At 42.6% G+C, this 72,089-nt stretch overlaps 3 protein-coding genes across 4 annotated transcripts; all 3 read right to left on the reverse strand.

Annotated features, from left to right (window-relative positions):
* Nucleotides 1-10,189: 10,189 nt before the first annotated feature.
* Nucleotides 10,190-16,120, reverse strand: LOC138802138 (gamma-crystallin-3-like). Of its 2 annotated transcripts, none has more exons than XM_069985299.1 (4): nt 16,042-16,120; nt 15,646-15,871; nt 12,819-13,061; nt 10,190-10,466 (listed from the first exon to the last, which is right to left on the reverse strand). In XM_069985299.1, the coding sequence occupies exons 2-4, from the start codon at nt 15,652-15,654 to the stop codon at nt 10,191-10,193; spliced, it is 528 nt and encodes a 175-aa protein (XP_069841400.1). In that variant the 5' UTR covers nt 15,655-15,871; nt 16,042-16,120; the 3' UTR covers nt 10,190. The 2 variants fall into 2 exon arrangements, with proteins under 2 accessions (XP_069841400.1, XP_069841401.1); XM_069985300.1 differs by having other exon boundaries at nt 16,060-16,082.
* A 14,336-nt stretch (nt 16,121-30,456) lies between these two features.
* On the reverse strand, nt 30,457-41,351 carry LOC138802139 (gamma-crystallin-3-like). Its single transcript, XM_069985301.1, has 3 exons — nt 41,343-41,351; nt 38,450-38,692; nt 30,457-30,729 (listed from the first exon to the last, which is right to left on the reverse strand). Exons 1-3 carry the CDS (start codon nt 41,349-41,351, stop codon nt 30,457-30,459), a joined length of 525 nt encoding a protein of 174 aa, XP_069841402.1.
* Nucleotides 41,352-44,539: 3,188 nt separating this feature from the next.
* On the reverse strand, nt 44,540-53,466 carry LOC138801778 (gamma-crystallin-3-like). The gene is made up of 4 exons (XM_069984877.1): nt 53,458-53,466; nt 45,866-46,108; nt 44,769-45,026; nt 44,540-44,650 (listed from the first exon to the last, which is right to left on the reverse strand). Exons 1-4 carry the CDS (start codon nt 53,464-53,466, stop codon nt 44,540-44,542), a joined length of 621 nt encoding a protein of 206 aa, XP_069840978.1.
* Nucleotides 53,467-72,089: the final 18,623 nt, after the last annotated feature.

Here is a 72,089-nt window from a genome sequence, read left to right on the forward strand (position 1 = left end):
AAATCAATGTAAATAATGTGAAAGATGTAAAGTTAACCCCTTCCTGCATTAGGACCTTCCGGAATATCCTAAGGGAGTTAGGGGGGTTCAGAGAGTTATGCTGTGACCCCACTCTGACCCACGTGGCTCCCGGCTGTTATCACCCAGGGATTGTGGCTTTTAGTTGGTGGTGTCCAGTGGGTGGATTGCGAGAGGGTGATCTGTGCTACTTGCTGGCCCGAGAGTCAGCAACACAATGAGGTCAATCCTGACTTGGCACTGCTGTACTATGGGCTCCAGCAGATCAATAGATCATACATAGATCAATGCAGTACATAGGATGTAAACTCAATTAACTGTACATTACACCCTCTCCCAGTTTTATAAAAAAAACAAAAAAACATATTTGGTATTACCATGTGCAGAATCATCTGGACTATTAATTTATGGCATTCCTGTTCTTGTGCGGTAAATGGCATAAGCATTAAAAAAAAAAATGTCAAAATGCAAAATTCCCCATTTTTGGTCACATAAAATAGGGGAAAATAGTAATAAAATAATACTCATCATCACATTTAGATACTTGCAATCTGACCGCCTTCTGCCTACACAATATTGGAGACCACGTTGTGAGGTAGTATGAGCCCCAGGCCTTTACTACTGGGTGTAGCAAACTTTCTTCAGTAAGATACTTCAGCTGACCAGCTCTTTGTCTTACTGGAGGTCAGTTCCTTGTTGTGGTAACTGTACTGAGAATATTTTGAGAAAGATCCCTGGTGTGTTCAAGGTGTATCCTAGAGTTACAGTTACAGTTACCTCCTCCTGTGGGCAGTGCATACTGGTACAAGTTGCTTGCATAGAATCTCTAATTGGAGCCAATGTTGTCTGAGTCCCTCCACACCACTACTGACAAAAGCCCTCCCACCAGGAACTAAAAACCCTTTATAGGGGAAACTGGGACTAACTTTTATTGGTGGGGAAAGAGTAGGAAAGAAGTGTAATAGGTGGAAAGTTGTTTGAGGCACCTGCACCTGTGATTGGACAGAAGAGTAATGCTACGTTTACACGGAACGATAATTCACCCGATTGTACGATTAACAATGTCGGAGTAACGTTTTTTTGTTCATAATGATCAGCATTTAGACGGTACAATATATTGTACGGAAATTAGTTTTGCGATCGCTTTAAGCCTATCTCACACATTGGTTAAATCGACGGAACGATCTGCAAATTTTTTGCAAACGACGATTTTAGAAGTTGTTGAAAGATCAAAATGAACGATTTCTCGCTCGTCATTTGATCGTTTGCTGCGTTTACACGCATGATTATCGTTCAAGTTCGAACGTTATCGAGCGAATTCGCACAATAATCGTTCCGTGTAAACGCAGCATAACTCCACAAAACTAAAGTTAATCCATTCCCTTCAGCTGTGCTCAGATAGTGTTAGGATAGGGACTGGGAATACAAATAGTGCAGTCCCTGACGATGACACCCGCCCCAGCTGTCCCTACCTGCTTGCCACACTCTGCCCTAGGCGGCAGCGGACAAAATGGCGGCGCTCCTTTACCTGCAGTTGGCGACTGCTATGGGGCCAGGGCTGGCGTCAGCACCCGGCATACTCGGGCAAGTGCTGGGGCCCACGGCCGCTCAAGGGGCCCCCGACCCCAAGTCCGGGGGAGGGCTGGAGGGGCTGGGGAAGGACCTGCCGTGTTTGCTGCACTGGGTAAGGACCTGTGGTGACGTCATAAGGGGGCGGGGTTGAGAACTGGAGAGAATGCAGGTGGATGAAGGACCTGTGATCATTGTCATGTGACATGAGGGGTTGGGGCTCACTTATACTTCCCTTCTGTATGCTGTGAGTTTTAGTCCTTCTCCTATATCTCCTCCTGTAATGGTCTCTGATCTCCCATAATAACAGGCTGGATTTGTTGGGAGTTGTAGTCCTCCTCTTATATGTCCTCTGATCTCCCATAATAACAGGCTGTCCATGCTGGTAGTTGTAGTTCTCATCTTATATCTCCTCCTGTGATGTCCTCTGATCTCCCATAATAACAGGCTGTCCATGCTGGGAGTTGTAGTCCTCCTCTTATATCTCCTCCTGTGATGTCCTCCGATCTCCCATAATAACAGGCTGTCCATGCTGGGAGTTGTAGTCCTCCTCTTATATCTCCTCCTGTGATGTCCTCTGATCTCCGATAATAACAGGCTGGACACGAAGGGAGTTGTAGTCCTCCTCTTATATCTCCTCCTGTGATGTCCTCTGATCTCCGATAATAACAGGCTGGACATGCTGGTAGTTGTAGTCCTCCTCTTATATCTCCTCCTCTTATATGTCCTCTGATCTCCTATAATAACAGGCTGGACATGCTGGGAGTTGTAGTACTCCTCTTATATCTCCTCCTGTGATGTCCTCTGATCTCCCACAAAAAGCAGGCTGGACATGCTGGGAGTTGTAGTCCTATTATATCTCCTCCTGTAATGTCCTCTGATCTCCCATAATAACAGGCTGGACATGCTGGGAGTTGTAGTTCCCCCCGGTATACCTCATGTAATGCCTCCTGATTGTAACTCCATTCTGGCCTCCTCTATGGTGAACAGACTAGATTTTATTTTTTTATTTTCTTGTGTTGAGGGGAATTACTATGGGGGCAGTGGGCATTACTATGGGGGCAGGGTCCATTCTAGCATGGATGCGCTCTCACCAACAGGCGCAGAGCGATGACGTCATCACGCCTGCTGGTGGATCCACAAGGCGCACACAAGGGAGAAGAGGACCCATCCCCTGCCCGAATTAGTGAGTATGATTTTATTTTTTTATTTTCTTGTGTTGAGGGGAATTACTATGGGGGCAGGGGACATTACTATGGGGCAGAGCAGGGGGCATCTACTATGGGGGCATGGCAGGGGGCATTACTATGGGGACAGAGGGCATTATTACTATATGGAGGGCACAGCATGGGGACATTATTACTATATGGGGGGCACAGCACGGGACCCACAAACCTCCTTACTTTACTACACATGACACCAAACAGTGGAGTTACTACTGTATGGGAGTCTATGGGTGGGAAAAAGGGAAGGAAGTTGCTTGAAATGTGCAGAGTCTAAGATGTTTGTCTCACAGGTCCTGAAGAGATGAATTGTAGCTTGAAGAAATCATCATAGTGGTCCAGGCCAGATGGAGAGGAAACGGAGAGCGTTCGCTTCAGATCAAAAAAGACGTCACCTGTGAGTTACTGAATTACGTTTTTTTCGGTATTTTGTCAAACTTTATTTGGTAGGTGTGCCCCGAGGTGTGCTAGGTGTGCCCCGAGGTGTGCTAGGTGTGCCCCAAGGTGTGCTAGGTGTGCACCGAGGTGTGCTATACAAAGGGGCCCGCTGAGGCTTTCTCGCCCAAGGGCCCACAAAAACCTGGAGCCGGCCCTGTATGGGGCCCTTGCAAGAAGGGGACCCCAGAAAGCCCTGCTCTGCCTTCATGTTAGGTATGCCAATGACAGCCGACCACCGCATCCCCCTCCCCCAGAGGAAGAAGGAACCGCCACTGCACTCTTCAGCCCACTCACTGTAGTGCAGGGTGAGCTGGCTGCACATCAGAAGGAGAGGGACAGAGGAGCAGGACCTGCCAGGTCCTGTACGCGCAGAAGGAGAGGGATGAAGGACCTTATCACATGACCCAAAGGTCCTCAATACCTCTGTGTAAGGATGGGCATGACGTCATCCAAGGTCCTCTACACCTCCTTCTGGACACTCCATTCTAATGTCTACCGTGGGAGCTGTAAGTGCTGTGTATGTGTGCCAGTGTGTGTACATATGTGTCTGTGTATATATGTATATGTCAGAGAGTGAATGTATGTATCTGTGGGTATATGTAAGTGTGTGCAAGTATCTGTGGCTATATATATATATATATATATATATATATATATATATATATATATGCTGTAGTGTCTGTAACACTGGTGTATATGTGTGTGTGTGTTTGTCAGCATTGTTTTAAGTGATTGACAGGTTTGCTCCCAAAGATGTTCTGCAGCAGTTTCTATTAATGCTGGGCTCTAATAAAAGAACCCACCACTAAAAGAAAATGCTGCAGATAATATTTCTGGTTCTTATTACACTTGGGCGATGATTTCTCTGTATATGATCTATTCATGGTGCATATGTTATCACTAATGTAATCACATTCCAGTGTAAGGCTATGTTCACACTACGTATGAGTCCGGCCGTAGTTCGTACGCAGCCGTACATGTGCGGCTGAAAGTACGGGCGTGGGAAAAATAGACATGCGGCTGGATTGCGAACATGCGGGCGAACCGCGAACATACGCTCGTAGTACAGTTATACTTCCCTAGCTTGTTTCGTAGCTTTCTGAAACAGATCATTTACTTGGAAATCTTCGCCCAGCCCAATAAAACACACAGAACCTTTTGGATCTAAAAATCAAGTTCAATTTGGCTGAAATAAGTACTCCGTACGGGACCACATTGAAATCCACGGCCGTGAGTTGGAACATTTTCGTCCTCAAACAATGGTCTTGTTCATTTTTAACGGCGCCGTATACGATCCGGCCATAAGCTCATACGTAGTGTGCATTGTGTAGGCGTATATCATGTACTTTCAAGCGAACGCATCAACCTCAAAACAATGGACTCTTCCAGCTCAGAAACAAACTGCCAAATAGTGACCGACAACTTTTCCTCGACCACCCTTATCTAATAGGGCTAGTGTCCTATTAGAATAATATATATAAAATTCATATCAAAACACAATTTTTAATTGTTCTAAGATTTTTTTTAAAGCTGGAGTAAACATTTTTTTCCGACTCCGACTTAAGACAAAACTAGTTCCGACTCCGACTCCACAGCCCTGTGTGTGTTTGAAAGTTGGGGGATTTTTGCTATGGGGCCCCATGAATACTAGCTACGCCCCTGAAAGTGACACAAAAGGCACACAAAAGAAGGTTAAGACTAATACACACAATAAAGGGTAGTCAACAGTCCAAGTCAGCAAAGTTCTGTATACTCAGATACAAAATCAGAGTGCAAAAAGAATAGTTGAGGTCCAGAAGCCAGAGGTCAAGAAAACAGGATAAACAGGCCAGAGGAATGCTAGCTCAAGAAACACTAGGGTTACTAGGCTTTTTCACAGGCACTGGACGTGATACAAGTGCAGGTATTTGGAACTAGGATTCTCAGCCTGGCCCAGTTACCGACAGCAGACTGGTAGAGTCAGCTGTCAATCATATCTACTAAAATCACCAACACCTAATGCTAATGAGCCAGGGAAGTAACACCACCACATCAAGGAATAGCAGAGCAGAAAACAAAAGCAGTCTAACTGCTATAGACACCGCCGACACGCCCCTAGCAACCGGCCTGAGCGGTTGTTATGTACCGAAGTCCTAACAGATAGGTAACATATAGAAACAGTGCAACACCTAGTGGGGAAAAACAAATAAACACCTACATCCTGTTGTGTGATACCTGACAGAGATACTTTACCCAGGTGGAATAAAACTTAGGCTATGTTCACACTGCGTATGTTTCCGGCCGTAGTGCGAACCATGAATATACGCACGTAGTTTTGAGGTTGATAAAATTATAAAAAGTATACGATATATACGCCCGCACAATGCACACTACGTATGAGCTTACGGCCGGCAGGCAAGACCCCAAAAGCCCTTCTTAGGGCTAATACACTACGCAAAACAGCATATAACTCAGACAGTCAGGCAGATGCTACTTGTGCAGAATAGGCTGCAGTAATATTATTTACTCCCACATTGTAATTGTTGCAAGACAAGTTGAGGGAGAGATCCTGGAGTAAGGACAGTTAGGCTTTTAAGTGATTTTAGGCAGGCAAGAACCAAAAAGCCCTTCTTAGGGCTCCTACACAGCATAGCACACAGCTCTGTCTATACAGTGAATCGGCTGCCTACCAGCAGATCAGCCACTTAGACAGACAGGCAGCTGATAATTCACCAGAATAGGTTCTCCAGACCTATTTGCTGTTACATTCTAATTGTATTGGGGCCAGTTTGGGCTCTCTGCGCTACTTATCCAAGATTTAAAAAAAAACTCTGTTCCATGTCCTGGCCGCTGCCATATGGGAAAGCTGAAAATTGTACAGAATATGCCTGTGTAGACCTATTTCCTGTTACACTCTTATTATAGTGGGGCAAGTTTTGGCGCTTTGTGCTACTGATCAAAAAAAAGAAAAAAGGGCTGAAAGAATGTGAAAGCGGATTCTTTTTTCTGACCAGGCTTTGTTTTTAACCTATTTGCTCATACATTCTAATTGTAGCTGGGCCAGTTTTGTCGCTCTGTGCTACTTATAAAAGACAACTCTGTGTCACGTCCAGGCCGCTTCCGTACGTGAAAGCTGATAATTGTACAGAATACCTCAGTGTTGACCTATTTGCTGTTCTAATTCTAATTATAGCAAGTATAGCAAATTCTAATTATAGGGCAAGTTTTGGCACTCTGGGCTACTTATTAAAGAAAAAAAAAATAGGGTCACCACCAGGATCTCATGCACAATTAATAGGATGCTCTCCATCAGGGTGTGGCCAGTTTGCCAGAGGGGCCAGACGTATTTTTAGTCCCTGCCCCACGGGAGTCGGGAGTGATAATTTCTGTGACTTCTGCCTTCCTTGGAAGTAGTAGCTGTTTCCAAGGCAGGTTGTCATATCGGTAGAGGCCTCTCTATTGGGTGGTTTTTTAAACTATGAAAATTTCAAATTTAATAAAATTCTATTGAAATTTTAATTTCATTTTTTTCTATTAAAAGCATCTCAAAATGGGTATATGATGTAGTGCTGTTTTCCTGTTCTGACCCCTCCTCAATCTCCAACTTCAACACATGTCATACCTGGGCCCTATTTTCAACTTGGTGGTTTGAGTGAAGATTCACCTCATTCAAGGACCTCAAACTTAATTTTTGGAGGGCTCTCTTAACTCAAAGGCCTGTAACTCAATTTTTGGAGGTATGACCTCCAGAGCCTGAAACTCAGTTTATGAGACCCTCCAAAATTTAAGTTTGAGGCCCTTGAAGTCAGCCCTCACCTCAAGGGCCTCAAACTCAATTATGCATTATTGTAGCCTCACCTTAAGGACCTCAAATCCAATTTTTGGAGGGCTCAGCTGAAGGGTCTAAAACTCAATTAATTATCAGTGTGGTCTCACCTTGAGGGTTCCAAACTAAACTTTTACATGGTTTCCATGAGACCCACACCCCTTTATGTGTAGGACGTGTCTGACCACATCATACACACACACACAGACAGTGGTGGGTGCTGTTTGATTTCCCTCCTGCTTATGAGAGGTTATGTTGTGTTTTTGATGTATTGTTGAGAGCCTGTGATTGTGGTGTAATACTGCGACTTGGACGTGTTAGATTGACCCAGACATGCTTCCCCTGTTGTCCCAGTTGCATTCCAGAGGTGTTTGCATCAATGTCTGAGGTGTCATTGTGGACTTGGTGACATCCAAGTGGTCCAATTTAGGTTTTTAAGATACCAGCATTTATCTCCCATTAAAGGGGTTATCCAGCTCTACAAAAACATAGCCACTTTTTCCCCTCTTTTGTCTCCAGATTGGGTGGGGTTTGGGGGGTTTGGAGTTCCATTGAAGTAAAAGGAGCTTAATTGCAAACCACACTTGAACTGGAGACAAGAGAGGGGGGAAAGTAGTCATGTTTTTGTAGCGCTGGATAACCCCTTTAACTTCAATGGGTTACAATATTCAGTCAAATTTTCCAGCATCACGGTCTATTCAAATCGATTTTTGAGCTTTCAAATATTTTACTACTCGCTCATCTCTAATTGTTACTTAATGATTTTAAAGATTTCCTCTCCCCAGATGCTAAATTGTCAGAAAAACCCTTTAGGAACATTATCCCATGTATGTCATGTATGTAGAATAGAGACTTAGGTTTGAAATCTGCATGTATAATGGAGTTTGCAATTGAATTATGGGGAACTCTAGGTGATGTTTTAATAGAAGGTGATTTAGACCCCCTTTCTTTCATCGGAAGTGTCTCTTTATTGTAAATTTTCTAGCAAAATTTTTAACACCAATAAAAATGTCATAATTATTACAAAGAGAATTTGGGAAAAAAATGAAAGCCCTTTGCTCAATAATTTAATATCATTTTCACTTAATACATAACTCGATAAATTAAAAATCTTTGCTATGGGTGTTTGTTGATTTTTGTGTGTAGTTTCTGTACTGAAAGTGCCCGTTCACACTGAGCAAAAGTGCTGTAAGTTAAAGCAGACACCGCGCCGCGGACACCGCTTGAAATTCTGTCTGTCCCATTGTTTCAACAGGATTTCTTGTGCTAATCCGATGCTCGACTTGTCAATTCTTTGGGTGGAGAGTGGAGGCAGAGAGTGGAGGTGCGCGAGAAATCTGTATTTAATGAGTTTGCGGCTACATCTGATGCAATGTCTGTGCAATGAAAACAGCAAAAAGAAAAAGGATACAGCAAACAATGCCTTTGCATATACTGTAGTTTTATCATTGAATACAACTGTCGGGCAAAAATACTAGAAAACTTCATTAAAAAGCACTTGCCCATTGTTTTAAGTGACCCAGTATTGAGTTCTGTTTTACCAAAAAATCTTATTAGCATCTTCAGAAAAGCAACCAAAACCAAGGATGGATTGAAAACACAGAAAGGCTATGTTTACACACTGTTGAAATTTAGTGGATGGCCATCCTCCTGGTTTTGGTCTCAATATGAAGACCAAAATACTGTGTGTGAACCCAGCCAAAAATAAGAACCTGACGTAGTAGGGATGAGCAAACCGAACCATAACGAACCAGATTCGTTACGAACTTTGCAAAAAGTTTGGTTCGTCACCAAACCGAACTTTGAGAAAGTTTGTAACAAATCTGGTTAAAATACAATACCATATAAAATCACAGACATCCATGACATCTTTAGAAAGTGATGCAAACACCTCTGGAATGCATCTGGGAAAGCAGGGAAGCAGTATTACAGGGTACGGTATTACCGGGGTTAGCGATCCCCGGCAATAATACCGCATCAAGTAATGGTTAATATTTAATTGATAAAACTAATTTTTGTTCTAAAAAAGCTATTTTACTCATTCAATAGCTTAATTAAAACGAATCAAGTGGTTTGCAATTAAATATACTGTTAGTAGAAGAATAAATATATAAATAAATGTGTAAAATAAGTAGGCTCTGTAGAAGTCGGTGGAATAGTGTGAATGTAGTTCTGATATAGTCAGACACATAATGTGGAATACAATTGATTATTTAATATATAGCTAAATTCCAGAAAAATAAAAACACAATTAAAAACATATAAACAATAAAACAACGTCTAAAATTGCTAATTTCATATATTGCAAACATTTGCCGCAAATAGAACTCACTTACATACAGTATAGGTTCATATAGTGCAACCATTTGTAGCAGATGGAACTCGTGTATATATATATATATATATATATATATAGCCAAATTGGGCTGGCTGTGCCGGGCAATATGCATCTCACATTGGAGTTATCGGCATCAGGACCCAGCATGGACCCAACGCATATCCTAGGAGGAGAGAGACATCCAGAGCCGCACTTTGCATTGTCGGCTATGTCAGTCTTGTGCGTCCGCTATTCATTGAATAGCAGACCGCACAAGACTGACAGAGCAGACAATGTAAAGTCTGGACATCTGTCAGTGCAATGACTGCTAGTTTACATTATTTTAGTTTAAGTGGACTAATTTCCCTTTAGGTGTGTCTTTTATTGAAAAGTCCATTAAATGTAATAGTAAAAACAGTGAAAGGAGGGTGATAAAAGAAAACCTGTGTGTGAACAACATCCAAAAAATGTCCACTGTCTGCAATAGACATCCGAAAATAATTGTCATGATCACTATTTTGACGTCCACGCAGACAACGTCCTTTATTTAATACATTGTGTGCATTCGATGTCCGTCATCCCATTGGCTTCAATGCATTGTATTAAAGTCAATCAAACCACAGTAATGACAGACGTCTGTTTAAATAGATAAAGCAGGCGCATTTTCTCTACTTTGGACATTGTGTGAACATAGCCTATATGTCATATACACTGCAGCAATAAAATAAATGAACATAACACACAAAAAGGTGGATTTTATAGCCTTTTTAATTTAAGTAGATCATAAATGAACCTAAATATAATTGACTTTTTTCTTAGATTAGTAGAAATAATGGACACGTCTGAATGAACCAATTCTTGGAATAGTAGCTCCCCAGTCAGTGTATCTTCTGTATGCTCCAGGCCTCAGATAATACTGACGTCCTCTATAATTGGGTTCTTCATAAAACACCCAATATCCATCTTGTACTTGACAAGAATTGATATCATGGTAATGGAATCTCTCATAGACATGTGGACAATCTTCATTGAACTCTACCATCTGTCCCCTAAAGTCTTCTTTCTCATAGACCCTGATTCGGAAGGACCCATTATGCTGTTTAAAAGTTAAATAGGTGAGTTAAATTTTCATAAATAGGAAAGGTAAATACTAATAAATTTAAACATAAGCTTTATAATGAACATTTCAATTGTGTAATAACTGAAACCTAAAACTGATGGTCATTTCAGGCTTACAGTGTAAAAATATGTCTAATGATAAGGCCTTCTTTTTGATGTTCCATCTAGAGATGTTTCCTTTATTAATGTATTTTAAATCAAAATTCGGTAATGTGACAGTCAGTGACTTGGAATCAACTTCATGCAAGTTCACATGTTCATTTCCCTACTTCATATGCTGGTCAGTTAAAATTCATGTGGTCTTTCTGCATATATTAATATTGATGTGTAGACACTTGCATATGATTAGCACTCAAGCCAGTAGTGTGTCCTCACTTACTTAGAGTTCCTTCCACAGGAGATTGAAAAGTACAAATATCCAACATTTTATTGTCAACTTTTCCTAATTTATTTTGTGATTCTTTAGTCTTTTTTTTAGTCTGTTGGAATAATCACCTTTGCAAACTTCTGTGCAGCAGTTTCATATAGGACAGTTTACTTACATATTATTACACACTGCTAGCTTTTCTGACACTTAGGCCACATTCATATGTCAGAATGTTTTCAAGGATGAAATTCATGATCTGCAAATTTTTATTCACAATCCAGAAAAAGTCATCCGTAGTGCATCCGTAGTGTGCTCTGTACTGTGCTCCATATGTCCACACCGCAATTGCGGACCACATTACAACCTGTCGTATTGTGTTGCGGATTTACAGGATGCATGAATAGCACCATAGAAATTTATGGGTTGTAAAGGATTCAGTATTTTCTACTCAGCAAATACTGATGAAAAATACTGACGTGAATAAGGCCTGAACTTGTTGATTTGCAAGTGATCAGTAACAAATTATATACATAGTTACATAGTTAATAAGGTTGAAAAAAGACAAAAGTCCATCAAGTTTAGTACTCAGTAAGCAGTTATAAAATGGACTCACGGTTGTATGGATTAGTTTAAACTGCATTCGACACGATTGGATACTGTTTTGATGTAATAATACGGTATGTGTATTGCAGGTATTAAAATACCATAGATCATTGCACCGCAGTATTAGGTTAGCAGTTATGTAGTAGTAGTGCTAGTGCCACTACCTTTTTGGTAATTACTTTTTACTATCCAGCAGTTGAATTTGAATCAAACATGATGGTTTATTCAAGCAGAATCTCCTGAAACTAAACTCTGGATAGTCACACATCTCTAGTTTTCAGAGAAGAACCAAGTAGCCACAATACACATTAGATAATTTGCCAGTCCCACCAAAAGAGGTGGGTTTGGCCAACTTTTATCAAATGTGTATGGGCCTCAAACTGCTACAAAAACTGTGGGGAAAATTATCGTACAGTATATGGGGGGAATAATGTTAAATTTTAGAAGTTCAGATAATTCCCCACACATCAATACCAAATATATTAACCTTCTCTCTTAGAAAAGGGTAGTGATTTGAATTTTTTTGGGGGGGAAGTTTAGTTTGTTTTTTATATTTTAAATTCATTTATTTGTTTTTTGTTTTGTACCTTTTTTTTACACTTGTTAGTCTCCATAAGTGAGTTTTATAAACAATCATTTATTTGCTTATCTGCCAATGGCTGTAAGGGTCCTATTAGACAAATCAATTTTTGATTTCTCTGATTAATGATTACGGTATGGGAGTTAAAAATTAAAAAACACCTGACAGTTCCTTTGTGGTTTAATATTATGGTTGTGCCCCTAGTTCACTGATAGCTCCTCACCCAAGTGATATGCACCTTTTGAAGCAAGCCTAGCCCTGGCCTGGCTATGCCCAAGTACATAACCCAGGTGAGGAGATATCAGTGCACTTGGGGCGCCAGGCCCACCTCCTGTTCACCAAACAACTTCATTAGCATATATATAGAAAATGGACCAGTTCTCGTGAACCAGGTGATGTGTGAAAAATGGACAGCACTATCAAAATCTGCCCTGTCATGTGAGATTATTTGGTTTTTGTTCGTGCTGGCACTTTCACTTTAAAAAACTGGATAATTGCAAAGGAAGCCCTGATCTGTAAAACACCAGGAGCTGCAGAGGACTTCTTCTACAATATTAGAACTGTGATTGCTCTGAAAAGTCACAGCATTCAGAATGAATAGAACACAAATGTAGGAGAACAGCCTTACCCTTTTGTATGCATCCTCTGATTGGGACAGCAAATTATGGTTAGCTGTCTTTGGGAAAATTTTTAGATTTTAGAGTTTACCCTCCAAAATTGGACTAGTTATATCAGCAGCATATTTCCAAATACATAACAATGAAATTCACAAAAGTTACCTGAGGGCTCAGACGACAAGATCTAATGGAGTCATTATAACCCAACCAATGGCTGAAGTCAGGATACTCTCCTCTATGGAGATAGTACTGGTGTCCTCTGTAATTGGCATGTTCATACAAGATCCAGTTTCCACTATCCACACGGATAGAGTTGCAGCGTCTGAAGTATGAGGACAAGTCGGGATAATCTGAGTTACACTCATAAGAGCGTCCCTGGAAATATTTGTCCTCATAGAAGATAATCTAAGAGTAGAATTAATATGAAATATGAAGTAGATTTAACAATCTCTTTCTCTTTTACTCATTTTGTTTGAAAAAAAATAAAAATCTTATGGTAAAAGGTTTTTTTTTTTTTTTTTTTTTTTTACCGCTAAAGGCCATGTTCACACATTGTATAAACATCGGCTGTTGTTTGACCCGGTCGGGACAAACAATCATCGATGTCTGAGATGTTCATCCTGCCGATACAGGATGAACATCACTTTATTTTAATTGGAATGCGGGCACATTCGGGTGTGCCCGCACTCCAATTAGCCAAAGACAACCATATAAAGTATATCTAGGAGCCGTATTTTACACTGTGGGCACCCTGAATAGCGGCCGCACAAAATAGACCTGTCAATTGTTTTGTGCAGCCGCAAGGAACTCCAGCCGTAGTGTATACAGTGTGTGTACACCACGGCCAGTGTTCTTATACACTTCAGTACAATCAAGTAGTTTTACGTAACAATGGCAGTTGTTGCAAGCTGCAAAAACGGCCATTGTTTTACTTACATAAACAGCGCCTGAACAAGGCCTAAAACAGCATCACAGTTTCACATTTCAAGAGTCCCTGTGGTGCGGTCCTCTTTTAAAACCCATTTCCCGCAATTGGTGTTGCTGTCATCTTGTGCACCGGCCCGCTCTATGCACTGGAGGTTGGCCTGGCATCCCCATCACCCTCCCTTCGGTGATGTGCCTCCATTCCAATCCCCCCCTCAGGGAAGGGGATATCGCCGGGCCTACCTCAAGTGTACACTGTACACTAAAGTGTATGCAAATTCAAGCACTGTTGTGTGTGCAAATAGCTTAAAGGGTAACACTGCACACAAGGCACTGAAGATGAAGGTAATTTTCTTACTCTCTGCAACGCTTCTGTGTGATTAGGAGTTTAATTGCCATGGTAATTAGGTGCTTGGCCTGGCCACTCTGCCACAGCAGACCCCCTCTGCTGATAATCATTAGAAGGGGCCGGCTGGCCGGGGTAGGATCAGTGCACTGGGGGTGGTAGTCCTGCCTCCAGTGCACCAACTTTTAATAACATGGATACTGCAACAAGGATAAATCCTTATCCTCAGTGCCCCGTGCACAATAGGCTATACAAAGAAGTTTTCCGGCACTCAACCGATCTTCTGCACACAAATTTATTTATATTCAATACAGAACACTATACAGGACGCGTTTCAGCTCTCTTTGCCTTTCTTAACTAGTCCAATACATGTAATCACGCTATCTATTTTATACCATTAGACGGCATAGTACGTGCAATAGTCGCGCTTCCTCCTCCGTCACCACACTGGGCGAGGATTAGCTTCATGCTGGCCATGCCGTCTGATGGTATAAGATAAATAGCGTGATTACATGTATTAGACTAGTTGAGGAAGGCACAGAGAGCCGAAACGCGTCCTGTATAGTGTGCTGTATTCACCGTGTATATTTGAATATAAATAAATTCGTGTGCAGAAGATCGGGTGAGTGGCGGAAAACTTCTTTGTATAGACTGTATCCTGTCCGGGCATCCCTAGCCCAGAGTGCCGTCCAACCATGCTCCATACCGTGCCCAATAGGGAAATATCAGCTGATATCCCTTTAAAGACAATCTATCAGCAGATCTGATTCTTCTAGGGCAGGGAATGGGGAGTGCAGTAATACCTTTATTTTGAAGGTCTGCTGTGTCATTAAAGGGGTTGGCCGCTTTATAGTAAAATTGCTCAGTGTACAGTATTAGTAAGTGTACTCATTTTAGCTCTGATTTTAGCTCTGAGGTAAAAAGGGAGCTGCTGTTAGTAATACTGTATACTGAATAATATTACTATAAAGTGGCCAACCCCTTTAATGATAAATCATTTTTCTTTATATGTAAAGGAAGTGTAGAGGACCATTATGACTATTCAAAAGGAGGCTACAACATCACTCCCAGTGCATTTAAACACCAAATTACCTTATTTACATATGGAGTAAGATTTATCATCAAATTGATCTCATTGATGGACAGTGTCACCTAAGCGGGGCTTTATGGCAGTTAGGCCCGATCTCCCTGCTGGGGAGAAGGTCCAACTGCTTTTAAGTCTCGCCTAAGTGACGCTATCCACCAATAAAATGAAGCAATATTAAAGCAGAAAGAAGACACAGATAAGTTTTATATGCAGCATCTGTGCAGCATCTAAGCTTGTGGATTGTGCAGAGATAGAGTAAGGGGGGTCTCACACATAGAGTAAGGGGGTTACAATATCACTTTAATGGCGCAGAGTTACTTCTACATAAAGTTGTGTCCACACTCCGCATCCCTTGGCCTATTAAAATCTATCTGCAGGTTAGATCCGTCAAACCTACTGATTCCCTTTAGAGCTACTTCACATTTTGTTAAAGTTGGGTCCACATATAGTACATGGCATTTAGTTTGTTGCCATTTGTGGAGTTTTTTCTTTTTCTTACGAATTCCAATATCATAAAAAATATACTGTACAAAACCCTATTTAAAACCAACATGGTTAAAAAAAACACTATAAAACATTAAATATGTTTTGTTTTGTTTTTAAACAGGAAAAACACAACAGCAAATAGTTACCTTTCCCATGGTTGTATGGTATTCACAGATAAATTAAAAGTGATCTGTTTGAAGCCAATATATACCATTCCATGACTCTTGCACATCATTCAGAATGCTGAGAAAATGTATATGTATAGCTATTGTACTAATTGTTCAGCTGATGAATGTTCAGAGTTTCTAAAAGCTTCACCTTTCTGTCTAGAGTAGCTACAGCAAAAATCTTTTGTTTGTATCTGTATAGTCTCTGTTGTAGAAACAAAACTCATTCAGTTCAGCAGTGTAAATCTATTACGCACAAGCATCATAGGCATATTCTATACAGCATCATATGTGTTATGTACAATGTAACATATATAACATACTAGAAAATGTACCCGGCGCTGCCCGGGTATAAAGTGTCAGTGTCCTGTATACCTGCAGGGTCGTATTTACCATTAGGCACCCATGGTCTGGTGTGTAGGGTAGCACCTTGCAGAGGGGCAGTACCCTCCTGTTCAGACTTGCCAGAAAATCTGGTGTCTTTTCGAGGGGGGTATGGCGGTATTGGTCTGGTATAGCGGTGTTTTCCAGTCACAGTATGGCGGTATTGGTCAGGTCTGGTATGGCAGTGTTATTCAGTCACAGTGTGTCGGTATTGGTCATGTCTGGTATGGCGGTGTTATCCAGTCACAGTATGGCGGTATTGGTCAGGTCTGGTGTGGCTGTGTTATCCAGTCACAGTATGGCGGTATTGGTCAGGTCTGGTATGGCAGTGTTATTCAGTAAAGTGTGTCGGTATTGGTCATGTCTGGTATGGCGGTGTTATCCAGTCACAGTATGGCTGTATTGGTCAGGTCTGGTGTGGCGGTGTTCTCCAGTCACAGTATGGCGGTATTGGTCAGGTCTGGTACAGTGGTGTTATCCAGTCACAGTATGGCGGTATTGGTCAGATGTGGTATGGCAGTGTTATCCAGTCACAGTTTGGCGGTATTGGTCAGGTGTGGTATGACAGTGTTATCCAGCACAGTATGGCGGTATTGGTCAGGTCTGGTGTGGCAGTGTTACCCAGTCACAGTATGGCGGTATTGGTCAGGTCTGGTATGGCAGTGTTATCCAGTCACAGTGTGGCGGTATTTGTCAGGTCTGGTATGGCAGTGTTCTCTAGTCACAGTGTGGCGGTATTGGTCAGGTCTGGTATGGCAGTGTTATCCAGTCACAGTATGGCGGTATTGGTCAGGTCTGGTATGGAGGTGTTACCCAGTCACAGTGTGGCAATATTGGTCAGGTGTGTTATGACAGTGTTATCCAGCACAGTATGGCGGTATTGGTAAGGTCTGGTATGGCAGTGTTATCCAGTCACAGTGTGGCGGTATTGGTCAGGTCTGGTATGGCAGTGTTATCCTGTCACAGTGTGGCGGTATTGGTCAGGTCTGGTATGGAGGTGTTACCCAGTCACAGTGTGGCGGTATTGGTCAGGTCTGGTATGGCAGTGTTATCCAGTCACAGTATGGCGGTATTGGTCAGGTCTGGTGTGGCGGTGTTACCCAGTCACAGTTTGGTACACCTGTCCTGTAGTGCCCTGTATATACATGTACTGTATAGATGGAGTAGGGGGTCCTGTATACATGTACAGTATAGAGGGAGTAGGGGGTCCTGTATATACATGTACTGTATAGATGGAGTAGGGCAGGCATGTCCAAAGTCCGGCCGGAGGGCCATTTGCGGCCCGCGTTCCGAACTTTTATGGCCCCCCAGGTAATCAGCTTGCTATTATCTGCCTGTGTTATAAAGCATATAGCATGTAGCATGTAAAATGGTCGGCCCTCGCACATGTTCACTTCATCAAATTTGGCACTCTTCGAAAAAAGTTTGGACATGCCTGGAGTAGGGGGTTCTGTATATATATGTACTGTATAGATGGAGTAGGGGTTTCTGTATATATATGTACTGTATACATGGAGTAGGGGGTCCTGTATATATATGTACTGTATAGATGGAGTAGGGGGCCCTGTATATATATGTACTGTATAGATGGAGTAGGGGGCCCTGTATATACATGTACTGTATAGTTGGCGTAGGGGGTCCTGTATATACATGTACTGTATAGATGGAGTAGGGGGTCCTGTATATACATGTACTGTATAGATGGAGTAGGAGGTCCTGTATATACATGTACTGTATAGATGGAGTAGGGGGTCCTGTATATACATGTACTGTATAGATGGAGTAGGGGACCCTGTATATATGTACTGTATACATGGAGTAGGGGGTCCTGTATATATATGTACTGTATAGATGGAGTAGGGGGCCCTGTATATACATGTACTGTATAGATGGAGTAGGGGGCCCTGTATATACATGTACTGTATAGATGGAGTAGGGGGTCCTGTATATACATGTACTGTATAGATGGAGTAGGGGGTCCTGTATACACATGTACTGTATAGATGGAGTAGGGGGTCCTGTATATACATGTACTGTATAGATGGAGTAGGGGGTCCTGTATATACATGTACTGTATAGATGGAGTAGGGGGTCCTGTATATACATGTACTGTACAGATGGAGTAGGGGGTCTACCAGTTATTACTGTGGATGTTGTGAGGCAGCTGCCCTAGCAACCATTGCTCCCTGTGAAAATGAAAGCAGTAATCCTATTGGTTGCTAAGGCTCCAACTGCCGTGTCTGCTGCAGCTAATTATATCACCTGTGTTTGCAGTGAGGAGATTTTCCCATTCATCTCTATGGGGCGCCTCTCTTTCCCCTCCCCCTCCCCTCCTGTACATCTTTCGGGGACAGGACCTTCGCAATAACCTTCCCGGGCACCCAATGTATCTGTGTGCCAAATTTGGGGTCCAACGGTTCAGGCGTTTGGAAGACAGACAGACAGACAGGACAGACAGACAGACAGACTTTGATTTTTATGATATAGATAATGTTTTGTACTGTAGCATGCTATATTTTAATTCACTTTTCTGTGCTATTACCGCATCCTTAAATCACAGTTGCAATCTGGTTTTAAACTCTTCACAACAGGTAAAAAAAACAGGTAAAAAAAAAGGTGTTGTCACAAAGAAAACAAAGGATGGAGGTTTATCAAACATGGTGTAATGTGAAACTGGCTAATTTGCTCCTAGCAACTAGTTTCAACTTTTCATTCCTTACAGATTCTTTGGAAAATGAAAGGTGGAATCTGATTGGTTGCCAGGGGGCAACTGAGCCAGTTTCACTTTACACCATGTTTGATAAATCTTCCCCATAATCTGTTGCCCTTGGTAATGGCCGGCCGGGCATCCACTTTCTTGAGACACTCATGCTCTGTTCAATCCCAGACACATGATCTGTCTGATTAGTACTGGCAGTTGGTTTTCACTTCACATGCAGAAATGGGGGTTGTGGCAAAGTGCCTACACTGTTGCATAGCAACAACAAGGTTACAGTTCAGAGAGAAAACCAGGAAAAAAAATCAGATGCATAGGGAAGAAAAATGGTACAGGGATGTAAGTTTCTTTACTAAAAAAACACATTTTTGCACACACACACACACACACACACACACACACACACACACATATATATATATATACACAGTGTTGCCTTGGATTATGAGCATAATTCTTTCCAGGACCATGCTTGTAATCCAAATCATTTTTAAACCAAAGCAATTTTTCCCAAAGGGAGTCATTGAAATGCAGAAAATTAGTTATTTTTTTTTATTCTGAATAACATGTAAAACTAATGAAACAAACATTTAAAAAAAGCTGAATATGTAATATTGTGTTACTGTATAGTATAGCAATCAGCATGTGGAGTATAATGTATAGTAAGTTTGTAGATACAGGATAGGGCTCGGTTCACACGTTGTAAGAGTGCGGCTGTATTTGCGGCTGTAATTGTGCGGCGGTATTTTTGGTGGTTCGTGTGTATGCTTGGAAGTATAGGATATGCGGCTGCACAGTGCACACTATGTATGAATCTACGGCCCTATCGTAAACGGACCCGTAAAAAATGAACAAGACCATTGTTTGCGGCTGAATATGCGGCCGTGGATTGACAGGCGGTCCGTACGGAGTACTTCAAAAATAGCCGGCAATGATGCCGAATGCCGATGCCTCTAATAGTTAATATATTAAATTAATAAAACACATTTTCTTTGTAATCAAGACACTTTCGTTGATCAATAATTTATTTCTAACGAATCCATCATTTTGCAATTAAATATACTGTTAAAAAAAATAGATATATAAATAAATGTATATTTATCTATATATTTATTTTTTGACAGTATATTGAATTCGTTAGATATAAATTATTGACCAACGAAACTGTATTTATTTCAACGAAAATGTGTTTTTTTAATTAAATATTAATTAGTACAGGAAGCTCTATAAGCCGTTAATTCATATGCCGGCAATAGAGCATTCTGTACTAATCATCACTTTACTTTAATGAAAACATCAAATGTTTCTTCTAATTATGTTATGACAATAGCATTATTAGAAGAAACATTTAGAATTATATGTGCGCTCAGCTGATTGGCTGTTCGGCTGAGCGCACATATAATAAGCCGGTCCACAGCACACTGACTTCATTGTGCTGCGGACCAGCGAAGAGGACACATCGGGGTGAGTATAGAGCTCTCCCCACCCCCTCCCCGGCACTGCACCCCTCCCAGCAAGGAAGGGGGGTCACTTAACCCCTTCCTTGCTGGGATGGGTGCAGTCTGACATCAGTCTGGCCCCCAGGGGGTTAAGGGGGATGCAATACATCCTCCCTTAACCCCTTGGGGGCCAGACTGTAAGCAGCGATCTGTAAAGATGCTGCATACTGTAAGGAGCACAACACCGCTCACAATGATGGGTGTTGTGCTCCTGTTTGTGTGTTTTTGTGTGTTTCTCCCTTTTTGTTTTTCAGATATCGGTATCCTGGGGATTACGTCGGATTCCATGGACTACGTCGATGACCAGCGTTTTTTTTAATGTTTTTTTTAATAAAATGGTCAATGAGGGGTGTGGGGGTGTTTTTATTTGAATAAAAAAATTTGTAAACTTGTGTCTTGTCTTTATTTCTTTACTTTATAGACTTAGTAGTGGAAGGCGTCTAATAGACGGAATCCATTACTAAGTCGGGGCCTAGTGTTAGTCGGTATAAAATGGCTAACACTAACCCCCCATTATTACCCCAGTACCCAATGCCACCAGGGGTACTGGGAAGAGCCGGGTGCCAGTGGTCCCGGAGCGTCAAAATTGGCGCTCCTGGACCGGGCGGCAGCAGGCTGGTAAGATTTAGGCTGGGGAGGGCCTAAACCAATGGCTCTTCCCACCCTGGTGTTACCAGGCTGCTGTCGCTTGGTTTTTAACCCGGCTGGTTCTAAAAATAGGGGGGACCCTATGCGTTTTTTTTTTTTAAATAAATAAATAATTAAAAAAAAACTTAAAGTTAAGTGATGATTAGTACAGAATGCTCTATTGCCGGCATATGAATTACCGGCTTATGGAGTTTCCTGTACTAATTAATATTTAATTAAGAAAACACATTTTCGTTTAAATAAATTCAGTTTCGTTGGTCAATAATTTAATTCTAACGAATCCATCATTGTGCAATTAAATATACTGTCAAAAAATAAATATATATATAAATATACATTTATTTATATATATATTTATTTTAACAGTATATTTAATTGCAAAATGATGGAATCGTTTACATTTAATTATTGAACAATAAAAGGGACTTTATTAGACAGAAAATGTGTTTTATTAATTCAATATATTAACCATGAGACACATCGGCATTAGTGCAGAGGATCGCAAACCCCGGTAATAGCGATTCATGTAAACTGTTTTCCCTGCTTTCCCAGATGCATCCAGAGGTGTTTCCATCACTTTCTTAACATTTTATTTGTTATTTTTAGTTGAACCAGATTTCCAAGTAAATGACCGTATGTTTTGAGCCGCATGTCTATTTTTTCCCACGGCCGGAGTTTCACCCGCACATTTACAGCCGCATAAAAAATACAGCCGCACAGTTACAGCGTGTGAACCCAGCCTAGAACTGCAGATCCCCAAATGCAGTAGTGTAGTACAACAGGCTAGAATAGAAAAGCAATGCTTCTGTCAGAGGTCTGTGTGGTCACATGACAGCAATGGGGAGGGGTGTGTGCTCAGCATGGACCAATTAGGAATTGAGAATCACAGAGCTGTGCAGGAGGACAGTGACATAAACTTTATATACAGCAGTGTGTATAGCTGAGCGTGAGTGCAGGCACATTATAGCAGGAATGAAGAGGAAGCACAATGGCTGACAAAGACTACAGGGAGCATGAAAGAATGAGTAGGACATATCTGGGCACATAAAGGGGTTACAGCTATGAAGGGAGTACTTCCACACTCCTCTCCCCTGATGTAAGCCCCAGCCTGAAGTGGATCTGCTATGATTTGGAAGGTGAGGAAGAATTCCTAGGTCAAAGTACAGTGATTTTTTTCACATATTGCACAATGCAGTACTGTTTATAATACTACAGTAGTACCAGTTCTGAGCATTCACCCAAAAGTTCGGAAAAATCTGGGATTAACACTCAATTTATCATTTGCGACTTTTTAAAAAGTCACACAAACTGTTGCAGGCTTATGCCTGGTCAGTACCAGAGGAATTTGTTTGAAACTTTTAAATTTTTTTGCTTAAATTTTGCAGCTTTTTTGGGGACTTTTTACTTAGATGCATTCACTGTGGCAGTGCTACATTTTAATAAATCAGTCACAAGATATTGGAACAAAATATACACCAATCCTCATTAGAAAAGTCACACACATAAGACTCCTTAGTAAATGTCCCCCTAAGAGTCTGCTTTGTTATCACATTTCTGCCCAGGTGTTATGGGACTTTGAATTCTGTTTCCTATTAAATCATAGGTGTTTATGCCATTGGAGGTTAGATAGAGCCTCTCCTAAGAAACACAGGTTGCCTAATTGCATACAATATTAAGACACAGTTCAAACAGTGTCACAATTATTGCATTTTATTTCAACTATGGGTCTTAGAACATGACTGGTAAAGATGAGCACAACTTGAGCATGCTCGGGTCCAAATCCGAGGGTGAGCATTTGATTAGGCTAGGTTCACACTGCGTTTTCAGCATCCGTTTAACGGATCCGTTTTTTTAACGTCCAGAAAAATAGGGTCAGCAACGTTTTTTGGTCCGTTTTGGTCCGCCAAAAAAAAACGGATCCGTTTTTTTTTTATAATGGAAGTCAATGGAAAAACGGATGCACACAAATGAATCCGTTTTTTGCAATCCGTTTTTCATGCGTTTTTTGCAAAAAACGGATGCGTTAAACGGATGCTGAAAACGCAGTGTGAACCTAGCCTTAGCAGAAGCATTTGATGGCTGCAGAAGTTGGAAGTCTTTCCATCTGTCTTTAAAACACTCTTCCCAGGGGAAAAAATGATACCTTTGGTCCTACAAATATAGGCTTCTCAAGAGTCCATCATAGAAGCACTTTATTAATCTACAGTAGAAAAGCTACATAAAACTATCACAAGCCGACCTTGCTCAAATCATGTACATCTACGTCTATCTACGAAAGATCTTTACTGTATCCAGGAGTATGCACATTTTTTTTATTCTATTATTGATTGTTGTGTTCTCACAAGGTTGTGTGTGTATTCTATCATGACAGCTAAGTCTACAAAAGTCCAGATGGTTACATCAAAAAAGCTCATACATAGATCATTTATGTCATACATTTGTTCTGGAAAACATGTTCTTAATATTCCACATTTGACTGCCTGCCATGTTTAAAGAGTACCTGTCATTAACCCCTTATGTCCGACTCAGGACATAAATGTAAGTCCTGGCGTTGCTAGGGGAGTTCAGAGGGGGGCTGCATGGTGATCCCGCACCGAACTGCTGCCATCCCGGCTATCTGCTTTGACAGCTGCATTTAAATGGCTGCTATAACGCATATCTGGTGGTCTAGTGGGGAGGATCACCCACACTTGACGCGGAGGAACATTCCACATCAAATCCAGAAAATCATGGTACCGATAGAAAGATCATGGCACAAAAAATGACATTTCACATAGCCCCATAGACCAAAGGATAAAATAAAAGTTACATATTGTTATAATCGTACCAACTTGAGGAACATGTATAACATATCAGTTTTTCCATAGGGCAAACGGCCTAAACACTTGACCCCCCCCCCCCCCTCCAAATAAAAAAAAGACATTTTATTTTCAATTTCGCCACACATATAATTTATTTCGGATTTCACAGCATAATTTATGCAAAAATTAAGTCTGTCATTGCAAAGTACATTTAGTCGCGCAAGAAATAAGTGCTCATGTGGGTCTGTAGGTCAAAAAATACAAGTGTTTTGGATTCTTAATCACGAGGAGGAAAAAACAAAAGTGCAAAAATGAAAATTGGCCCGGTCTTCTTAGGCTTAAAAGTAACTTTTCACATGTTAATAGGCATCAGAGAAGAGGGTACATTGAAAGCATGTTTGCTAATAGCAGCTATCTTAGCTGTGACAAAGGCAAAGATAAATTTTTATTGATCAACATATTAACTAGGATTTCACTCAGTAGTTTTAACACAGACTCTCTCTGTCTCTGTCCATAAAAAAAAAAGAAGAGAGAAAGAAAAAGAGCACAGCTTCTAAGTCCTGGCAGAAAAGACTATCCTGGTGTCAATTATAATGGAAAATATTTTGATGCATGTAAACAGGATACCGCAGACAAGCATCTTGGGGGGCACTTATCAAGACAGGCATACTCGTACGTCAGTCTTAAAGCCCCACCTCCACTTACCCAGACGGATTTACTAAGAGACGCATGCCTCTTAATAAAGCTGGTGGGACCAGTGCCTGTTGTAGGAATGCAATGAAATCTCTCTGCATTGTTAAGGTCTTTTTCCAGGTGTAAACCATAAAAAATTTGCTGCTTTGATACTTGCCCATGAGGTGAGTGGGGCCTACATGGGACGTACACCATGAAAAAGGCCAAAATGGGAGCCATTTCTATGGCGTACGCCATTTTTTTATGAATAAGCCCTGCACTACTACTGTGTTCTAAAAATTCATCTTCATTACTAATGAAAATGAATTTTTAGAACAGAGTAAGAAGGAGTGCGACCACTGATTATCTAAGGTGCCCGCTAAGTTCACCAATGAAAACAAACTTGTATAACACAATAAGAGTGGAGTGGGACCACTGATTATGTAAGGTGCACACTCACTTTATTAATGAAAATGAATTTTTAGAACACAGTAGAAGTGGAGTGCGACCACTGATTATATAAGGTGCACGCTAAGTTCGGTAATGAAAACAAACTTGTATAACACAATAGGAATGGAGTGCAACAACTTATTATGTACGGCACACACTCAATTCACTAATGAATCATTGGTGAACTGAACGTGCACCTTACATAATCAGTGGTTGCTCTCTACTCCTACCATGTTCTAAAAAATTATTTTTGTTAATAATGGGTAACTCTACGTCGACATTAAAATAAAATAAAAAATCAATTGAAACTCAATGGGGATACAAAGGGTGCCATACAAGGAGAGGTTTATATATTTTATATATTTTATGTTGCTGTTCCACCAAGGTCTACTGCTTTCCATGGTGGAAATTGAATGATTGATTAGCTGATTTATTTTTTTATTTTTTCTATTTTATTTTTTTATTTTTTTTTTCAAATTATGATTTTCCAATTTTTGACACTTACACAAGAACTTTTCTTGATTTTACAGCAGGGCTCCATTTACTGCATGGTATCTAAAACAATGTTCAGAATACACAGAAAATTCTAAGTGGTCAGCTTGCATGGTGTTCACTAACCACACATGCCCAACACAGGGGTTCAGAAACTTTAAGATTAGACATTAAATTATATAAGTTACTGTTGCTATAAGTTCTTCACGTCTTATAATACTTTTAGGAAGAACAATGCTGATGTTAATAGGGACTAATACAGTTACATATTTAACAAGTCACACGTTTCTCCAACCTTTAGGACTCAACTGGTTATGGATAAGCAGTGATGTGGTCCCACTTCTCATCTCCTTTTGTTACTGCTAGACAGAAAATGGCAAACAAAAAAATTGTTGTACTCAATTTGTAGGTCAGCGCTATCCAAAAATTATGCCCAAAAGTACAAAAACACATATGTTTATTGTAAACGGCACAAAGATGACGCGTTTTGGGGGCGTCATAGAAAAAGTGCACTTTTTGTTTTTGACGAAGGGGCTATAGGCATCTATTTTTTTCTACTATTTTGTTTCCTTTTGCTACTAGGTCTGCTTCAGGGCCATTCCATTGTTATGGGTGTTACATTCACACAGCTTGAAATGTATAAATGAATTACAAGGACATATATTCCATTTGTTTTTATGGTATGTACAGATGCGTCTTTTAATGTATATTTTTAACTTATGTGGTGAAATTGCATTTTTTTTTATTTTTTTTTTTAAATAGCAGTTATTTATTTATTTTTTTTTTTAACTGGGTGTTACGGGTGTTACGAAAAAAGACCGAGCATCCTAACAGGAGTAAGAAAAGCTCCACACTCTGCTACTGGTTGAAGTTAAGATCTCATACTATAATATTAGATATTTATTTTTATTTCATAATTTTAAATAAATTACAAATGTTTTCAGTCTCCTGCAATTTCTAAAAGTAATACTGTCAATTTTAGACACATTCAAGCCACTGATAGACCTTTAATATGTTTTTTTAAATATTTACAAGGATGATTTTTAACAAATTTACTGAAAAAAAGTTTTGTTTTTTTTTAAATTTGTATCTTAGATATTTATTAGGCAATACAAATCCCATTTACTTGGCCAGAGGGATAAAAAAGAAAATATCATATTAGGATCTCAAAATTTTATGAGGAACTTATGATGCTCAATAAGGAAGATAAACCTTCTTACTGTAATAACTGGGAATTAGAATAACATAACTCTTATACCGTCACTAAATGGGGAAAGTCTTTTGGATGGACTAAACACCAGCAAGAATAGTGGTCAGTCATTAGAGATGAGCGAACCTGGAGCATGCTCGAGTCCATCCGAACCCGATCTTTTGGCATTTGATTAGCAGTGGCTGCTGAAGTTGGAGAAAGCTCTAAGGTTGTCTGGAAAACATGGATACAGCCAATGACTATATCCATGTTTTCCACATAGCCTTAGGGCTTTATCCAACTTCAGCAGCCACCGCTAATCGAATGCCGAACGATCAGGTTCGGATGGACTCGAGCATGCTCCAGGTTCGCTCATCTCTATCAGTCATATGATATTGGCAGCTATGTTAACTATAGCAAAAACATGGAAACTACTCTCCACTCCTAATGTTAGTGAGACTCTAAGGGTCCCTTTACACACACAGATTATCTGACAGATATCTGGCCGATTTCTGCAGCCAAAGCCTGGAATATATTTTTAAAGAAGAGTAATCCCAGTCTTTTCTTTATGACGTCTTTATGACATGTCCTCTGTCTATAGTCTGTTCCTAAGGTACCAATATGTCTGCGCATACTCTTAGGGGTGGTGCCAGTTGAACAAAATTGTCATAGAAAAAGAAATATAAACTGCAGATTAGATTGCCATCATTTTTTAGGGTTTTATTTTTGCATTTCGTTTTAAACAGTTATCAACACGGGTAATATGGAGCTCAAAGCATGTTTTCAGTATACCATAATATTGCTGGACGTTTCGGTCAACATGACCTTTATCAACAAGATATACAAGTTCTATGTACAGAGAATAAACCGTGTTGTAACCTTAGTATGAGTGAGGATGGCAGCCAGAGAGGATGGCTGCCATCCTCACTGAAATTCAGGTTACAACACGGTTTATTCTCTGTACATAGAACTTGTATATCTTGTTGATAAAGGTCATGTTGACTGAAAGGTCCAGAAATATTATGGTATACTGAAAACATTCTTTGAGCACCATATTACTCGTGTTGATAACTGTTTAAAACTCTAAATGCAAAAATAAAAACTCAAGAAATTATGGCAATCTAAATGTGTGTAGCTGATATTTCTTTTTCTATAGTCTGTTCCTTGTTTTGGCTGCAAAAATCTGTCAGGTATCTGTGTGTAAAAGGACCCTTAGATTAGTCAATCAGCCTTATCAAATGGAATCTATTCATGCACGGAAAACTAAACGTTATCCCTCAGGTAAGTTTCACTGGGCACCATCGTCCGAATATCTCTCTTACTAATACCTAGTTCTCTTAGGTTGCTGTATACAGGGTTATTCTCTATGAATTGTTCAACACAATATAGCAAGACAGTTTCTCCACTTACTATTACATATGCTTAACAGCTTCTCGAAATGTAAATAAACTGCTTGGCCTGCTCCTGAAAATACCATTATATGATGTTTGAGGCTATATTACATTATCAGGCAACCAACTTATTTATTTTTTCTTGCTTAGTAATATTTCTTATCTATTTTTGTCAGGGTGAAACCTGAAATTTAACCTTAGCAAGCGTAACCATTAGAGATGAGCGAAGCGGGTTCGGGTTCGAGTCCATCCGAACCCGATCGTTCGCCATTTGATTAGCGGGGGCTGCTGAACTTGGATAAAGCTCTAAGGTTGTCTGGAAAACATGGATACAGCCAATGACTATATCCATGTTTTCCACAGAGCCTTAGGGCTTTATCCAACTTCAGCAGCCACCGCTAATCAAATGCTTAAAGTTTGGGTTTGGATGGACTCGAGCATGCTCGAGGTTCGCTCATCTCTAGTAACCATCTATTTACCATATTATTTTCCACAAGCTAAATAGTAGAGGAAAAAGAAAACAGGCAAGAGGCTGCGCCTCGTGTGATACTGTACAGTAAGGAAGAAGGAAGGTGAGGTAAGTAGGAGGCTCACCTTGTTGCCACTTGGGCTTAATGCATATCACCCCTGAAATGGGGTACCGATGTAGAGTCCGAATGGTTCTGGTGCTGAAGACTGCAAGCTAGTATGGAGTAGCACACCGGGATGCTCCCTATGTGGGGGCCCGTGTAAAATTGCAGGAAAGGAAAAATTGCCAAACTCATTGGAAACACCAGCGCTGTCTTCACACACTGTATCTGATGAAGAGAGCTTAGGCTCTGGAAACGCGTTATATTTGTGCTATCTGAAATAAACGCTTTTTATTGCTTTCACCTAAAACTTTGGTCCCATGACTTTGTGAAGACAGCGCTGGTGTTTCCAAGGAGTTTGGCAATTTTCCCTTTTTCCTTTCCTGCAATTTTCCACAAGCGAAGCATTGAGGGTTTTTTTGTTTTATTTTGCTAGTGTTTGAAAATGTTGTGGTGCAAAGCTATCATATTTTGCTTTAAAAATTATAAATGTGATAATTTAATAGTTTAGGCGATTATGCACACGGCGATACCAAATATGTTTATTTGTTTATTTATTTTTATTTATAAAATGGCAAAAGGGCAGTGATTTAAATTTTTATTAGGGGAGGGGATTTTTTATTAATGAAAAAATTTTTTTTACACAGTAATTAGAAGTCCCCTGGAGAATTTCTATGTACACAGCATTGATCTCTCATCGAAATCAATGCTGCGTATATATTATCGCATCCCGGGGGGGGGGGGCTCCGCCCACTAGACACCAGGGATGGGGGATAAATAGCAGTTTACATGCAGCTCTCAGCCATGACAGCTGCATCTTAACTCCTCATTAGCAGGCGTGGTGATCAAACCACGACTGCTAATTGCCGCGGTCCCGGGCTATTAAGAACACCCGTGATCACGGCAAGTCGCCGTGCAGCCCCGCTCTGAACTCCCCTATCAGACTGAGGACGTACAGTTACGTCCTTGGTCGTGAAGGGGTTAAACTTTACAGCCACACACACACCAGGGTAAAGGGCACAACATAGGGAACATGACAGACTCTCATCACAAACAAGGTGGCAAGACGTCACAAGACATGTATAAACAATTTATAAGGGCTCTTCCATACCTTTCCCATGTTAGAGATAGGCATGGACACCTTAATAATTTAGATATTGTTTTTGTGTCGCTGCCTTTTTTTTCCAGTTTTTTTTCAAAACTGCAATTGTATTAAAATCAGTAACAGTACTTACGCCAAATAATAGACAATGCAAATGAAATGTATTTGGCGACTGCATTTATTTATTTTATGTAACAATAAGATTATTCTTCTTTACTTAAAGTGTAACTGTCATATTTTTCTTTTTTTTTTTGCAGAAATCAGTAGTATAAGCTATTTTAAGAAACTCTATAATAGGTTTTATTAGGCAAAAAAGCCTCTTTCTGTACTCGGAAAGCAATCTACAAGCCTCCCCCCCCCCCCCCCCCGACACACACACACACACAAACACACACTTCTTATCTGTTCATTATCAGACAAAGCCATCTTCATTACAGAGAAGCCAGTGAAAACGGGTTCTGCTGTGTCCATTATATCCTATGGAGGGTGGAGGGGCCAAGGGAGATGAGTGAGCAGGAAGGAGAGACATGAAGGTCAGCTGTTTGTAGACTGTCTGGGCGCCTAAAACTCTGGATTCAGAGGTCAGAAAGGTCAGTGCTTATCTAGGAACTTGCTGAGAGAAGATTGCAGGGTGTTGTTCTGTGCAGGACTGCTCCATGCGCACTCACTTCTCTCAGCCCCTCCCCTCTCTATAGCCACATAATGGACACAGAAATCCTGCTTTTTCTGATGTGAGGGGGGACCTAGGAAAATAGCTTTTTCAGTACAGAAGGAAACTCTTTTGGTAAATATAACCTATTACAGAGTTTCTTAAAATTGCTTGTACTATTGATATTTATTGTTTTCAGAAAAATGACCCTGAAATGACAGTTATGCTTTAATTAAGATACTGGACCCTCCTGAAGAAGCCAACTCTGGAGTTTGAGGCCCCCCAGTCATTATACCTTCTGTACTCTCCAGGTTTCAGGTAATATTGACGCCCCTTGTAGCTGGGCTCTTCATAGAAAACCCAATGTCCATCCAAAACATTGCAAGAGTAAATGTCATTATAATGGAACTGCTCATTAACATGTTCACAATCCTCTGTGAACTCCATCATTTGTCCTCTGAAATCTTCCTTCTCATATAGCCTCATTCTAAATGGACCACGGTGCTTTAGAAGAAAGAAAAAGCAAATATAAACAATTATGGAAATTGTGTAAGCATAAGCAATCCTATAGTTTGTATGTTACTAGCAAAGCAAACTGCTCACTATACTCGTTTAACCTACTCTATAGTAGTATATAAGCTAGAAGCTGATGTGTATATGTTAGATTGCTTTAGTCTAACTCCACATAAGCTGTGGTGTAACATGAAATAGACTTTCTCATTTACTGACTTTTATCCCTCTTAGATACAACTTTTGAGAATAAAAATTTACCACCTCTGTATAAACAACGCTCTGCACAGGAGAAGCAGAAAGCAGGCCTCTAACAGTCATTCACCTCCTAAAGCAACTCTGAGTGGAATAAAAGAATGTTAAATACAGTATTATAGAAAGGGTGAAAAAAAAATCAAGATTTAGGAGAAGCTCTATAGAAATACTGGCCATGACACACACATTTCTGTTGGCTGCCACTTCTATTGTACTGTCCAACGCTTAGACAGATAAAAGAGATCTGCAAGCAAGAATGTGGTGCTTTCAGACTCCCTTATCAATGAAAGTTAAATTATACTAATACATTGATAGCCTTTTTCCCTTATGCAATAATGGCTACATGCCTGAATTAACAGTAAGTCACAAAACTGCATAATAATAATAATAATATTAATATTTTTATATAGTGCAAACAGATTCCGCAGCACTTTACAATTATGCCCCATTGTACATATTATAAACCAGAAGACACAATTATCAATGAGTAAATGGCATATGCCAGCCATCTTACCTCCAATGCAAATGGTCATCCAATATGCAAAACACAAGCCCTAGGTATTCATGTATACTTGTATATGCACTGATGATCAAAATTAGAGAACAATGTATGAACACTGGATTTTTTTCAGAAATAATGTAATCCACATTGATTATCATTTAAATATTTTTTTTGTAAGGGGTACACTATGTCGATTATGTCGAGCAGTTTTACAAAATAACCAAAGTATATCAACATAAAGCCTTTATTTTGTTAAAAAAAAAAAACACATGATGATCATAATTAGAGATGAGCAATGAATGTAGCACAGAGAAAGATCAGTAGGAAGTGTGCAGGCCATTGCTTTGAATGACTTCAGCATATCTGCGGCCACAGGACATTAATAATCTCTCACATTGCTCTGCTGTAATTTTGGCCCACTTTTCTTCCACTTTTCCTCCAGTCTCTTCCACAGTTCTGTGACTGTTGCTGGTGTATTACCCATAACTTTGTCACCAGGGATTTTCCAGGTTTTCTATTGGGTTCTATTGGGCCATTTCATTGTTTCAATGTTGTCAGTTTCAAGGAACTGCTTTACCCCTTCTGCTGCGTGACAGGGGGCATTGTTTTGCATGAAAATTACTGGTGAAGAATGCAAGAAAGAAACCACATGTTGTTGAAGAAGGTTCTGATACACGCTTGCATTCACTCTGCCATGCAGCTGGATGAGAGGTCCAACTCCTGCTGCAGAAAACATTCCCCAAACCATGACACTTCCTCCCCCACCTTTCACTGACTTCTTTACACACTTCGGGGGAAATTTTGAAACTTACGGCCAAGCCGTATGCAAGTGACAAGGCACAGATTTGCCCCTTCTCCCTGGCCTACACCTGCCATATCCCTTGCTTGCCCCGATGGGTGGCATAAACCATGATTCAAATCTTTACATTTGGTACGCCAGGTGCAGGGTCAGGTGGCCAGCCGGATTCAGTAAGAGGCATGCGCTTCTTAGTGAATTCGGACAGGGAAAAAGGGGCAGTATGCCACTCTTAATAAATGCTCCCCTTTGGGTTCAGTCTTTCCCCAACTTGTCGAACAACATAATGTTTCCCATCAGGCGCAAATAAATTAAACTTACTATAAATACTAAAATGAACTCTGGAGCACTTCTCCTCTGTCCACTTAACATGCTCCTTAGCAGAGATGAGGCTAGGCTTGTTATATGCCATGGAGAGGCTAAAGCATAGTGTAGGGTCCATCCCGGGCATCAGGCCACCTTATTGTGGTGGAATGGTTCACACTATTTGCAAATGGGGTTTGTCCGGCTGCTTTTAGGATTTTCATATCTGTATTGGGTGTCTTGCCATTGGCAGTTAGCTGTTGCATTTTTTGTGTTTTTGTTTGTCTGCAATTTCAGCCATAACAACATGGTCCTGTCTAGTGTGAATGGTGTTGTAGGAGAGCAAACCAAATTTGTCTTTTTGTCTGTGTTCCAAAGGGAGGTTTAGCCAGCAAAGTAGTCACTGCAGAGTGGACTTTCAGTCAAAATGTTCTTAAACGTTGAGACACTGTATGACAAGACAGATCTTTATCCTGTTCAGTGCTGAACTGACAGCTATTCCAGCTGTAGTGTTACTAGAGATGAGCAGGTTTGCAGCTGTAGAGATTACTAGAGATAAGCGAGTAGTACTCGATCGAGTAGGTATTCGATCGAATACTACGCTATTCGAAGTACTTGTTTTTAACCGAGCATCCATCCGAGCATCCTTTTTTTGGACCAATAACTATGCAGGAAGGGTGATAGAGGCCCTGGGAGCACGCTGGCATCGCGAGAACAGCATCTATATTCTTTGGCTGGCTTACTCATGTGACCTCCAAAGTCCAAAAACTTGGGACTATCTGCTTGTCATCAGATGCCATGTTGGACCTAGACAGGTAGAGAGGCTACTGCAGGAACAGGGAACTTTTAGCGGATTTTAGGCAGGAAAGACCACAAAGACCCTTGTTAGGGCTACTAGACAACACAGCACAGTATATTCCGTCCATATATGGAGAGAATCGTCTGGCTTCTTGTACAGCAGTTGCTTTATTCACACAGACAGGAAGCTGGTGTGTATTCTGAATGATCTGCACTGGGTTCAGTTGCTCCTACAGTCTAACTGTTGCAGGACAATCTCAGGGATAGTATTTTTGGAGTAGGTAGAGTGTGAATTTAGCTGATTGTAACAAGGCAAGATCCCACAAGCCCTTTCCAGGGGTACTACAATACACAACATACCGTATACATCTGCATATACAGTGAATAGGCAGACTACCTGTACAACATCTGTCTATATTCATACAAAAGGAAAAAAAAAGGCTACGTATCTGCCTGAGTTGTACGTCCACTTTTCTACCTATACTGTATACTCCAGTGTTGGCTTATCTGCTGTTAGCTAAAAATTATTGCAGTGCAGTCCATAACACTCTGCGAACAATAGAGATGAGCGAACTCCGAGCATGCTCGAGTCCATCCGAACCCGATCGTTCGGCATTTGAATAGCGGTGGCTGCGGAAGTTGGATAAAGCTCCAAGGTTGTCTGGAAAACATGGATACAGCCAATGACTATATCCAAGTTTTTCAGATAGCCTTAGGGCTTTATGCAACTTCAGCAGCCACCGCTCTGCGAACAATAAATAAATAAAGAAAAAAAATATGTATCTGTCAGTGTTATACGTCCACTTGTCTACCTATACTGTATACACCAGTATTTGCTTAGCTGCTGTTAGCTAAAGATTTTCACAGTGCAGTCCATAGCACTCTGCGAACAATAGAGATGAGCGAACTTCGAGCATGCTCGAGTCCATCCGAACCCAATCATTCGGCATCTGATTAAGTTGGATAAAGCCCTAAGGTTGTCTGGAAAACATGGATACAGACAATGACTATATCCATGCTTTTCACATAGCCTTAGGGCTTTATGCAACATAAACAAATGCCGAACGATCGGCATGACTATATCCATGCTTTTCACATAGCCCTAGGGCTTTATGCAACATAATCAAATGCCGAACGATTCGGATGGACTCGAGCATGCTCGAGGTTCGCTCATCTCTAGCGAACAATAAAAAAAAAAAAACAACAAAAAAAAAACGAATCTGCAAGCATTATACATCCTCTTTTCTACCTATACTGTATACGCCAGTGTTTGCTTAGCTGCTGTTAGCTAAAAATTGTTGCAGTGCAGTACATAGCTTTCTGCAAACAATAAAAAACAAAACCGCACTAAACATTGTTATACCATGAACACTACAGAACACGCAACGTGCAATACATAAAACTTCAGTCATATCTGTGATCATAGTGTGATATGTTGTGTGACAGGGCTGGGCTAAGCAGGGGAATTTACATGGGACAGATTACATGCAGAAATTTCAGTGGCTGTTCATTTTGATAAATGTCAGCTCTGTCAGTTGACAGGCGGCTGAGCGTTTCCGTGATAATGCCCCGGCTGCACTGAATACCCTCTTAGAGAGAACACTGGCGGCAGGGCAGGCCAGCACCTCCTAGGCACAGTTCCAGCCATGTGTCCCCCACCAGAAGGATCACTCTCCATCTCCTCCCGCTCCTCTTTGCTCTATCCGGGCTGAACCAATTCAATGGACCCAACTTGAGTGGTACCCTCAATAGTTTTAGATTATATAATGTTATTTTTGAGGTTCAGTCCATTTTTTTTAAACTTGTTAATTGTTTCTGTTTATGTCTTTTTCAGGTCTTTCGTGCTTTGACTCCCTTTAAAATTTTGCTTCCAGCCATGGTATTTAACTAGATCACAAAAGAGTCATTGCAGCTGCCTGTCTTGGTGGTCTCCTTAAATATGCATAATGCCACATATGTCAGCCATATGCGGAAGCTGAGCAGAAGGGCACATGGGTGTTTCCGAGCCAATACTCCATTAAAGGACAACTCCCATGGGACCCAAAAAAAAAAAAAAGAACACAGACACCATACTCACCATCCCTCCGGGGATGATTGCCACTCGATTCGCCTGCCGCCTGCCTCTCCGTCACCTCTGTCCGCGGTCCAGCGATGTCTCTCACTTCCGGGTCCATGGGAGAGAAAAGGCTGCCAGTGCGCTTGCGCACCAGCAGCCTTTTCATTGGCTGGAGCACATCACATGGCTTTCAGCAAGCTCAGCCAATCAGGGCCATGTGATGCACTCCAGCCAATGAAAAGGCTGCTGGTGGGCATGTGCACCAGCAGCCTTTTCTCTCCCATTCACTTTCTATGAAGACGCCGAGGAGGAAGAAGACCTGGACCGCCCTCCGGCTCTGACGTCGTTGTCACAAGATGGCGCCCGGGAGACGATCGTAATAGGAAATAAGTAATGTAGAATTTCTTTAACTTCCAGGGGGGGGGTTAGGCGGTAGTCCGAAAGTGGGGGAAGGGGGCCAGACCGGTTATTTGACCACATTACAAAGTTATATAACTTTGTAATGTGTATTAAATAAGCCAAAAAATTTATTTGTGGGAGTTGTCCTTTAACGCTTTCTGCTGCTCGCAAACCCTGTCCAATGTAAGCTTTCTACAGGCTAGCAGTGGCTACAGTTACATTTTAAAAGGGCGTGCACTTTTAACAGTAGCTCTGGCAGCCTAGAGAAAGCTTTATAAAAACACGGTTTAATACCAAGTTACAAAACGTGGGTCGGGCATGGTACGTGTGGGAGTTCGCAAAGCACCAATAACGCTAACAGGTCTGCTGCATAGCGTGCAGCACCTAAAAGACGATGTGCTTGAGTTCATTGTTTTCCAACTTTCTAATTATTTCTGATTGCCTTTTTCAGGTCATTCCTGCTTGGACAGAATTTGAAATTTAGCATTTTGCCATCCCTGGGATTTCAGAAGACAAGGAGGAGGACAAGAGGTTCTCCAAGCTGTCTGTAACGGTTGCAGAAATTCTGACAGAACCATGGCCAGCAATCTTGGGTGGGGGTAACAGGTAGCCCATCCCTGGGTGACATTCAGTCCCCACCTCCAAAACGTTCACCAAGTGTGTCTTCAGGGAGATGTAGCATCCCTGACCACAAGTGCTTATCAAAATTATGGTGGTAAAGTGGACCTTGTGCTAACCGCATAACTCAGGGCTGACCTGATGTTACAGCACTTGGCTAGAGATGGAATAACGAGGTGCTGCAGCTGCCATCAGGTCGCGAAAGAATTCAGTCTCCACTGTTTAATGACAACATGATTTAAAGGGGTGCATGAAAATGTTTCTTTTGCCTGAAATTTAGCTTTCTGTCCATGCTAATGTAGAGGAAAGATGGTTTCCTGGTGTTTTTTCAACTTTGCATAGAGGTTATATTGTGTTTGGAGTGTATAGTTGATAGGCTGTGATAGTGGCGTAATGATGCGACTTTGGCATGTTATATAGAGGTGTTGGCATCATTTCCTGAGGCGTCATTGTGGACTTGGTGACCTCCAAGTGGTCAAATTTTGATTTCCAAGTGTCGAGCATTTTTCTCCCATAGACTTTAATAGGCTTCGATATTAGATCGAATAGTCAAGTATCGGGGGTTGACTCGACTCAATATTCAAAAATTCTAATATTTCACTACTCACTCATCTCTAATGATTACCCATGGAGATTTTGTGCATTATCTTGTTCTCTCTTGCATTTGTCTTTTGTGGGTGACTGGGTCTTTTGTGGGTGTCGCCTATCAGAGGAAAAGACCCTAGGGGCCCGCCAAGGAGAAGAACCAGTGAGAAACAACATGTTAGTCAGTGTTAGTGCAGGTTCTGAAGCTGGGGGCCCACCGGAGAATGCTCCAGTCCTTTGGCGGGCCAGTCTGACACTGAGTTTATGATGTTGTAAAGATGCAATTTTCTAGAAATCACAGACTTGGAATTACCAAGTTCTCTTGATATGGCTGATAGGGTCACCCCTTTGGCCTTGCTCTTGGATCACAGCACCTATGCAATGCTGAAGAGCGGACCGAGGTCCTGCTATGCCCCGGTATGTACAGTATATACAAGCTCTGCTGGATGGGGTAGATGATGAGGGGAATAGTGGTCTCTATTCTCTCCTTCCATAGAGCACAGATGGTCCATTTATTCTTCCCAGAACACAACACTGCTATTAGGCAGCAGGGTCAATTTCTGTGATTCTGTTGGCTCTGAGGGACCATGTGATGAAGGTCCGGAAGAGCACTGTCAATGCCTAAAAAGGAACATGTGACACTGAGTGTAACAAACCAATAGGAATTCAAACGCTCAGATATTGAAATTAGCCCTGAGTAAGGGAAACAATTAGAAAAGACTCTCCCACTGTCAAGACTGCCCAGTGCCATGACACGTTCTTTGATGTATTGACACAAAATTGAGGACATGTTTTGTGACAACACAAATGGAAATTTTTAGAACTACAGAACTTCCTGTGCAGCTTGAGAGTGGGTCAAAGTCAGGGAAAATGATCAGACCGGAACTAGAAGCATGTGGGTGGTATTAGGGATGGTCCGAACCTGCCATAGGCTGTATCCCAGTTTTCCAGGCATTACTCCCGCTGGATGCGCCTGCTCCATGGAGCAGGCAGACAGCGGGAATCTGCTGCCGAGCGTTCGGGTTCATACGAACCCGAACCTCGGCAGGTTCGGTGGTATGTATAACTTTGGGAAAGGGACAGAAAGAAAGAAAAAAGTTTTAAACTGGACAACCCCTTTAAAATGTTCTCTAATTATGATCACTGTTCTTTTTCTGATTTAAGTTTTTATTTTGTGCTTTAGAATGGCTACAATTTATGAAATAAGCTTAAAATACTGCTATTTTCCTCATGTTAAAATGTATTTACATAGGGCTACACAATGACCTTGTCATTTAGGAAATTGTGTGTTGTATTCTAATTTTGATCACCACTGTTGCCAATGTTGCTTGCTTTTGTGTGATAACACAGAAGCATAGGCGTTAACTTAATAAAAAATATGTATAATTTAGATACTCATTTGAGGAGTCAGATGACAAGACCTAATGGAATCATTGAATCCCATCCATTGTTGGAAATCAGGGTATTGTCCCCTTCTTAGATAATATTGGCTCCCCCTGTAGTTTGGGTGCTCATATAGTATCCAGTTTCCACTATCTACTCGAATGGAGTTGCAGCGGTTAAAATGGGAGGTCATATCAGGACAGTCAGAGCTGCATTCATACGAGCGGCCCTGGAAGTTCTTGTCCTCATAGAAGATAATCTATAAATGAAGATTATTTAACAGTTCAAAAAACACTATAATACCTACAATAGGACCCCTATATACTTATTTGTCCATAAGCACAACTCCAAAGTTAATACCTAACAAAAAACAACAATGCTGGACAATAATTCCAAATATAACCAAAGTATCTCTTTATTAATTACATATCAAGAATAAGAACAGTTTAATCTAAAATTACATTACATACATTGGAGGGATGATGGGCAGACAAAAAAAAAAAAAAAATTACATATACAAAAATGCATACGTATCCATATGTGTATACATGGCTACATACATACGTGGTGGGAAAAAATATAAAATGGAATGAAATGAACACAGAAAAGAGGACTGCAGGCTACAAGAAATAACACAGTACTACTCAATATATACTCAAAATAGAGCTATTGCAAAACACCACCACTCACCCAACGCTGTGTTTCGCCAACAAGCTTTATCAAGGGTCCACGTAGAGACCAGTTGTACTTTTGGTGGCACACTTTTTAAAATCATAAAATGCACTGAGGAAAATTGTGTGACATTAAAAATAATTGTAATAATAATAATAATAATAATAATAATAATAATAATAATAATACAATTTATGGTGGTTTACTTTAATTCAGTTCACCAGGCTATGTTTACGCAACATTTTCTGAGGCGAAAATACAGCCGTAAATAAAGAGCAAAGTTATTATTTGAGGCAGTAATTATTAAAATACAGCTGTGTTTTTGTCTCAAAAAACATTGTGTGAACATAGCCTTATTCTGAAGGACAGTATAACAATTAAACATGATTTATATAGTCTTTGTGATACTCATTTTAGAAATTTAGAATACAAAAATATATATATATATTTACTTATACTTTTGTTCTCCTATAGAGCCCTGACAAAATATGCACTTGTTAATAACTCTCTAGATGCGTTGGTTACTATTGACTACAGCCTCTAGTGGATTAAATGTCCAGCATTGGGCTCTGTTCTTTTTTTGGCCTTTTTTCCTGCCAGTTTTTTGGAGGGTCATCATTTTGGCACCAAAATGCTGCCATTTTATACAAATTATGGTAATCATGGTCAATATTAGCATCAGCAAATATTAGATTTTTTATGGAAAAAGCCTGTGGTGTGAATTTTACCATTTTCTGCTGTAGGGCCATGTTGTAAAATAACATCTGTTATTTGAGACTCAAAATAACAGTCATTATTTTTAATCTTCATGATTTCCACTGAAGTCTATGGAAACAACGGACATTAGTTCATACAATGCATAGAATAATGGTCATTGTTCGCAGTTGACATCAAATAAATTTTTGGAACATTTATTGGCGATCATTATTTAGCAAACAGCGGCCATTATTTTTTGTTCACACATCTTTTTTAGCTGTCTTTTCATCGTCTTTTTAACAAAATTCCCCACCCGAAAGGGTATTGAAAACAGAAATTATTTATCCTAAATTTAAATAATGTACCATTGCAATAATGGCCACCAAAGTATGTTAAACAACGGTTGTTATTTGATACTTAAAAAAAACAGGCGTTATTTTGAGTATCAGATAACATCTGTTGAAAACTATTGTGTGAACACAGATGTGGTTAGACAGATGTTTATCATAGCGACCTGATGAAAACCCCCAAGTCTATAATCTCTCTATACTTATTAGGCTATATACAGTAAGAAGCTTTATGCTTACAGGCATTACTCACTGCAATATGGCTTGAGGCAGCATATTTCACATTGCAAATTCGCAGCAAAATCCGCAGCAAATCCCTTGTCTGTCAATTTCAATTAGAATACATACTTGCAGGGCGATTGACATCCCACTGTGAGTATGTAAGTGACCACCTCCTTATCCCCTGGCTGGAGCATACATTACCATGTCTGCGCTGCGGCTAGCTTCAGGGGTCAGCACACTGATTGGCTGAATGGGATGTCCAGACGCCGGAAGACCCTGAAACAAGCCTAAGTGTGGAGCAAGTAATGTATGCTCTGGCTGGCGGGGGGTTAAGGGGGCTGTCACTTACATACACACAGTGGGATGTCAATCCCACTGTGAGTAAGTCTTCTCATTGAAAATGACAGGCAAGGGATGGGCAGCGGATTACGATGCGAATATGCAGCGTGAAATCCTCTGCCCATCCGTTACGTGTGAAACTGGTCTGAGTGCATTATACAGTGAAAGGCTATGTTCACACAATGTCAAAAAAATTGAAAAGGCGCACGATTTTCATATTTAATATAACGTCCGTTTTTGCCGAGATTTAACTCAATGCAATGGCAATGCATTGAAGTCAATGGGAAGACGGACGTCCAATGCGCACAACGCATTGAATAACGGACATTTTCGCCGCGGGCGTCAAAATAATGAACATTATCATTATTTTCGGATGTCTTTTGGAAACAGCGGACGTTTTTTATTAGTAGTTCACACACAGTTTTTAATTTTCTCCATTCTTTCTCCGTTTTTACTATTAAATTCAATGGACTGTTCAATTAAGACACATCCAAAGGCCAATTAGTAACCCAAACTACAATAATGTACCAGCAGCCGTCATTGCAAGGGGAGGCTAGGCAGCTAAATAACATAAAAGAACCAGCATTACATAAAACAATAACAAGAAAACAAATATAATATAAATCACAATACCTTTCCCATTTTTGTGGATGGTTTGAATTAAGAGCTAGATGCTTCCTACCGAAGTGTCATCTGTTCTTATATACACCTTTCACTGCTGATGCCTGCATACATCAAATTTTATGTCAACAGTTTTTGTGTTTAGTAAGGTAAATATATAGCCCTTTCATTTATTGTTCTGTGATTACAAGAGAGCATTGTCTATGTCTGCTTACTAAGAGTTTCATATTCAAAGGTATACAACTAATAAAATAAAAAGCAACAACTGTATGTGTTCTCTGTAACGTGTAAATCTCTGCTGGAATTGCCAGTTATCATCTTACTTTTATGAAGCTTTATTTTATACCATATATTTTATCTTCTTTTTAGGTGCAAGTTTTTAGTTATTATTTATCAAGCCTCACTATACTGCTAATAGTTGTGGTTCTTCCACTGTCAGCAGAATTTACAAACGGTGTCATATTTTTATTTATTTATTTTCAGATTTTAATATGTGTTCCTTATTAACAGGAATGGTATACTATACCTAGCATGGCAAGTTTTGCTAGCCCATTGGATAAACGTGGGGTTCTAAGCAGGTATTCCTACTTGCTTACCTGTGTAGTAGTGGCCAGGGCAAGTTTCGATCTAAGCGTAGCTTCACACGTGATGGAATCACAGCAGAGTTCACTCTGAAACTCTGAAATCTGTTGTGATTTCCATACTGTCAGTTTGAAAAGGATTATATAGGATTAATGAAAATTCTGCTGCAATTATGTAAATGCCACTCTCCCCCCCCCCCCCCTCAACCCGCAGTGGCCTGGTGAATACATTACCTGTCCACACTCTGGCTTGCTTCTGGGGCACCCGGCATCTCCTGACACCCCGATGATCCACCCAACGCGGGTTAAGGGGGGGCAACGTTTAAGTACTCACAGCGGAATAAAAATTCTGCTGCGAGTATGTAATCCTATTTAAACTGACTGTAAGGGAATCACAGCGGATTTCACTGCAAACTCACAGCATGAAATCTGCTGCGATTCCATTGCTTGTGAACCCACCCTAAGAGTAAAAACATCTGGAGGCCAGGCTGCTAAATGATGTCCGTTATTTTAGCCTCAAAATAACGGACGTCATTTTGAACAGAGCTGAAAAAACGTGTGAACATAGCCTATTGAAGTGGTAAAAGGGTTCATACCCACATCCGTAGTGTAGAGCAGTAAAGGGGAATTAAACTTTCCTGACATTTTAAGGATAGAGAAGTGATTAATATCTTTTTTCATTTAATTGCCTTATTTTGTTGCCATACTTCCCCACAAAGCAGTCTCCTTCCAGTATTGTTGCAGTTCAGTGAAAAGTTGCAGTGGTGCAACAGTACTAAAATTAAACAGCAAAGTGTGTCTTCTTGTCAAGATAGTTGGTAGAGCTTCAAATGTCCTGCAATTCTAGACCTGCAAGTGTGTGTGTGTGTGTGTGTGTGTGTGTGTGTGTGAGAGAGAGAGAGCTGTTTCATGTCTGTGTTCATTGGTTGTCAAGGGTAATGATCAATAAAATGTTTCCTTTCCTAGGATCTCTGATAATATGTGAATTAAAGCAAAAGAAGAGGGTAGTAAGGAGTAACATAATAGCAGGTGTTAACTCTGTGGTCACAAGAATCTCTTGTAGAAGGTAACACCTTAAATGACTCACCCTGACATTGTAGGACAGATAACAACAAGGGCCACTCAAGCATGTAAATATATTCCCTGGGTCACCACAATTGCATTCATAAATTTATATACTTGTTTTTTTTTTTTTGTTTTTTTTTACTACTTTGCCACAGTTTGAAACTGTTGCCACATTTTAAGATCCAAAGTTTTCTTATTTGTGGGGTTCTGGCAAAAAACTGTTCACTTTTATCAATAACCTTTTTTAACCTTTTTGTATATGCCTTTTTTTTGCAAATTGACATAATTCAGCAATTCTAGTCCAGTGTTGCAATTTTATTGTTTCAGTGTTTAATAAATGTATAACTGTATAAATAATGGTATTTCTTGGGTTGTTATGAAAGTGGCTCTATACTTTGTACTATAGTTCTATACTTTGTACTTTAGTTCTATACTTTGTACTATAGTTTTATACTTTGCACTAGTTCCACTATTGCATCTTTATTAGCAATATTCTGATCGCTGATATAATACACTGCACTACTACTACTCTAGTGCAGTGAATTGTACACGGCTGTATAGAAGCATATACATGGCAGGCCTTGGGGCTTTTAAAACGCATGTGGCTGCCATGGGAACTCGGTGATCATGTCACTAGACTGACCACAAAGTATCTGACACCCGTCGATGCATTACTTGTCAATGTCATGATTTTACAACAATATGTAAACTGCCAGGATTGGTGATTCCAATACAGGAGCCCAGTGTCACCTAATTCCGACCACACTGTAAAAGGTAAATAAGTGTATTTGTGGTCAATAAGGGGCTAGACAGGACCTCTGTGGATTAGTGTTAGTCAATGTTTGTGTTTTTTCAAATAGGAAAAAAGATTTTTATTTAAATTATACAGTTTTAGGCTATGTTCACACTACGTATAAGTACGTACCTGTGAACACTGCCTATTGACCTATGGGATCCCAACTGACAGGGTTTCCTAGCCGCAATTCATTGAATTGCAGCCGCAGAAAACTGACATGTCAGTTATTTGCGGGTCCGCACGGGATCCCGGCCGGAGCGTATACGATGTGTATACGCTCCATCTGGGATCCCGTGCGGACCCGCAAATAACTGACATGTCAGTTTTCTGCGGCTGCAATTCAATGAATTGCGGCTAGGAAACCCTGTCAGTTCACACAATGAAGCGAGCGGCTTCGGCCGCTTGCTTCATTGTATGCTGTGGGAGGTTCTGATGCGGGTGCGCGCTGATGCGCCCGCATTAGAACCCTGTGGCCAGAAAGATCATCCAGCCGGTACTTAAGTGTCACGGAATGGCCGGTCTCACACGTTGTGTGAACATAGCCTTAAGAGGAAAAGGAGTCTCAGTGTGTGACTTGGGCAGGCAGTCTAAGGCAAGCAGCCATTGTATCCGAAGGGTATGTTCACATAGTAAAACAGCCCTGCCTGCTTCAATGTGTCAATGCAATGCCTGATTTATGACTGATGTGACTGTGGATTTATAACTGATATCACCACCATCTGTGTATGGGGCGAAATCCACAGTGAATCTGCAACAAACTCTGTATGTTATGTGTTTTTGTCAAAGATTTGCATGAAAAAGTTTAGACATGTGGAATCACTGTGATGGGTTGTATTCCACATGCCTAGGACCAAATGAGTCTGTAAATATAGCCGTGGCTAGAAATAAAATAATAAAACACATAAACTAATAAAATATTGACACACATAAATACACATAAACTAATGATATAATAATAAAATATAGACAGCAAGAGATTTAATGGTAGGGTTTTACTTGAATAAAAGAACCAATTTTGGGACTCATAGCACCCCAATCACTGTGTCTTCTGTACTCTCCAGGTCTCAAGTAATACTGACGACCCTGGTAATTTGGCTCCTCATAAAAGATCCAGTAGCCTTCAAAAAGTTTGCATGAGAATATGTCATTGGAATGAAACATATCAAATACATTAGAACAATCCTTATCAAACTCCATCATCTGACCCCCAAAGTCTTCTCTTTCATAGATTCTTATTCTAAATGATCCATGATGCTAGAGAGAAAAAACAAAATTACAATTACAATAAAAAATACTTTTAAAAATCCCAGAGAGTATGCTTGAAATATGGAAACAGCAATATAAAATGTAATGCATGTAATATACCCGTAGCTATGAAATATTTGCATTGACACTGGCAATATAATGCTGTGAGATTATACTAAAAAAAAAAAAAAAAAAAATGTCCACCTGACTCAGACTATTTTCCTGCAAAGTTGTCACAGACTTAGGCTAGGTTTACAATACGTTTTTTGCAATCCATTGTTTAGTAAGACTAGGTTCACATTACGTTTTTGCAATCTGCTTTTTTTCATCTGTGTTTGCAAAAAAACGGATGAAAAAAACGGATGCATTTGTGTGCATCTCTTTTGATCCGTTTTTCCGTTGACTTCCATTATAAAAGGATGGATCAAAACGGATCAGTTTTTACTTTTACGTACGTTAAAAAATGGATGCATTTTGATTCGTTTTTTTTTTGCAATGGAAGTCAATGGAAAAACCGATCAAAACGGATGCACACAAATGCATCCGTTTTTCCATCCTTTTTTTGCAAAAACGGATGAAAAAAGCGGATTGCAAAAACGTAGTGTGAACCCAGTCTTAATAAACATTACGGCTAGCATTTGGCAAACAAAAAACCCATGTGTCAATAATGGCATTTTTATTGGCATTTTCTTTTTTATGCCATGTGTGAATCCTGCATGAATAGGTTCACATGGCAAATTCCTCCAGAGAATGATCCTGACAAATGATCTAAAGAAAATGATATAGCTTCCCTAAATGTTATCTGTGTGTCTTAGCCTTGTATTTATTTTTCAATATGTCAACATTACCTGGGGAATTAACTGGCATGATCTAATAGAGTTATTGAGCCCCATCCACTGTTGAAATTCTGGATAGTCTCCCTGCCTAAGGTAAAACTGTTTCCCTCTAAAGTTGGGTTGTTCATAGAGCATCCAATTTCCACAGCCAATCCGAACTGATCTGCATTGGTTGAAATAGGTGGACAGATCACGGGAATCACATCTGACTTCAAAGGGTTGACCTTGAAAGTCCCTTTCTTTATAAAAGATGATCTGTAATGAAAATATGTTGGTCAGACAATAAACATCTTTATAGATTAACATAGTGCCATTTTGTTCAGTAGTGCTTCCCTTTAAAACTTAAAACGTCTTATCAAGCATCTAATTTCTGATAATAGATAATACTGGTATGTAGACAATAGAAATAGGATCCAAAGCTACATTTTATACTGGACATGGATAAAACATGAGAGGAAGTCAAGATAGTCATGTAATAAAAAGTCATCACATGGTTTCCTGCAGACCTTTCATCAGGAAAACGGATGTAACTAAAATAGATTTATGACTGGATAGGGCTACACACCATGATTTATACATTTTTTTTTCTTCAATAGCCCCCCCCCCCAACAAGATGTGTTTTTTTTGTAAATACATAAATACAATTCAATTTCCCCATCATGGCAAGAGCCCACAGTTAGGCAGCCCATAGACTCTTTATCACTGCCTCACAGCATGCGTACCTTCATCTTTGATTGACAGCCACTAGATAAAGAGAACATGGGCTGAATGTACCAGGGCTCTCATCATGCTGAATATTGGCCATGGGAACTTTGAGGCTCATTTATATTTTTACTAAATAACATATCTTGGAAATGTACTGTCTCACTACAGGTGTTTCTTCTTGTCTTAACACACCCAGATAAAACTAGTTCGTTCAGGTGTCACACTGTGATTTTTAGCTGCATTCTCAGTTGCAGCCACTAGGTGTCTCACTCCACCTGTTCACAGCTGCAGTATGTGAAAAAGGTTATCCTATGTGTATTTATATTGTTTTATCGACCAGATTTTCTGTACACTTGTACCACCATATAAAAGGTAAGGATTTCCTGCCTTAGTCTCAGATTAGTTTAGTTCAGGGTGAGCTAACTAGCTAAGATGCAGTGCTAAACCAAGAGGTTGGGTAGCTGTGACCACAGGAGAAACCCCCTTGCCTGCACCATAGATCCTTCAGTCAGGACAGTCACCCCCTAAGGAAAAAGCAGAGGAACTGATCCCCAGTAAAGCAAAAACTGACTAAGACTGCGTACTTTACTGACAGACACTCATCCACTTAGGGTTAGGCTTCAGTGGGAGCTACACCTAGAGAAAAAAGACTTAGGACGTGTGCTACCATTCACAGTGGTCACCGATTCTGGGAGGTAGAAGGTGGTCAGATAAGGTAACTGGGACTAAATGTGAGAATGTCACTATTCAAGTATCTTTTTTAACCCCTTAGTGACCGCCATGCTGCCTTTTCACGGCGGCCACTAATGGGCTTTATTCCGATGCGTACGCCTTTTAACGGCGGGCGCATCAGAATAAATCACTGCCCGGCGGCGGCAGCAGGACAGGTGATCAGCGGTCAGTGTGACAGCTGACACCCTCATGTAACTGCCCGGAGCAAAGGATTCTCCGCTCCGGGCAGTTTAACCCTTTAAATGCCGCTGTCAAAGCATGACAGCGGCATCTAACGGGTTCCGGTGTGTACCGGACGACGACGCAGGTCCATTTACGCGATCGGAGGTCCCGTGTCGTCGTCCGGTCCCTCCGACGTCTCCATGGTAACTCCGGGGGCCTACTGTACGCTAGTGTAAAAAAGTAAAAAAAAGTGCACCAAACACAATCCACCCAGCCCCCCCCCCCCCTCCCCCATAATAAAAATGCATTACATTCCCCATACACTATAAAACATTACATAAAAGTGATCAAAAACACAAATCCTATACATATTTGGTATCGCTACGTCCCCAATCTATAAAACGATATTAATAATTATATCGCACGACACACGCTGTAAAAAAATAAATAAAAAAACAGTACCAGAATAGCAGTATTTTATCAATCTGCTTTAGAAAATACGTCATAAAAGAGATCAAAAAGTCATATACATATAAAATTTGATATCAATAGAAACTACAGATCTTCCCGCAAAAAATAAGCCCAAAACCAGCTCTGTCGCACAAAAGATGAGAACGCTATGGATCTTGCAATGTGGCGACAGTTTTTGTGGGTTTTTGCTAGGAAGATAGTTTCTATTGCGCCAAAGTGGTAAAAGTTAAAAAAACCTATACAAATGTGGTATCGCTGTAACCGTAGTGACCCAGAGAATACATGTATTATGTTATTAGTGACCGCCGCTATGGATTTTTACAGCGATCACTAATGGGCTCTATTCTGCTGCCATCAGCTCTTTATGGCGATGGCGCAGAATAGTGCAGCAGCGCCAGTAATGCCCGCAGCCTCCTCCTCTCAGCTACCGGAGGTCGCTGAGAAGTTGGGGAAGAGTGTGGGCTCAGTCCCCGCACCGACGATCAACGTTATTACCAGTATAACATATTACCAGCAGCCACTAGTAACGGGCACTGCATGCTTTCATCTCCTCTCACCGTTAATCCACAGTGAGAGGAGATGAATGCCCCCCCCCCTGTCCCCCCGGAATAACCTTAGTGTTCACAGTGAGTAATTCCTTAGGGTACAAACATGCTTGCCGTATCCGCAGCGAGTTTCTCACTACGTATTCACAGCGAGACTCGCTGAGGATCCCGGCCCTGTGTACTCAATGGCAGACAAAGTCGCAGCAGGGATGTACATCTCTGCTGCGAGTTTGTCCAAAGGCCGACCCGTTAACCCCCCGGCCGCCGGAGACTATACATCATCTGGTCCCGACTATACATCACCTGGTCCTTCGCTGATTCCAGGCACGTCCCGCTCAGCCAATCAGTGCGCTGCCCCACCGCAGCACTGATTGGCTGAACGGGCAGTGAAGACGCCGGGAGCCCCGTAGGCGGGATCAGGTGACGTATAGTCTCCGGCGGCCGGGGAGTTAACGGGGCAAGCTGCGGACAAACTCGCAGCAGGGATGTACATCCCTGCTGCTAGTTTGTCTGCCATTGAGTACACATGGCTGGGATCCTCAGCGAGTCTCACTGCGAATGCGCAGCCAGAAACTCGCTGCGGATACGACAAGTGTGTTTGTACCCTTAAAAAAAGATCAAACTCTCATTCTCTCCACCACCAGAGGTGGCGGAGAGCATGGGGCAATGATCAGGGACTAGCCGATGTGGTCCTGGCACAAGTGATCAGCGGTATATACTATATACCACTGATCACTTGTTCCAAATGCTTCCGGCACTTTTTGTCCAGTCACCAAAAATCATTGGTAACAGGATAAAAAGTCAAGTGCCCCGGATTACCTGTAACCACCTCGCATTACCTGTAACCACCCCAGATTACCTATAACCACCCCAGATTACCTGTAACCACTCCGCATTACCTGTAACCACTCCGCATTACCTGTAACCACCCCAGATTACCTGTAACCACCCCACATTACTTGTAACCACCCCAGATTACCTGTAACCACTCCGCATTACCTGTAACCACCCCAGATTACCTGTAACCACCCCAGATTACCTTTAACCACCCCAGATTATTCATAACCTCTCCAGTTTACCTGTAACTGCTCAGATTACCCGTAACCACCCCAGATAGCCAGTAAACACACCCAGATTGCCTGTAACCACCCCAGATTGCCACAGGCTACCCATAACTACTACAGATTACCACAGATTGCCTGTAACCACCCCAGATTGCCCGTTACCACCCCAGATTGCCCATACCCACCCCAGAATGCCTGTCACTCCTCCCCCAGATTGCCCATGACCACCCCAGTTTGCCTGTGACCCCCCCCCCCAGATTGCCCGTCACCACCCCAGATAGCCGGTAAACACCCCTAGATTGTCCGTTACCACCCCATATAGCCAGTAAACACCCCCAGATTGTCCGTTACCACCCCATATAGCCAGTAAACACCCCCAGGTAGCCGGTAAACACCCCCAGATAGCCAGTTAACACCCCCAGATAGCCAGTAAACACCCCCAGATAGCCAGTAAACACCCCTATATAGCCAGTAAACACCCCCAGATTGCCCATAAACACCCCAGATTGCCACAGACTGCTCGTACCACCTCAGATTGCCCATAAACACCCCAGATTGCCACAGACTGCTCGTACCACCCCAGATTGCCCATAAACACCCCAGATAGCAAGTAAACACTCCCAGGTTGCCCGTCACTACCCCAGATTACCTGTAATCTCATTTAAAAAAAAATATTTTAGCACCTGCGCTATTCTAATAACCAATACTAGCTGTGGTTTTGCACCAGCAAAATGACGCTCCTTCCCTTCTGAGCCCTGCTGCGTGCCCATACAGTGGTTTATGCCCACATATGGGGTACCGTTGTACTCAGGAGAACATGCTTTACAATTTTGCAGTGCATTTTCTCTCCTGTTATTGAAAAAAAAAATCATTTTTTTCATTTTTACTTTCTAATTTTGAATCCTTTCCTCTAATACCTGTGGGGTCAAAATGCTCACTGCACCCCAAGATGACTTCTTTGAGGGGTGCCCTTTCCAAAATGGGGTGACTTTTGGGGGGTTTCTCTTCTGCGGACACTACAGGGGCTCTGCAAACGCACCTGGCGCTCAGAAACTTCTTCAGAAAAATCTGTACTGCAAATGCTAAATGGCGCTCCTTCCTTTCTGAGCCCCGCTGTGTGCCCATACAGTGGTTTATGCCCACATAGGGGGTACCGTTGTACTCGGAAGAACCTGTGTTACAGATTTTGGGGTGCCTTTTCTCTCCTGTTCCTTGTGAAATTGAGAAATTTCAAACTAAACATACATATTATTGGAAAAATTCTAGTTTTTCATTTTTACTGTCTAATTTTAAATACTTTCCTCTAATACCTGTGGGGTCAAAATGCTCACCACACCCCAAGATGTATTCTTTGAGGGGTTATCTTTCCAAAATGGGCTAACTTTTGGGGGTTTTTCACTTTCCTGGCACTACAGGGGCTCTGCAAACGCACCTGGCGCCTGAAAACTTGTACAGCAAAATCTGCACTGAAAATGCTAATTGGCGCTCCTTCCCTTCTGAGCCCCGCTGTGTGCCCATACAGTGGTTTACGCCCCCATATAGGGTACCAATGTACTCAGGAGAACCTGCGTTACAATTTTTGGGGTGCTTTTTCTCTCCTGTTGCTTGTGAAAATGAGATACTTTAATCTGAACGAACATATTATTTGAAAATTTCTATTTTCCATTTTTTTCCTACCTAATTGTGAATACTTTCCTCCAGCCCCTGTAGGGTTAAAATGCTCATTATACCCCTAGATTAATTCTTTAAGGTGTCTAGTTTCCAAAATGGGGTCAATTATGGGGGTTTCAAGTATATAAGCCTCCTAAACACACTTCAAAAAAGAACTGGTCCCTAAAAAAATTAGTTTTGGAAATTTCATGAAAAATTGGTAATTTGCTGATACATTTCTAAGCCCCGTAACACAGAAGAAAAGTTAAATATGTTTACGAAATTATGCCAGAATAAAGAGGACATATTGGTAATGTGACCTAGTAACTAATTTACGTGATACAACTTTCTTTTCTTAGAAGCAGAGAATTTCAAAATTTGTAAAGTGCACATTTTTCAAATTTTTCATGATATTTTTATGTTTTTCACAAAAAACACAAAAGATAGTGACCAAATTTTACCACTAATATAAAGTACCATATGTTACAAAAAGACAATCTCAGAATCGCTAGCATATGTTAAAGCATCACTGAGCTATAAGCGCATAAAATGAGACAGGTCAGATTTTCAAAAATGAGCCTGGTCATTAAGGCTCAAATAGGCTTGGTCCCTAAGGGGTTAACACACATGCCAGCAGAGTACTGTAGTAATCAGGCAAGGGCTCCTCTTCACTTGTTCCTATTTTTTTGAATAGCAAGTATTTTCAATAAAGCTAAGCACTGTTGGACGCCAAGTTAGGACATGGCACCTGCACTCCCGTCTGCACCTCACAATTGTTCTACTAAAGTTTAAAATTGCTCTATTCTGATCCTTATAACTCTTTTAGATTCGGTCTATGGGGCTATTTGAGGCATGGCTTTTTTGTGCAATGGTCTATACTTTATATGTGTATCTTGTATATGAGGCTCTCTGATCACTTTTTATTCAAACTGCATAGCAAATATGTTTTTTGTTTTGTTCATTTTTTATTTATAAAAGAGATAAATTGAGGAATTTAACCTTTTATTATCTGATGGGATTTTTATTAATGAAAAAACTTTTATTTATTTTTTTTAACACTAATTTTTCCCCTAGGAGACTCCTATGAACAATATACTCATTGCTCATAGAGTTCAATACAGTATATATGTACTGCATTGATTTATGTAATTGGCCCTTGACTACTAGGGTATGCTAAAGGCGAGCAGGGAACAGCGTCATTACGTTGCTGAGGCCCAAGCCAGTAACTATGACAGATCAGCTTCTATGGTCACATCGCAATAAGCACATCTGGCCTCTAGACCACCACAGAGGGTTATTTAATGGTATTTTTAATGCTGCTTTTAGTTTTGACAGTGACACCTAAATGGTAATTAGCTGGCACGGCCTATCCTGCTGATAGCAACCATGAGCAGGACATTACAGAGTGGGCTCAATACAACATTGCAACAATACATTATCACGGATGTCAAATTCCAGTGAAGACAGCTGTGTAAACTACATAGAGGAGCAGGAACAATTCTCCATGTATTACTGAACACCTGCATGTTTTCCTTGTGTTTGACTGGGTTTCCTTCAGTTACCACACTTTTCTTTTAGATAGTTAAACCATTAAATGGAATCTGTCAGCTGTAATTCCTGTTCCAAACTGCTGACACTGTTAGATAGCTGTTAGGTCAATGAGACACATAGTACCTTTTGTATATCTGTCTGTGTTAAAAATGCTTTTATTCTCTGGTGCAAACTGTCAAAGAGACTTTCCTAAGCTCCTAAAGTGCAGCAAGCTGACATCCATCCTTGCTTCTAATCTCATACCTGACCCTGCTTGGAGCTCAGCTTCTAGCTGACTGTCAGTCAAGCTGGCACAGGTATGGAGGGCGAAGCAAAGAGTATTCCAGAACTTTAGGAGCATCCTAATGCCTCTTTGACACATTGCAAAAGAGAATAAATACATTGTTCTGAAAGCATAGATATATAAACAGTAAAGCGTTTCTCCTTGACCCATAGCTATCTAACGGCAATCTGATGGAAGTTATTTGGCTTCGAACAGATAGAAAAAGATGCTGCAGGAACATAGGCTTAAATGTTTAAAGTATGGTCATTAAAAAAAATAAAAACTATTTGTAGCATTTTAGAATTATGTCTTCCCATTTTGATAAAAATTTCTCAACATTTCATAAACATGCATTGCCTATATAGCTATTTTCTAGTCATTCTTACTGTCATAGCTTCCCCTAAATATGGATTATTCTAAGTTAGAAATAACTGTTACATTAACTCTTTCAAATAGTCTTACCTTCCCCATTCCTGGAAACATTTTAGTGGCAGTGTTTAGTCATGTGCATTGGCATGGGGAATCCTTTAAATACACCTTCCAGTGCTGATGTATGCATTTAGAATGGGTGACGTAAATCATTTGTATGTAGCAATGTAGAAGTATAGGTGGTACTATTGTATTCACATACTTCTTTATGAATGCTTACTTGCTGTATGCACAATGAGAACAGAACAAAGCCGACCTGTTAGCATCACCAACCATTCATGCAGAAATCCAGATAATCCAAATGGTTCACCAACTTTAACAACTCACATTCTTATGATAATCATAAATATTCAGACTAAAAGGTAAAGCAAAGTGTTTTAATATACATTTTACATGTTGTCAAAGGTATAACAAGCAATAACAACAGCTAACAAAAGCTTTAACTTAATGATGCGCTTATGTTGGGTCTGAAGGACCTTTCTTTTTCTTTTTTAATTCTCATGTCTAAAGTCACAATTTTTTTTTATTGATGTAGCTGTGTCCGGGCCTTATTTACTACACAAAAACATAGCAATTTTTTTTTTTAGTTTAATTTTGTAGGGAGTTCACTTTGCGTTATAAATGACATGTTGAATGTATTCTGTCATTCTCTAATAAATCGTTATGGAATTCTGATATGTTCTTCTGTTTCTTAACATTAAGTTAAAGCTAAAAAGCAGAAGAATACAGATGTAGCCAGTGTTAACTTGATGACAATGAATTATTTAACCCAATGTTCTAATTGACTTAATATACCTTCCTGACACAATTGTTGTGTCACGGATCATGTTAACCAGAGGTTCGCAAATCAGTCAAAAATACTTTTCCCGATGTTCGCAAATATTCTCATGCAAACAAATCTCAATAAAACAGACAAACCATTGTAGCTACAATAGTGGTACTATTACAGAGTAATGGTTTTTTTCAACACCTATTGTGTCAAAAATTGGAAAATGTAAAATTTTCAAAAAGTGTCAATCAGCCATTTAATCATTACATTTTCATCCTAAACAGCAGTTCTACTGGGGGAATTATCCTCTCCAAGGATTTTAAGCATCCAAAGGTCTGGCTCCTTTCAGAGTATTGCCAGTGGCAGACCTGGAGATTCTAACAGGCTTGGACCGAAGGTTGCGGCTCCTAGTAGCACCCAGTGGTCAGCTGAATACCAGTCAGGCGGCTATTGTGGAATGGAAATCATTCAAGATTCAAGGTCCACGGCAGTCAGTAGTAAATCCTGGAGGCAGCAATCATCAGAAGGGTCCTCACAAAGCACTGCCAAACTAATCCATATGGGAAACAGATGATCTTAGGGAGAAGAGCCAAAGAAAACACTGTTGGCTAACGGTTAAATTGCTCAATACAGTGAAATCCTAGGTGCATTGCTCCTTGGGAAATAGAAATATGCACAGAGCCTCACAGGCTCTTCTTTCCATAACACTAATCCGTGCCAAGGGCAGGAAATTTTCTTTGCCCCATCTCCTGTCGTGTTTCGGCCTTAAGTGAGCTTTGGAGGACCATCAGCAAGAGAGCTTCTGTCAAGTCTAGGACCTCCCTTAGCCCCCTGTCAGATGCTGTACTCTGAAGATCTTTAGAGAAATCTCAGGACAGTCAGCGATTACAAGGCAGCACTGAGACTTCAGGGGTTTCTAAGCCACAAAGCAGTTAGGAGAGCAAGGAAGAGGAAGCCTATGACAAAAGTACAGGATCATAACGCATGCCACTGGAAGAAGAGAACTTAGGAGAGGAAAACTTTGCCCCAGACTACAATGATGATGTTGCAGAACCCAAGTGGAATCTCGGTCCCCAGATATTATCACCATCAGGGGATGAAGATGCATTTGTTCTACCAAGCCAGTGTAAGGTACCTTCCACAGCTCGTCAGTCCAGAGGCAAAAGGGGGAGGGATAGAGCATCAGCTAGTCACCAGACTGGTGTTCAGAAAGGCACAGGCACTCAAGGGGTACCTCAAGGAAGCGGTGGGACAGTCAACCACAGTCTAGCAGTGCACCTGCTACACAGAACTGCTCACTGTGATCAGTAGTGTGACAGTTTTTTTCTGTGTCGGTGGTGGCAAAGACCATGATGCTATCTGCAATATCTGTGACCACAAAATGGGTCGGGTTTGGGTTCAAACGCAAGACCACTTCTATGCATCAGCACATAGAATGCAACCACCCCATTGCCTGGAACAAGCATGACCCCCATGCCACTTCTTGCCCGTAACCTATAAAGCTGAAGCTACCATCACACAGTCCCATCTCTGCAAGTCAGGATTATGCCACTGAGGACAAAATATCAAAATGATGCACCCCTCAACATCTGAAGGTGGGCAAACCTCACTGCTAGTAATTTGTCAGTCACTCTATGCAAACAGCATAACATGCCACTTAGAGGGGTACTCCGGGCAAAGACATAATTTAACACTGCACTGGAAAAGTTATAACATTGTAATTTTCACTCATTAGGACAACTGTATTTTTCAAAGAATATAAGTCCCACAGGAAGTGCTTTAGTAAATTAAGAAAGAAACACGTCATGACTCAATGCTGTTCCACAGGTGCCATATTGAGACGTGACATTGTTCATCTGTGTCACAGGGAAACCCACCCCCCAACACATCCTCTGCCCGTCCCAGTCTTCCTCTGCCCACCCAGTTTTACAATACACACATTATTCTCTGGATGGCTCCCAACTTCCCAGATGCTGCCCACCCATCTCTACCCTAACACAATATTCTCTGCCCAATGTCAGTCTCCTCCACTTCTCAGTCATCCTGTAGGAGGTCGGCAGCTGCCTGCAGCATCAGCACCATTGGTCTTCCAGGAGGCATTCGGCACCTTTTAAATGTCAAATGCCTCCTGGAAGATCAATGGTGCCTGATGCTGCAGGATTCTGCCGCTCTCCTCCAGGATGACTGAGAAGTGAAGGAGACCGACATCGGGCTTTAGATAATAGAATAAGTGAGAGCACAGCAGCTGGGAGCTGGCATTGAGGGTTTTACTTTCAATTAGGGATGGTCCAAACCGAGTCCGGTTCGGGTTCGTACGAACCCGAACCCTCGGTAATGATTCCTGCTGCCTGCCCGCTCCATGCAGCGGGCGGATCCAGCGGGAGGACCGCCGGGAAAACTGGGATACAGCCATAGCCATAGGCTGTATCCCAGTTTTCCAGGCGTTCCTCCCGCTGTATCCACCCGCTCCACGGAGCGGGCAGACAGCAGGAATCTGATGCCGGGCGTTCGGGTTCATACGAACCCGAACCTTGGCAGGTTCGGACCATTCCTACTTTCAATGCCTCCTGGAAGATCCTGGCCAGCTCCCAGCTCCTGAAAGCTGCTGCTGCCAGTTCCCAGCTGATGTGCTGTCAACTATACCAGTATCTGGTCCTCGATGTTGGTCTCCTCCATTTCTCAGTCATCCTGGAGGAGATCGGCAGAATCCTGCAGCATCAGACACCATTATCTTCCAGGAGGCATCTGGCATTGAAAGGGTGCCAAATGCCTCCTGGAAGATTAATGGTGTCTGATGCTGCAGGATTCTGCCGATCTCCTCCAGGATGACTGAGAAATGGAGGAGACAGAAAACGGGCACCAGATGCTGGTATAACTGAGAGCACAGCAGTTGGGAGCTGGGCAGGATCTTCCAGAAGGCATTGAATGGAAATCCTCTCAATGCCAAATGACTCCTGGATGATCAATGGTGTCTGATGCTGCAGGATTTTGCCATTTATCTATCTTTTAATTTTTGATCAACCAATTAAAAGATAAATTGATAAAGAAAAAAAAATGATATGATGTAGTTGGTTGTAGTTATGGAAAATGGTGAATAAAAGCTTTAAAAATTGAAGGTTGTGTCTCTCCAGTATGAGTTCTTCAAGCTTGAATTTCACAACTTGGAAAACTACACCTCCCAGCTGCCAGCATTTAAGCCTGCAGAGAGTTCATCATTGGAGTTGCAAAGATTCTATCTTAATCTTTCTGCAGGCCTAATTACTGGGGTTGTAGTTTTGCACATTGTGAATCTCAAGCTTGAAGAATGACTACTACTACCACCATAAAGCAATAGAATCAGGATATGACTGAGTTGCAAAAGTAATAACATTACATTGACTGTAAATTATGTTGGTAGTAGTTCTGGAAGCTGAGCAACTCAGGTTTGCAGAGTTACAACCCCCACCATTATGCCATGTTGGCAGTTGATGGTAGTGGTTCTTGTTATGCAAACTGGATTTCAACAGCTCGATTAAGCACAACCGCCATCATCAATTATCAGCATGTCTTAATGGTGGAGATTGTATGTGTGCTAGATGGAGTTGCACAGCTTCCAGAACTACTACCACCATCATTGTCACTTGGACAAGATGCTGGTAGTAATTTTGCAAGTTGTGCAACTCCAGGTTGCACAACCACAACCCTCAGCATCATGGCATAATAAAAGTAGACAATAGTGGTTGTAGTTTTTATTCATTGGACACCCCAATAAGGGTGTTGGGTTGTCAGTATTTACCATTACTGCTGGTGTAGTGGACTCCAGCTGTGCAGGTGGTAAGGAATACCCAGGAATTATGCAATTCTGTGCAAGCTGTGCAGTAAGAGGGGAATAGATGGAGAAAGGCAAGGAAGAGAGGTGCTAGGGATGGAGGGCGGGTTTGTGAGCATCTTTGTGGGTGGGAGAAGGAGGTGGAAGGTTTACAGAGGCAGGCCAGGGAAACAAGGCATGATGGGGACTGTAGGAATATGCAGCAGACAGGCACTGGTCCAAACAGGAAGCTGGAGATGTAATCAGCAGGAACAGAGAACAGTGCAGGGGGCAGTTAGTGCAGCCAGAGTGGGAAGAAATGTGACAGAGAGGAAGCCAGTAACCATCCCCCAGTGTGTGAGTATTTTAGATATTACAGGGGGTGTTCCCCGGAGTACTCCATAATAACAAAAGTATACTTACCTTTCCCAGTGCCCTTGTCGCACCTCCTTAACAATATCCCACAGATGCCGGCCTCCTGCAGCTCCTACAGCTGCAATGTCACATACTCGGCCAATGGATCACCCACTCAGCCAATCAGTGACTGGGTCAGGACACAGCTCCAGTCACTAACTGGCTGAGTGGGCAATGCTTCAGCCACTCTGTGACATTGCAGCTGGAGGAGCCAGGGCTGAGACATACATCAAACCTATGTGAAAATGACTTCTGGTGGCTGTGAGAGAGACCCAATCCCCCTGTCCTTGACAGGAATTGTCCAGAGGAGTAGCAAATACCCATCTCCTGCTCTGGACAGTTCCTGTCATAGACAGAGGGTGCAGCAGAGAGCAATGTGTCAGACTGGAGAGAATACACTACTTCCTGCAGGACATACAGAAGCTAAGTTCTGGAAGGCTGAAGATTTTTAAACAGAAGTGAAATGCAAATCTTTATAACTTTCTGACACCAGTTGATTTAAAAAGAAAAAATTGCAGGAGTACCTCTTTCATTCTACAATATTCACTACAAATCTGAACCGAGATTAAGATTGCTGCACATTTTCCTGCTTTTCTTTTTTTTTTTTTGGCATTTTTTCTGCCATTTTCTAATTTTAGTGTAAATTACTATTTGCGTTTTATCCCCTCCTTTTTTTTTCTCAGTACAAGTCATGTGATTCTTTATCATGTCATTCCTGGTTGCACCGTTTTTGACCCCCAAAAATGCCATATGACATATTTCTGAAAAAAATGAGTCCAGCCATATAGTACATGAGAACATGCCCCTTTCCCAAAGTTATTCAAAGGATAGGGGATAACAAGACAAGGGGGGGCATGTTCCCCAAATTCTCATGACCACTGGGACCCCTACCAATCAGATTGATATCCCTTATCCTGTGGATTTGGTGTGTGCAGTAGCGAAATTAGTGGGGTGCAGGGGGGTGGTTTCTCCCGGGTCCACACTGGCAGGGGCCCACTGAGGTCCATGGCCGTTTCCCCCCGCACTCACCGAGAGCCGGGCTAATTGGAGGCTAAGGGCCGCTACCAGACCTAGTGTCTGGCAGCTCTCTTAGTCCAGCGGCGGCCCTCAGCAACCAATTAGCAGCGTGGCCGCAGCGCTGCCTTTGGATCCTGAGGAACGGGGACATGGTTACCAGGGCAACTCACCTGTCCCGCTCACCAGCATTTCCTCTCTCTCTCTCATCTTCCAGCGGATCTCCCCAGCATCACCCCTCCTCACATCTCACCTCACACATCACTCTCTCTGATCTTGCCAGCAGATGGATCCTCCAGTTTGAGTATTTCAAAATCACTCCAATCCTAACCAATTATTGCTGAAAATATAAAAATCAATTGCAGTCAGGGGCTTTTACACAGGCAAATATTGGTAAGGAAAGTTGCTGGAAACCCTCCTGCGGTCGATAATCGGTCAGTGTAAAAGTGACAGCGATCAGCCAAGGACTTGCAAAACGCCTGATCCGTGGCTGATCGCATCTTTTGATTTGCAGTAAAATTTTACGCTATTGATTGATAGATAGGAGATATGGTGCTTTACACATGCAGATTTATCTGACAGATTTTGGAAGCCAAAGCCAGGAATGGATTTGAAAAAAGGAGAAAGCTCAGTCTTTCCTTTATGACCCGTTCCCTGTTTATGGTCTGTTCCTGGTTTTGGCTTAAAAAATCTTCCAGATAAATCTGCCTGTGTAAACGCACCAATAGATAGATAGATAAATAGATAGATAGATAGATAGATAGATAGATAGATAGATAGATAGGAGATAGATAGATAGATAGATAGATAGATAGATAGATAGATAGATAGATAACAGACTTTGAACATTTACTTTGAACATTCATCAACTGAAATTATTGAGTAAAGGGTTGAATTTCTGCCCGAGTGATTATGTTAAGTGGTTTGATGTGGATTTAGAAGTAATTCAGTTTGTGAGAATGTCAAATTTGAAGGTTTGGTTTCAATTGCACCTTGTGCCTCCCCCTAGAGGGGATGCATTGAGACCAACATTCAAATTAAGGGAGTTATCTAACAGAAAGTCAAGTGAATTCCAACCGGGTAGTACATTTCATCCTGTTGAGACGTTTAGTACACTGGTCAAACAAGACATTGCTGAATTAAAAAAATAAGCATGGGGAGCATGATGTGATACACCTTAATATGACCACTGATGATATGCTCGCGCTCAATGACCTTGTCCATAACCACAATTTGGTTATCAAACCAGCAGATAAGGGTGGTGCGATCGTAGTTATGGACAGGGTCAGTTATCTACAGGAGGCGTACAACCAGTTGAATGATGATAAGGTATATACACATTTGCAGAATGATCCTAAGTTTGACATTTCCAGAAAACTTGTAGCTTTGGTTAAAGAGGCACATGAAAGTAACATAATTGATGATGATTTGAGGGACTTTTTGATAGTGGAATACCCAATTACACCAATTTAGTATTTTCTTCCGAAGATTCATAAGAATCTCCCCCCCCTATCCCCCCCCCCCCCCGGAGGCCGATTGTATCGGGGAGAGATTCTATATTAAGTCAAGCATCCATCTTTTTGGACAAAGTATTTCAGCCATTGGCCACAGGGGCTAGATCCTTTTTAAAAGACTCAACACATTTTTTGAACATCATCAACACACTCACAATCCCACCAGGTACCCTATTGGTTACATTAGACATTTGTAGTCTATATACTGTACATCTATCGAGAATAACAGGGGGTTTTCAGCTACTATGAGTGTTCTATCTAAACTTCAGTTACTTCCACAGGAAAATGAATTTTTGATGCAATTGCTGAATTTAATTCTCAGTAATAAATATTTTGCTTTTGATGGCCAATTGTACATGCAACGCAGAGGCGTTGCGATGGGTGCCAATGTGGCACCCACTTATGCCAATATTGTGGTTGCGGAGCTGGAGGAGCGCGTCGTCTATGGAATCCACAATTTCCAACATGTCCTGGGATGGTGGCGACGTGTTCCTCCTGTGGACAGGTAATAACGTGCAGTCTGATGATTTCCTTGTATACCTGAACAGTGTGGACGAAACAATCAAATTCACAGCTACCCACTCACATGAGCGAATACACTAGCTGGACGTTGAAGTAACTTTGATAGGGGACAAACTGATTAGCAAAATTTACAATAAGGAGACTGACTGTAACAATATGCTTAGATTTGACAGTTGTCATCCCCGACACATGATTAGATCCCTGCCGTACAGCCAGATGATCAGGGCTAAGAGGATTACAGATCCAGTAATGAATGTGGACAATGCACTTGATAAGATTGGCCAGATAATTCACAGACAGGGGATATCCAAAAACATTGGTAGAGGAAAGTATAGAAAGGGTTAATAAACTAGACAGACATGCATTACTCACACAAAGGAAGCCCAGAGGTGAACTTAACCGTATACCCTTTATCACAACTTATACACATTTATCTCCCCAAAATGGGTCAAATCATCCAGAAACACTGGCACATTATCAAGAGTAGCTACAGGAATATACCTGAATTTCAAGCTCCACCACTGATTTCGTATCGTAGAACTACGAACCTGAGAGACAGACTTGTTAAGACAGATGTGACACTACCTAAAGAAGACACACAGAGATACTTAGCACCACGAAAGAAAGGATCATATCCATGCTTATCCTGTGTTAACTGTAAATACATGTGCAAAGGTGAAAAATTCATTCATCCTGTCACCTAGAAGGAGTATCCCATAAAACAATATTTAACATGCAATTCAAGCTGGATTATCTATGTACTGTGGTGTACCTGCAACAAAATTTATGTTGGAGAAACCACTAGTGATCTGAAGGCCAGATTAACCCAGCACAGGTACTCGATCTGCAAATGTAAGGTTGATTTACCTGTACCGAAGCATTTTCTTGATACTGGGCACACGGAAAGAGATTTAAAATTCATGATAATTGATCAAGTCCCTCAGCCAAAGAGGGGAGGTGATAGGCACACACTCTTAAAAAGAAAAGAATTAGAGTGGATTTATAAACTTGGAGCTTTAGGACCACATGGCCTAAATATTGAGTATAAAGTAACGAGTGGAATGTATAGGAAATGACTTGAGGTATTGCTGCAACAAGCAATTCTCTCCTTTTGATCAAACGTGTACTGCATGAGACTGTAATTTAACTTTTTTCTGTTTTTGTTTATTACTATAGAACTGGTGCAAACGGATGGCGGGATTAATCTGATGATCGTCTGGTCACCCGAGGAATTACATGATGGGTCGTTATGGGAGTTGTAAAAAGCTCTTTTAAACAGTTATTTTTTATATTAGTGAAGGATACCACAAGGAGTGTCTCCAGGCATGTCTATCCATGGGGCACGAGAGTACCGGTATGGACTCACCGCCAGGATGAGAGGAATAGAGAAGCCTGATCACTCATCTGATCCGTGCGGTTCTGTTCCCACTCGGAGTGAGACCCATATCTGGGATCTATTCACACTGAGAAATCCAAGGAGGAACTTGAAGGTTGGAGAGATGAGCCGGATAGGAGATATGCTTACTCCGTTACGTGGTCCTTCTACTGATTAATTATTTATACTCCCCAAGATACGTCCCAATGTGAATAGCTCTTTGCATACCATCATATAAAGCATTGCTGAGTAATGTGAATTAAGACTTATACATCCTCGAAGGTGTAACGCCTGGAGTCGTGGATCCACTGAACCGTCACTAGCGATGGCACTAACCTCACCAGGGAGCGGAGTCTAAGGGGCCGCTGGTTTTCACCAGAGCCCGCCGCAAGGCGGGATGGACTTGCTGCGGCAGGTGACCCCCAGGTCGCTACTCCTGGCTCGGATGCTAGTGACGGCAGGCGAGGCGTGGCAGGAGCAGTAGGCAGGAGCGGGGCAAGGTAAGGCGCCCACCGGGGCCGAACTAGTAGCAGCGCCGGGTCCCTGCACATGGACCCCGGCGGCTGCAAGGGGCAGGGGGAGGTTGCGGCGGCAGCCCGGAGCACGGGACGCCGCCACGGCCGTGACAGTACCCCCCCCCCTTTGGCCTCCCCCTCTTTCTTGCCTGCAGATGGAGGCAAATCAGTGATGAAGTTCATCCCTATGTGGCGCCGATCTGAAACTGGCAATGGCTGAAGTAGGCCGGCAGGTCTTTGATGAGGTGACTTATTTTTGGCACAAACGGTACAGGAAGCCACAAAGTCCTTGGCATCCTGGAGGAGATTGGGCCACCAGTAGTGGCGAGAGATCAATTGCCCGGTCTTTTGAGCTCCCGGGTGTCCGGCCACCAAAGAGGAATGACCCCACTTCAAAATTCGTCTTCGAAGTGCAGGGCGCACATAGGTCTTTCCGGGGGGCACTCTTTGAAGAGTACAGGTGGCGACTGGCACTAGGCGATCGGGAGGTATAATGTGGCGAGGGGATGTGGATTTGCGGATGGAACCCTTCTGTAAGTTCTCCCGGATGAAGGAGGACATGGCCTCAGTCTCGGGTGAAGAGAGAGGGTACACCCAACCTCGTGGAGGAGAAGTTCCAAGAAGGAGGTCTATGGGACAATCGTACGCCCGATGAGGTGGTAGAGAGTCCGCCTCCTTGGCAGAGAAGGTATCAGTCAAGTCTTGGTATTCCGCCGGTAGGCCGGATAGAGGCTTGGCAGGGTCAGGAGACGACATAGAGTACTTGGGCTGAGGTGACTTCAGACAACGGTTGGAACAGTCCTGACCCCAACTGAGAATTTTTCCGGTTCTCCAGTCCAGCTTAGGGGCATATAATCGCAGCCAAGGGAGTCCCAGGAGGATGCTGGAAGAAGAATGGGGCAGGACGTAGAAGGAGATCTTTTCCTGATGTAAAGTGCCCACCTGGAGGACTAGAGGTGCGGTCTGGTGCGGTCAGATGGTCAGATAGAGGAGATAGTTAGGGGTCTGGCTAGTTGGGTCACGGGTAGCCGCCATCTTTGGACCAATGTTGCTGCAATAAAACTGCCTGCTGACCCAGAATCGAGAAAGGCAGTAGTCTGGTGATTTTGTCCCGTGGGTGTCTGGATGGAGACTGGCATAGACAACCTTGGAGAGGTGGCATTCACACCTAGGGAGGCCTCTCCCACCGGACCTAGGTGCGAGCGTTCCCCGAACGCTTGAGGACGTTGGGGACATCTCTGCTGGAAGTGATCAGAGCCACCGCAATAGAGGCAGAGATTCAGCTCCAGACGACGAATTCTCTCATTAGGCGTCAGGCGAGCTCTTTCCACCTGCATAGGAACCTCAGGAGTCGGCTAGGACACCGGAACGACAGGAATCTGGAAGACCGGCACCAGCGACGGGACAGGCTTAGTCGACGTTCATGCCGGACCTCCTCCTCTCTCTCAGAAAAATGAGTATCGACCCTGGTGGCCAGTAGGATGAGTTCGTTCAGGGAGGTAGGTAGGTCTCGGACGGAAAGCACGTCTCTCACCCGACTGGACAAGCCCTTCTTGAAGGTGACTACTAGAGCGGCCTCATTCCAGTCTAGCTCTGCTGCCAGCGTGCAGAATTGGATGGCGTAGTCGCCAACGGAGGAACTCCCTTCTGAGAGATTGAGTAGAGCAGTCTCTGCTGAAGATGCACGGGCAGGTTCCTCAAAGACAGAGCGAAACTCTGCCAGGAAGGTTCGGAGATTGGCAGTAATCGGGTCATCTCGGTCCCACAGTGGCGTGGCCCAGGCCAGGGCCCTTCCCTCCAAGAGGCTGATGATGAAAGCCACTTTAGAGCGTTCAGTGGAGAACTGGCTGCTTAAAAGTTCAATGTGCATGGTGCATTGAGTCAGGAATCCTTTGCACAACTTGGTATCGCCTCCATATTTACTCGGGAGAGCCAGCCGAAGTTTCGAAGCAACAGCAGGAGGTGGTGAGCGCTGGGCTGTAGTATGCTGCTGTAAGGCGGCAGTCAATTGCTGAATCTGCTGAGCTTGTTGGGCAACCACTCTGGCTATGTCACGGATGTCAGGCACCTCGCCAGGATCCATGGTTGGAGCCTGCTGTAATGCCTGGAGTCGTGGATCCACTGAACCGTCACTAGCGATGGCACTAACCTCACCAGGGAGCAGAGTCTAAGGGGCCGCTGGTTCTCACCAGAGCCCGCCGCAAGGCGGGAAGGACTTTCTGCGGCAGGCGACCCCCAGGTCGCTACCCCTGGCTCGGATGCTAGTGGCGGCAGGCGAGGCGTGGCAGGAGCAGTAGGCAGGAGATAGTGCAGGCAGAGGTCTGTAGGCATGATCGCAGGTGGCAGACAGGACACAGGAACAATAGGAAGGCAGCGGACAGGGACTAGGGATCGGGACAGCGGACAGGAACTAGGAACAAGGACTGAGGTCAGGAACAACAGAGGGCTGGGCCAAACGCTATGGGAAGCATGTAGAAGCTCCAACACCTGAGGTGGGGCAGGGCTGGAATTTATAGGAGAGTGAGTGGGCAGCAACCAATTAGGGGCGGACTGCCCCTTTAACTCTGAGACAGCCGTCACGCGCGCCCTAGGAGGCGGGGACACGCACGCCGGCCGGCACAGTGAGACAGGAGCGGGGCGAGGTAAGTCAGCCCTTCCTCCATACCTCCCAACTTTTTGGAGGGACACTTGGGGTTTACATAGACATTTCTATACACTACAATTCCCAGCATTTCCTGTCACTCAGTTTAGCATCCACTGGTATACGGGTATTTACAGCAAATTTGTTAACATGTAGCAGACTACTGACAACCTGATGTAATCCATACCTCCCAACTTTTGCTGGGAGGAAAGAGGGACAGTCATGGCAATGTGCAACGCCCCATAGCCACACCCCTTTAGCCACGCCCCCATATCTGCATCACCTATTACCATTATATAGGAAACAAATAATATCACCAGATCTTCATCACATAGTGACTTATCCCCCCTTATACCATTACTACATACCATCCACTATACACAGAGCAGTACTCTCCGCCAGCACTAACCATATAGCGGTAGATGAGGCTGTACACAGGCTCTGCAGACCTTATAGGTGATTGTATTGCAGTTATTCAGCGACTCACAGGGGACGTGTCAGGAATATGCAGTAGCCTGGTCTGAACTGGGCCTGGTGTTTTGCTTTTGTGTGCCACACCCAATTGCTTCTCAGCTTCCAGCAATGCAGGAGTTAAAGCTGAGAAGCTTCTGGACTTGATTTTGCACCTGTCTGGTCTCTGTGATTGATGGGTCTCTCTGCCTGTCTGTAACCTGGAAGATCAGAGCGCTGGTCCAATAGGGATTCAGACCGGGCTCTTGGTCAGCATAAAATCAAAGCTGGGACTCAGTCCCAGCGCTGGCTATTTTGAGTTACATCCGGATCCCAGCTACCCTTGTCTATTCCTGCGCTCCCCATCCTAACTCCCTCTGCTTGCTCGTCTTTGATACCTGACCTCTGGCTTTGGCTTTTGACTATCCGACTGCTACTTGTTTTGTAGTGCGCTGCCTGCTTGGTTTTTGACTTTACCTGTTCAATTATTCTATATTGTGTTTGTATGTCTGTCTTGTTCTGTGTTGCACGTACTCAGTATAGGGAACGTCTTCGTGGTTGTCCACGGCCGCCTAGGGCCGATTGAGGCAAGCAGATAGGGACAGTTGGTGGGTTCAGCATCAGGGCTCACTGTTGTGTCTGGTCCCTGCCTCCCCTGTCCTGACAGGACGTCTTTTCTTGTTGATCACTTTTGTGTTTCTTTGCCATCATGCATCATGCCATCTTGAAAACCTCTCCGTCTATCTGCGAGACAAAAATTTTAGGCTCCTCTCTCCAGTATCATCCTCATCTGCTTCACAGTAACTCTCTGTGCCCCATATGGTACAGACCCCTCTGTGCCTCCATATCCCACTGTAGTAACCCCCATCTCCCTATAGGACACACTGTAGTAACCCCCCTCCCCCTAGTTAATCTCACTTTAGTAACCCCCATCTCCCCATAGAACACACTGTAGTAACCCCCCTATAGTACTGTATGTCCCACTGTAGTAGGTCCCACTGTAGTACCCCCCACCCCCTATAGTACTGTAGGTCCCACTCCTCCCTCTCCTCTAGACAGACCCATCCCTGACAGAAAATAATAAAGATATATACTTACCTAGTCAGGGATCAGTCACAGAGCTTCTCCAGCTGCTGCTGAGGTCACAGGTCAGGGACAGAGCAGGAGAGAGCAGACAGCCCGACACACAGCTCAGCCCCTGCCCCCACAGCTCACAGCTCCAGCCCTGCGGTATCCGCTTTCATCTTCTCTCCGGCTGTCCCTGACCTCTGACGTCATCAGCAGCAGCGTGTAGGGGACAGACAGGAGAGAGGAGACAGAGTGCCGGTACCATGCGGGGCTGGAGCAGAGAGCTTCCGGGGCAGCAGCTGAGCTGTGTGAGAGGCTGGCTGCTCTAGAAGCTCCCTGCATGTGTAAACAGCGTCCCTGAAGCCACCCGACACTGTCAGCAGCCGCAGGAGCAGCCGACACTGTCAGCTGGCTTCAGTGAGGCCATGAAGGGGGGCGGCGGGACACAGGGCAAAATCAGGACCGTCCCGCGGGATCCGGGAAGTTTGGGAGGTATGTGTAATCATAGTTGCCAACAGTTCCAGTTTTGCCGGGACTGTCCCGTCTTTGAGGAGACAGTCCCGGCAAAACCATGTCCCGGGTATGTCCCGGGAAGCCCCGTCCCTGCCGGCAGGAGGGAGGAAGTGCCCTGTGCAAGTGTGGGAGCAGGAGCAACAAGGACCATTATCTGCACTCCACAGGACAGCTGGGCAGCTTTGTGAGAGGACAGCAGGCAGGCTAAGCAGGTGAAAGGTAAAGCAGGGTCATGACAGCAGGCACACTGAGCAGGAGAGGAGCAAACTCAGTATCTCTGCTTGCTGTCATCTCCTGCTGCCCAGTAATTCTCCCTCCTCCCCCAATACAGTAAATAGCCTCCACAAGCTCATCAGAGACCCCATCCCCCAGTACTGTAAAAAAGCAACCTCCCCAAGTATATGAAAGATCCCCCCCCCCCAGCACTGTATAAATCCCATCCCCAGCATTTCAGAGATCCCCCAACCTCCCCCCCCCCCCCCCCACCCCAGTAGAGAGTACAATTTCTGCTCAGACCTCACTGTAACTGCACATGATGGCTGGGCTCATGAGATCACAGCAGAAACACCGAGCAGGTGAGGAGTAAACTCAGTATCTCTGCTTGCTGTCATCTCATGCTGCTCCCAAAGCACTATATGTGCTGTAAAAGCCCCCTGCCTAGCACATCAGTGATCCACTTCTTCTCATTACTGTATATGCTGTATAACCCCCCCCCCCTCCCCCCAGCACATCAGAGACCCCCTCTCCCAGTACTGTATATGCTGTCACTATACACTGTAGTATAAACGTCATCCACTGTCACTCCGCACTGTACTGTATACACCATCCACTGTCACTCCGCACTGTAGTATAAACGCCATCCACTGTCACTCTGCAGTGTTGTGTAACCGTCACTCCGCACTGTAGTGTATACACCATCCACTGTCACTCCGCACTGTAGTGTATACACCATCCACTGTCACTCCGCACTGTAGTGTATACACCATCCACTGTCACTCCGCACTGTAGTGTATACACCATCCACTCTCACTCCGCACTGTAGTGTATACACTATCCACTGTCACTCCGCACTGTAATGTATATACCATCCACTGTCACTCCGCACTGTAGTGTATACACCATCCACTGTCACTCCGCACTGTAGTGTATACACCATCCACTGTCACTCCGCACTGTAGTGTATATACCATCCACTGTCACTCCGCACTGTAGTGTATACACCATCCACTGTCACTCCGCACTGTAGTGTATACACTATCCACTGTCACTCCGCACTGTAGTGTATATATCATCCACTGTCACTCCGCACTGTAGTGTATACATCATCCACTGTCACTCCGCACTGTAGTGTATACACCATCCACTGTCACTCCACACTGTAGTGTATATACCATCCACTGTCACTCCGCACTGTAGTGTATACACCATCCACTGTCACTCCGCACTGTAGTGTATACACCATCCACTGTCACTCCGCACTGTAGTGTATATACCATCCACTGTCACTCCGCACTGTAGTGTATACACCATCCACTGTCACTCCGCACTGTAGTGTATATACTATCCACTGTCACTCCGCACTGTAGTGTATATGCAGTGTCTCAGAACATGCAGACTACTACTCCTATTATGGCCATTTCTTTTGCTGTGTCAATGCCTGTTCTGGTAAGGGTTTGCACTGCTGCTGGTTTTCCCCTAGTATTCTCTGGTAATATGCATTCTCATGTGTATTCTCATGTATTCCTGTATATTATTGCATTGTACAGTGGTATGCAAGGTTGTTGATCACGTGACCTGTAACCATGGTTCCTCCAATGGCCGACTAGCTCTGGCCAGGAGCAACCATGTGACCTCCCACTTCCTCCTAACAAGTTAGTCTTCCCCTTGCTGCTGAGCAAGGAGGTTGTGTGTGTCGTCCCTCTCCTTCCTCAGAGGAGTTGTGGATCGAGTGCTCTGCTGTATTCAAGTCTTCGGCTGTATCTGCCTGCTCAAGTGTCCGGAGTCTTCTCTCTTATCTGGGTGTCATTCCGTTATCTCTCATCATCGCTGCAAGGATTCACAGCAAGTATTATTCTCAAGCTAATCCACCCAGCAACGCTATTTCTCTCATACTCCTACTCCCATCATCCGGCACGTATTCTCACAGCCTATGCAGCACCACTCCTGCTTTATTTGTCAAAGCCTGCTATATACCCGGTTGCATCCGGACAGAACTGTTGCTACTAGTTACCTCATCTATAATAAAACCGCTGTTACTGAACCCTGGCATTGGTGTCCACTAACTGGTGCCCTGACTAGGTGCAGCGAAGAATCGCATGCCCATCATCACCCGCAGATTCCACAGACCGGCCCTACAGCTGTGCTGCCCTCAGGCCTATACCGTGACAAGTATAACCCCTGCAGCTGCCCCGGTCATTGCCCCCTCATAACACCAGCACTGCGGAAGTGGCCCCCAGGGGCCAGGGCATCGCATATATACCATCCACTATCACTCCACACTGTAGTGTAACCACCATCCACTGTCACTCCGCACTGTAGTGTAACCATCCATCCACTGTCACTCCACACTGTAGTGTAACCATCCATCCACTGTCACTCCGCACTGTAGTGTATATACCATCCACTGTCACTCCGCACTGTAGTGTATACACCATCCACTGTCACTCCGCACTGTAGTATAAACGCCATCCACTGTCACTCTGCAGTGTTGTGTAACCGTCATCCACTGTCACTCTGCACTGTAGTATAAACGCCATCCACTGTCACTCTGCACTGTAGTATAAACGCCATCCACTGTCACTCCGCACTGTAGTGTATACACCATCCACTGTCACTCTGCACTGTAGTGTAACCACCATTCACTGTCACTCCACACTGTAGTGTAACCACCATCCACTGTCACTCCGCACTGTAGTGTATACACCATCCACTGTCACTCCGCACTGTAGTGTATATACCATCCACTGTCACTCCGCACTGTAGTATAAATGCCATCCACTGTCACTCCGCGCTGTAGTGTATACACCATCCACTGTCACTCTGCACTGTAGTGTATACACCATCCACTGTCACTCTGCACTGTAGTGTAACCACCATCCACTGTCACTCCGCACTGTAGTGTAACCACCATCCACTGTCACTCCGCACTGTAGTGTATATACCATCCACTGTCACTCCGCACTGTAGTGTATATACCATCCACTGTCACTCCGCACTGTAGTGTATACACCATCCACTGTCACTCCGCACTGTAGTATAAATGCCATCCACTGTCACTCTGCAGTGTTGTGTAACCATCATCCACTGTCACTCCGCACTGTAGTATAGATGCCATCCACTGTCACTCCGCGCTGTAGTGTATACACCATCCACTGTCACTCTGCACTGTAGTGTATACACCATCCACTGTCACTCTGCACTGTAGTGTAACCACCATCCACTGTCACTCCGCACTGTAGTGTATACGCCATCCACTGTCTCTCCACACTGTAGTATAAACACCTTCATCTGTTACTCCGCAGTGTTGTGTAACCATCATCCACTGTCACTCCGCACTGTAGTATAAACGCCATCCACTGTCACTCTGCACTGTAGTGTAACCACCATTCACTGTCACTCCGCACTGTAGTGTAACTGCCATTCATTGTCACTCTTCACTGTAGTGTAACCCCCATCCACTGTCACTCTGCACTGTAGTGTAAATGCTCAGTACGCGCAGTATAATATACAGCAACCCTAGAAGGTGTTATCACTTATCACTGATCTAAAGGTTATTACAATATACATCCTGTTACTGGTTATGTCTGATCTTTAGGAATATTTATGCACTGCATGTTACTGGTTATTACTGATTTTTGGGGGTATAAAGCATAATTTTGGATAATACTGATCTGTGGACCACAGATGAGGCTCTGGAGCAGCTGTTCAGAACATCATAATACACCTTAGATGCTGCAGAACCTCATCATACACTTTAGCTGCTGAAGAACCTCATCATACACCTTAGCTGCTGCAGACCTTCATCATACACCTCAGCTGCTGTATGATGGTGGAGGTGCATGAGGATGAAGGGGTTAGTAGTAG

The sequence above is a fragment of the Dendropsophus ebraccatus genome, chromosome 9, assembly GCF_027789765.1.
Source record: "Dendropsophus ebraccatus isolate aDenEbr1 chromosome 9, aDenEbr1.pat, whole genome shotgun sequence".
NCBI classification, from domain to species: domain Eukaryota; kingdom Metazoa; phylum Chordata; class Amphibia; order Anura; family Hylidae; genus Dendropsophus; species Dendropsophus ebraccatus.

Excerpts from the sequence above, each read along its gene's own strand:
- LOC138801778 (XM_069984877.1), bottom strand. Across the intron at positions 45,027-45,865 it reads CATGCCAGTTAATTCCCCAG|CATCATGGATCATTTAGAAT; the intron begins GTAATGTTGACA and ends TTTTCTCTCTAG. Across the intron at positions 44,651-44,768 it reads AAATTGGTTCTTTTATTCAA|CCACGGCTATATTTACAGAC; the intron begins GTAAAACCCTAC and ends TTTTATTTCTAG.
- LOC138802139 (XM_069985301.1), bottom strand. Across the intron at positions 30,730-38,449 it reads CTTGTCATCTGACTCCTCAA|CGTGGTCCATTTAGAATGAG; the intron begins ATGAGTATCTAA and ends CTTCTAAAGCAC.
- LOC138802138 (XM_069985299.1), bottom strand. Across the intron at positions 10,467-12,818 it reads CTTGTCGTCTGAGCCCTCAG|CATAATGGGTCCTTCCGAAT; the intron begins GTAACTTTTGTG and ends ACTTTTAAACAG.